Genomic DNA, 72,089 nt, shown 5'->3' on the forward strand with positions numbered 1-72,089 from the left:
CAGATGAAGAAATAACAAAAGTAAAAGTTTTAGATCTTGATGAGTTATTCAACTTTGTTGTTGATGACCTTTTCAATTGAAATCATTTAGTATTTGAAAATGTTGTTTGAATTTGTTATATTTTCAAATTCAAATTCAAACTGTTCAAAAAAAATGTTATATAGAAAAATGACCAAACTAAAAGTTGTAAATCTTGATAAGTTATACAACTTTATTGTTGACATTTTTTCTATTTGAAATCATTTACTACCTGTAAAATTATTTTGACTCATAAAATGAATTATTATACTGCACTTAATTATTTTGCTATAGTTCAACTTACAAATATAAACATTTCATATGAAAAATGAAAAAATAGTTATCGGTGACGGGCTTTAGTTAATGCCCGATAGAGATTAACTATATAGCCCGTCACTGATGATTCATCTGTGACGGGCCTAGTTGCTATCTCAAACGGGCCTCAAGTTGGTGCACGTCACGGATGATGGTCATCTGTGACAGGCCACAACTTGAGGCCCGTTTAAGATATGAAATATTATCTCAATCGGATATAAAGTTAGCGCCTGTCACAGATGATGGTCATCTGTGACGGGCCACATCTTTAGGCCCGTTTGAGATATGGAATGTTATCTCAATCGGGCCTAAACTGATAGGTGTCATCCGTGACGGGTTTAAGTTTTATATCCATCTAATATGTCTGTGCGACCATATCTCAATCGGGTATTTTTTGGCCCGATTGAGATGACTTCTTTGTGACGGCCCGCTATTTCTAGGCATATCAGAGCCCGTCACAGATAGATGTTTGGACACTTTACCTAGACAAGTCTATGTGCAGATTGGCATTTTATTTCATGGGCTTTACCATTACACGGGCACACACGGCCAGTTTTTTTTTATTTTCATTTCAGCCCACCATTATAATCCATGGGCTTTGAATAGTCTAATTCTTCCTGCAGGATTACACCTGTAATTTATTTGAACTAATGGTGACGTGTTCACTAGCTTTGGCAGGCAAGTGGATTTTATCCTGGCATACGTGTATACTAGGAAATCCGCGCGGCAGTTGGGGCGCTGAAAATTTATAGCTCATGTATGTTTTTTTTTTCCATACTGCACGTAAGACATACACAGACACACACATTACATGTAACATTACATTCACATCCTCGCAAATACATCCCTTAACATATACTCTAACAGACATAAACGAATAGTACATCTTTGATTTCACTTAAAGTTATGTACCTAATGTCCACCTGCACGTGCCTAATATTCGTGAATATTAGGATTTGAACCCTGGTGGGTGGTGTCAAACACCCACGACTCAACTACCACACCACTGATGCTTATCTATCAATCATCTTGAACATAGAAATTTGTATAATTTTTACATGATTTAGTTATATATATATATTAGTTTTTGTTAAAGGGCATGGAGCCTAGTGGTTGCAGTGACCTGAGTAGCACCCTAAGGTCGATTGGGTTATTTAGGGCTAAGTTCCCTATTTGATGGGCTAAGTTCCTAATTAAAAAAAATGTTATATATATCCGGTTGGATATAGAGGCCGGGTAAAAAAAAAACCTTCTCTGAATAAAAAAAATATGGGTTAGTTTAATCAATTCATGCACAAATCATATATTCAAAAGGATCTTTAGTGGATTTTAATTTTACGTATGTTTGTCGAAGTTTGAGATGGATCAAAGTAGATTAGTGATTTATGCGTCAGTAATTATCCGGGTAGAGATTGTGCTGTTTAACTTAATGAGTATACAGGTGCGGGAAAATTAGCAAGTATATATGTTTTCTTAAATTGCAGTGATTTCATAAAACTTGTAAGTTCGACATATTCATAGGAAACTAGCAGTAAATAAATATTTAGAAATGTAGTTTATAAGAATGCAAAAAACTTTGATCCAATATTTTACATTATTTACGTTATTTATGTTAGTTTCTTTATTACCTTTTTTCTTTTCTAAAAATATACGATATCAATGTAGAGTACTCGCATCAATTATAACTTAATCGTAGTTATATTTTATTTATCTTCTGACATACGCTGAGTTCGGTAGAGTATTTGGCTTTTGCAATTTTCTCATTTACCATAAGCACGCTTCCTATTCCTTTGCAAAACCCAAATGCTCTCTATTTCATCTCCAATTTTCTCCTTTGCATTATTTAGTCTCGGGGGTATGAAAGTGATTGAGTGAGTTTTTATAGGTGCACAGGGAATTTACTCTAAATTATTAAATAATATGTTCTTTTGCAAAAACTTTTTACATAGAAGATCTTTTAAATACCAAATAAGACCGATTAAATTTATAATAATCAATAATGGTTGCCTTGTATTGTGTGCCATGGAAACTCCAAATTTCGAACTGAACGTAGCCTAATCCGTATATTGTATTTATTTAAGTATTATTTTGAAAATTAGTTGTACTTTTCTTTGTTTAAAATAATTGCTCGACCAAGTTTTCTTAAGGTGTATTCCACATTAGTTCTACCCGTTTTACTATAGCACACTTTCTAAACTGCTAAACAATTTATTTTTACATAAAATTTCTATAGAATATTCTCAAAGTTCTACTCATTTATTTTTAGATTTATTTTAGCTAATACTTAATTATACGTTAATACTAATGATTCGTCCCCTCTCCATTGACTTGCCTACAAGCCTTTTTTTCACGAAGCAATCTTTAATTTTTCTCCACGTCCATTCACGATTTTGTATGGTCTATTTCGGTATTTATGCCTATGATCTACTCGGTCGTTTGACACAACTTTAACTCTCAACTCCAACTTACTTAGAGTTGGCCACAAAATTGTACTAGGGAGTGGAGCTGGCTTTTTGCCGCTCTACTGTCCCACTCCACCCAAAAGACCCATCACCTCTTTAATATTTTCATGTATTTACGTGATATGTTACTAAAATACCCCTTCACACCCATCTCCTCCGGTTCTGTCTCTCCTTCCCATGATTCTTCCTCCCTTGATCAGCTAGGGCTATTTTCATGTATTTACGTGATATGTTACTGAAATACCCCTTCACACCCATCTCCTCCCGTTCTGTCTCTCCTTCCCATGATTCTTCCTCCCTTGATCAGCTAGGGCTAGGACGGCTGGGCGGCGATCGGTAGAGGCGACTGATGGCGGCGGTTGGGTGGTGTGGCTGCTGGGCGATTGGGCAACGCGCGAGGGCAGCAAGGCAGTGGCGGTGGCGTGTGGGCTAAACGTCGATGGCGTCGGTAGGGTGACAATGCGCGGGCTGAGCGACGACAATGTTGATGTCGACAGGGTGGCGCGCGGGCTGAGCACGGTATAGTGCAAACCGTGGGACCCAAAACCATGTGTTCGATGAATTGGAGACGCAGGACATGGTGGCGTGGAGCTGACCAATCTAGCCAAACACTTTTATGAGCTACGGTGTGACTAGCTTGAGCTCGAGCCAAGCATAGGCTTACGTGACTTAGGGCCGAACGGCCCATCAGCTGGTTGGTTTTTTTTCTCCCGTAGCACAACGCACGTTAGCTCGATTGATTAAGAGGGTGATGAGGCACACAGCACACACGTTCTTCAATTCGCTTGCAAATTCACTGCGCCACGTAGACCAATCAAAATCTCAAAGAACGGCTAGCTTTAGATAATTAGATATGCCCCCACGTTGTTCAATAGCTATATAAAATATAAATAAATAAACAATATTTCTTAGTTGTATTTCTTTTATTTTTATCTGTGTTCTTAGTTATTGAAATTTGACACTATGTTACCTTTAAAAATGAATTTTAACATTGCATTATTGTGACTTTGAAGGACCATGTGAAACAATAATACATGTTTAGTTTTTTTTTTCTCATTGCTTCCATCTCCTTGAACTTGAAGATGTGTGAGGGACACATTCGTAGTTATATATGTGTGGATGTACGCCTTCGATTTATTCGTGAAAATTAAGGTTGATATGGCCCATCGATTTATTTGCGGATTGACACACTTACACCTAGTGTAGCAATAGAACAGATTGTCCGACTGTTTAATGTCGTGGGCAGGCAATACATAGTAAAATGTGTGGAACTAAAAGTAAGTGATGAACTAGAATAACCACATTTAAACGAAATCGAATTATATCGTCTTCATATCCCCCCGGCCCCGCCGCAGACACACACTGCAAACAGAGTACTCCATCCGTCACACAATATAAGTGATTTAGAAAGGATGTGACATATCCTAGCACTACGAATCTAGACAGGAAGCCTCTCTAGATTCGTAGTCCTAGGATATATCACATCTCTCTAGAATCCCTTATATTTTTGGACGGAGGGAGTAGAACATAAGGTAGATAAAAATACTACATATAATAATAATCAAGCGGTACCATTCATCCCTAGATACAATATTTCTAGAGCTTTGCTTAACACTAACACACAGCTATATAACCTAGCTAGCTTCATGATGACTTCAATATTTCTCGACCTTACTTAATACTAACACACAGCTATAACCTAGCTATAGCTTCATGACTTGATCTACCAAGCTAGGCATGCATATGCAAGAACAAGAAACAGATTAGTCACACCATAATGACTAACTAATTATAGATTCATATCAGCTAGTAATATAGTTCTTCTAGGCCCTGATCAGATCATGCAAAATTAAATTACTTACCTAGTTTGGTTCCATGCATGCATGATACACACAACATATATAACACTCTTCTAGTTCTAGGATTCTAGATTGATTTTTCTTCTTCTTTTCCCCATGAAGCCATGCACCATCCATGCATTGACCCATTCTGCATATGCCTCATGACTTGAGTCATCACAGTATATTTCCAGACGTTGACAAGTCAAACGCCGGCAGGTCGGACCACCCGCCGCCGCCGCCGCCGGGAGCAGCACTGCCGCCGGCACCATCACCACCGCCACGGTGGCCGCCGCCGCCTCCCCAGAACTGCAAGCTTCCACGGAGACCGAGGAACTCAATCGGCGAGCTCGCCGTCGTCGTTGCCGCAGACGGTGGTGGGTGGTTGTCGATGTCGTCCATCTTCACCGAGGCCATCTGCGTGATGAGCCCGGCGGAGCCGGCGACGCTGGCGGCGTTGGCCGGCATGTCGCCGCCAAGGCCGCCCGCCGCGACGTCGCCAAATGGATACGATACCCCGGCGGCGGTGGACATCAGCGGCGGTGGATGGACTGCGGCGTTGGATCGGGCTAAGAACGGGAAGTGCGGGAGGCGCTGCCGTTCGAGCCCGAGGCCGTCGCCGCCGCCGCCGCCGCCGAGCTGGTAGTCGACGGCGGCAGCCGCGTGCAGCGAGCTGAGCTCCGGAAACCCTAACCTCGACGCGCCACCACCACCACCACCACCGATGATACTACCATGGCCACCGCCGCCGCCGCCATCAAACCCGAAAGGGAGCTGCAGCTGCGCATGCGGCGGCGCCATGACGCCGCCGGCGACGGCGGCGGCGGGCTTCTTGGAGTTAGAGGGCTTGGTTCCGCGCTTGTTGCGGCGGAAGCCGCCGCCGACGGGGACGTTGCGGAGGGCGCCGCCGCGGGTCCAGTAGCGGCGGCAAGCCTTGCAGAAGTGGCGGGGCTGGGTGAGGGAGTAGTTGTTGAAGTAGCAGAACTTGGTGTTGGTGGAGTCGCAGCGCGGACACTTGAGCCCCGGCTCCGGCTGCGGGATCTTCGCCATCCTGGCGCGCTCCGCCATCGACACCGGCCGCGCCGAGGAGGCGCCGCCGCCACCACTCACCGGAAGGATCCCGGCGGCGGCCATGTCTGGCGACCGAGGAGCAAGCAGCAAGCTGGCCGAGGTCATCGGCAGCTGATTCGCCTCCACACTTTGGTGAAGCTGATGATGGCCATGGTGAGCTTGATGCTGCTAGTAACATGAATGAATAGATATAAGAAGTAATTAGATAGGAAAACAAAAGGATGATAGTAGCTAAGACTACAACCATATGAGCTAGGGTTTGTGCAAGAGTAGCATGAGAATATATTGGCTTGTAACTTTCTATCTATCATAAATTGATAAGAACATATATTTGTTTTGCATATTCTTCCCTTTTGCTTTACACATGAAAAGAAGTAGCTAAGCAACAAGCTAATTTTTCACAAAGAAACAAACTTTAATTAGGGAGTAATAAGGAGTTCAGCACTCTCTCAAGAAGGGTAAAGTTCTTATGTACCTGATTCCACATGATGGATCAAGAGAGGTAGTGGAGTTGATCCCCCTTTTGATCTTTTTCTAACCCCTGGATTCTCCTTTTATGATCTTCTTCTTTAATTTTCTTTTTTGGTCCTCCCTTGCTTCTTTGTGAGATATGTATGTCAGGGTGTATGATGAGAATGCTTTAAGGGTTCATGAATGCATGGGGGAGGTTCAATTGTTCAAAGGAGTGGAGAATGACATCCACTATAAGGTGATGAAGAAGGGGATGAGAACAGAGAGAGCTAGTGAAAGGGTAAGATTTGGACAAGGGAACTATTCTCTCTCTCTCTAGCTTTCTACCTCCTTTCCCCCCCCCCCTTAGTGCTGTGTGCTTGTGCATCTTTTACATGCATCAGGTGAGAGAGATAGAGAGGGCAAGAAGAGTTCCTTAGCTTGTAAGAATATGTACGGCTTCTGCCTTCGGCACCATAGGGTTCTGCTAGCTATCTTTGTGGATAAAGATGGAAACCCTAGAAGTATATTGCCTCCATTATAGATGAATGATACTAGATGCCATGGTGCGTGTTTCTAAGGAACACTAGTTAAGGTTGTGTTCTTTAGCAGGGGTTTCTAACTCCCCACCCTCGTTTTTCCGTGCACACGCTTTTCAAACTGCTAAACGGTGTATTTTTTTACAAAAAGTTTCTATACAAAAGTTGCTTAAAAAAATCATATTAATCCATTTTTGAAAAAAAAGCAAATACTTAATTAATCACGTGCTAATCGCTGCTCCGTTTTTCGTGCCGGGTCCCGAAGGCTCTCTTTAGTACCTTTACGGTGCTCTCCACTGGTATTAGAATACTACAAGATTATAAGTAGTATTACACTAATAGAATTTATCTCAACCATTGATTTATACATATGAGTAGTGTACCATCAATAATGCGATAATATAAATAGATATAATCCATTAGATAGAAAACAAAAATGGTCTAGATTGGTTATACCACCAGTAGAAAACGTTGTATAACACCCCCCCTTAGAGAATACCATAGTAACATCTCACCATCCTCAAGTAGGTTAATTAGATAGCCATAATATAACTAGATGATATCCCACACGTTTATGCGAGAACTTGTACAAAATGACTGGGATAAGATGTTTTTTTCAACAATCAGCAAGAATAATTGGCAATAACTAAGTTTATAGTGGGTCCTAAATAAGCTAAGATTGTAGGTTTATAAAAATTAATGGAGAATATAATAATTGCACGCAACACACGTTAACGGTTGTGATTGAGCATAAGAGAGATCTAATGGTTAGCTTGTTGTGGCTCACTCATGTTTAGCATTTGGTTGACTATGTAAAAGAAATTATTATGAATAATTACACGAAAATACCATTTTTTGCCCTCGCAGTACCAAAAAGACATAGTAAAAAAAATATCTATATATATTTACGATGGAAAAATTGCCCACACATAAAAATTTAATAAACTACTCCGTCCTAAAATATAAGGGATTTTGGAGGGATGTGACACTTCCTATTACTGCGAATCTGGACAAGAGTCTATTCAGATTTGTTACTAGGAAGTGTCACGTCACTTCAAAATCTCTTATATTATGGACAGATGGAGTAGAAAAAATGCCCGTGCATTGTAACGGGTAAATGTTATTTTAATTTTATAATTGTTATACGGTTTAGCTAGGGTAAAATTCACTGTGGGGATTCGCTTGAATATATTTTTTTAGAAAATCATAAGCTGCAATTAGGAGTCCACATTTCATCTCAAGTTAGCATGATTTTTTTAAAGAGATTTCTTATACGACTCCTTTGTATTTCTAAAAGCAAACGAGCTTAAAATCCAACTCAAACACGAATTTGTATTTCCAAAAGCAAACAAACTTAAAAATTGACTCAAACACGGATAACGTACCAAAATACTGGCAAAAATATCTTCAGTTTTTATAATAGTAGAGATTAGGGTAGGCAAAGTTCGTGGATACTTGATCAACAACAAGCAGCGGTAGATGTGGGGGCAAAATAAGAGACCAGTAGCCCCATAACCAATAGTCCAATTAATAGTATCTCCGGCCTAAAATATAAACAAATCATATTAGTATTTGTATTGGCAAAACTATTTTAGTTTTGATTGCCAATATGTACAGAATTACATTTGTATATGATTGATATTACTAGGTTCACAATGAAAAATAGTACTTTCGTAACATGTATATTCTTTCAAATAACATATTTTTCATAGAAATCAAAGCGTTATCTTGGAGAGCATGGTATGCCTGGAACGACTTATATTTTATATCAGAGCGAGTAAGATGTCAAAACTAGATAGGAAAAAAATGGTTATTGCAGTAGTTGGTCTATGGTGAAGGTTGTATCCACATATGTGATTGGCAACTAATGATAGTGGGGATGGTGCCAGCAGCATAATTGCAGCATATATATGTGAGAAATCGCGTATAAGTACGAAGAACTTTTTTTTTGGGGGGTGTCTACCATGCAGGTGCAAAGAGGAGCAACATATATATATATATATATATATATATATATATATATATATATATATATATATATATATATATATATATATATATATATATATATATATATGTATGTATGTATGTATGTATGTATGTATGTATGTATGTATGTATGTATGTATGTATGTATGTATGTATATATATATGTATGTGTGTGTGTGTGTGTGTGTATATATATATATTTTGAAGTTAGGCCGTGTTTAGTTTCCCCATATTTCCAACTTTCCATCACATCATATCACATTAAAAACTTTTCTACACACATAAACTTTCAACTTTTTTTTAGGAACTAAACACACCCTTATTTAAAGAATCAAACTGGTAAACTTTTTATTGTCGATCGTGCAAAAAAAAACATGTGGTTGACTATTAATTACCAGGAAGTCCCATATATGAAAACAACAACTTAATTTATATATGGCCATATCCACAATCACCTGTACTAATATATAATAAATCTGGCTTAGTTACTAGTATATTCTAAGACCCTGCAGCTTTCTCTGATCAAAGTGAACAAGATACACAGTCTTATGTATGCTGGTATATCTAACCACATGTAACTTTTTTCCTTTGATACGACTATTAGCTTTTGTAACAAAGCGATAAAGCTGGTATGAGTAACTTAGCTAGATGCTAGATCGATCTCTTGGGCTCTTGCACTACGCAGGTACAAGCACAATGTATAATTCGAATCGTTTTGTAGGTAAAATATATACATGCTGACTCACCTGACCTACATACATCCTGGGCTGCGAGCAGAGTCTATCTTTAGTTCTGTGGTAAAAACTTGTTCTAAAAAAAAGTTTTGTGGTAAATTAAAACTGGTCCTTGTTGGTTTGTCCAAAACCAAGAAAAACCATTAAAAGCGACCACTTACGATCAACTCTGTAAAATTTAAAATAGCTAAAATCGCTTGGTTTTTACAAACCAATCCTACTGTGGTTTCACGAAAAGCGCTCGGTTTTCGTGGAAACAGATCAGAAAGCTAAACCATGGGTGTAGTGCCAGGAAGCATCTTGGTAGCACATGTTCCCAACAAACGTATGGAACACGCAGAGAGGCACCATGAAATTCCTTAGTACTAACCATCAATTTAGGTGATTAAATTTAATTTGTAAATATTTTAAATATTGTTCAAAGTTTTTGAGATGATTTTGAAATTTTGGATGATTCCCTTCCATGCAGAAACTATAAAATCCTATTCCTGATGATAGAGACTTCACTTGCTCTTCCTTATTACATAACCTTTTGGGTGAGTTGGCTGGTGGCTAAAAATCATTACAACACATGTGATCTATTTTAATATAACATCTGGTACACGATTCACCTCGTCATTTTACTTATCCGAGCATACTACTTAATTAATTAAGGAGGAGCACGTGTGTATAACATGTAGCATCGAGAGAGACTTATATATATAGCGATCGCAACACACATGTGCTTTTCTTTCTTTTCTTTTTGCAAGAGAAGAGCATATTGCATAGATTTTTTTTAAGGGAAAAAGGAACATTTGATGTTACAGCACCACATTTCTATCAAGAAAATTTCATATACTTTCCAAAAATACAAAAACTTAGAATGCCACAGATTGGCACTGGCGATATATGGTACTAGTCGAGAGAAAAATACCCTGCACCATTATTTGTTCCTAACGGCCCGTGCAACACTTCTCCCTCTTTGGATACATAATCAACCATTCATATGGTAGCAGCGAGCGACATACATATCAGGAATTCGTTAGCAAGAAATCCATCTTGAGACCCCATTAATTTCGAAAATCCTTTATTAGATCGGTCGCCCCGGGGGAGGGGGAGGAAGGAATTTCCTCCCCCTCCCCCGGCGCGCGCACGCCGCCCCAGGCCACCACATGTCCCTGTAAAACACCTGCCATGTGTCCCCACCACATACTCCGTTGTAACAAATCACCCATATATTATGGAAACCTCTATTAAGGGAATCCGTTTCATTTTTTGTTCCACCAAAAATGTTTTAACTAGTGTACTCACAATGTTTCACTATGTATAGATCTAATGTTACAGTAAATTGAAACATTCTTTTGCAACAAATCACCCACATATTATAGAAACCCTCTATTAAGGGAATTCGTTTCATTTTTTGTTCTACCAAAAATGTTTCATCTAGTGTACTTATAATGTTTTACTATGTATGGATCAAATATTGCAGTGACTTGAAACATTCTTTCACTATCTGCTGAAACATTGTTTTTATATAAGGTGAAACAACGTCCGATTTAAACGATTGAAACATTTTCGATCTACTTAGTGAAACAATTCCGATATACTTGGTGGAACAGCGTGCAACATTTAAAAATAATTCAATAATAAGCTAAATTTTTTTCATCGGAATATATCCATGCGTGGTCTTGTTTTAAAGATTTAATTGCAACGGATTTAATGGTGCAATCTAATCATGATTTGGATAAATAATTTAAGAGAAAAAAATAGTGTAAAATAGTTTTGCATACATGCTTGCTTGATAACGTCATGCTGACGTGGGCACCTGATTTTTCCCACCCCCGATCGGGCGCCCGGCGCGTAGTCGTCTCGCATTAATTTCTTCTCCTTCGAATCATATAGCTCTTCTTGTACTTTCTCTTCTTTCTCAATTTGTCTTGAAAATTAGAGGCGTATGTTTCTGTTACTTGCCCGACTATTTCCTTCTAGTTTTGTGGTATTTCCAAATGCATTGGGACCATATCGCAGTATTTTTTGAAAGGTGGGATGTTTTTGTGGTATTTATTGGCACTAGCTGAAATTCTTCTATTGATGATAAATTTACCCTTTCTATATATGTACACTAGCTAAGAGAAGGAAACTTATACCGCTGCCATGTTTATAATGTGTGGTAGCTAGCTATTCCTTGACACTTATTGTTCTGATGTAACGGTGTAAGTGTTAACACTTTCAGGCCAAGCCATATATGCAACTTGTTGAACGCCTTCATTTTCCAAAACACAATCATACACATACACATTATAACCAAGTGTAAATTAAACCGTTTGAATGCGTCCGAGAGTTTTCATTTCCGACAAAATAACATCTGAAACAATTAAAAGCTGCTGCTTCGATCTTTTCAGCACTAGATCGATCAAGCTCCGTATCATGGAGTCACTGCTAGTCTCTTCTACTGCTTGCCAACAACCACATCAACCTGAGCAACAACACACTAGTCATGAAGCGTCCTATTCTTCTTTTCACATCTCAAAGACGAGCTAAGCTAGCTCTCTGATCCATTGCACTGTATATATATATATATATACATACATACAGATATATATATATATATATATATATATATATATATATATATATATATATATATATATATATATATATATATATATATATATATATATATATATATATATATATATATATATATATATATATATATATGATTGCCATGGTGATTGGGAGGCTACGACATTATTGAATAAAGCAGAAAAAGATGGATGGATAGATGGTAAGATAGGATGCATCCATGAAGGAAACACAAAAGCCTGTACACGTCCCCATGTCCAGATACTCCTATCAGACACAGCTAAGTATGAGACGATATGCATGCTTTCCTTTTCGCTCGGAGTGAGAGGAGAGATTCTAGCAGCTTAGCTTTGGTAGCAATGTAGTACGGTGATCACATGCAAAGCACCGACCAATGTTGTCTAAGGCAAGTACTATACCATTTTAGCATTGCAAGCTAGCTCTTGCAAGTAAAGCTAGAAGGTCAACCCACCAAAGGCGCACAGTGTACACTAATGCAGAACTGATCTTTTATCGTGGTACCCAAAACACAAATATCTTGGTTAGATTTAGAACCGGTACTAAAGATATTTTTAGTACCGGTTCTAAAAGTCCAAGTCCTAAAAACATCTTTAGTTCCAGTTGGTAACACCAACCGGTACTAAAAATACATCTTTAGTACCGGTTGGGTAACACCAACTGAGACTAAAGATGGAGGATCTTTAGGTACTAAAGATGCCTATAGGGGTTAGTTCAAAACAAAAGTATCTCTATCCAAGTGATATGTGTAGTAGGTGGGATGGTAACGCCTGTGGCCAAAGTAAGAGATCTTAAGTTCGAATCCCACATCCCACATATTTTTTTTTGACTTCGTATGCATCTTTAGTACCGATTATTTCAACCGGTACTAAAGATTGAGATCTTTAGTCTCGATTTGCTACAACCGGTACTTAAAAGGGTTCTCAACCGGTGTTAAAATCAGTTCTGCACTAGTGGTACCAGTTCAACCATTCGATCACCAAGGAGTTTCCCCTATTGCCATCACTAGTGAAAATGTACACATTTGTGATAAAATATTATCATCATGGCAGATGCTAATTCTATCGTAAAGAACTTCCCGTGATGAAATGGTGATGAATTTGGGTTCGTAAAAAATAAAGCGTCACATTGGTTTCATCATGACAAATCGTCAAATTTCGTCATAGAACTCAGCTCATTTTATGACAAAACTATGTTGGTCGTAGAACCTACCCCTTCTATGATGAAAGCTACTATCGCAGAAATTTTGGCATCACATCATAGAAAAAAGGAAGATATCATCATAGAACGGCTTGTTGGTGTGACGTGGCTAAGTTCCACTCCGCATCATCCATGCGTGTAACTGTTTATTAATAATATGTACAAATTTTGCTATAGCAGGCTACTCTAGTTTTATACCTTTATGGCATTTGTAGTACTAAAAATGCATCTAGAAGTCCTAAGTGGGTTTTGGCTAATTGATGCTAAAGCGATTAAGGGACTAATGTGGTTTTCAAGTACATGAGTAGGCATTAGCTTCATTGGAGAAATAATCAATAACACTTGGTAAAACCCTCAAAACAAATGAAAAGGCAACACATGAAGTTTAATTCATTTTATCTTTTGAAATAGAGTTCAGGGGCACACATACGAAAGACTTGCTAGCTAGCATTTCAGTGCTCAAAATAATCCTTTGATCTTTAGATGAGAGACTTGCACAACACAAACATGGGGTTAAAAGTTTTCTCTAGGTATGGAGACCAAAAATTTAAGGTAAATGTTCTCGGCTGCAAGTACTACTGGCAGGGTTTTCAATCTCCTGCTATAGCTGCCGCTATCTCCCGCTATAGTTGTTTTAGAAAGGTTCCAGCTATTTGCTCTCATGTACAATTTAGCCACTATAGCTCTATTTAGCCCGCTACAGATGCCGCTATAGCTGTTTGACAAGCTAACCGCTAAATGCCTTAGCCTGCTATTTAAAACGGTGACTACTGGAAGCCCTGATATGGAGAATGTTTTAATTATGTAAGGGTCTTCTGTTCAGCCTTGTGCCTTAGACAAGTTTCGAGTGTCAAGATCGGAAATTCTAGTCATATGCACTCTTTGTTTGGTTGAGAGGACCTGAAGTTTTGGGCTTGAATCGAAAGTTTCGGTCAAGGGTTCTCATTTTGGCCGAGGAGGCTTGACGGGGTGTTTTTGTTCTTCTAGCTGGAAGGTTTTCAAATATGTGAGTAATGATTTGTTTTTTAGGGCTGGGGTTGGCTGCTTTCCAAAGTTGAACCCTAGCTCATAGCATTCTAGCTCTCTCATTTCTTCTCTCTTTGCATCTAGTGCTTCTAGTGAGAGTTGGATTGGGAGATTTTGGGGGATTTGTGCTTGTGAGATCCAATTGAGTACTTGAGAATGTTTTTTTGTGTTTGTTACTCTTAGAGGATCTCATCCTAGATGGTTAGCTGTTACCCATCGATTGGTGAGAATTATGGTTGAGATACCTGGCACTTGAGAGTCCCTCAATAGAGATATAAGATCTATGGATCCAAACTTCAGTAAACAAATTAGTTGTCTCATCTCCCTCTTTACTTTGAGCCTTTGTCGCTTTTGTGCAATTTCACTCATTCTAATATGTGTGCTTGGTTGAACTAGTCAATGACTTTGATTCATGCTTGTATACATTTTTTCTGTGGGTTGTTTGCAGCAGCGACAAAAAATATACTAGGCTACAGGCTTGCTCCTAAGTCTGGTAGTGTCAATTTGTCACCTTAATGTTCTTTGAGATACTTTGTGAGGTTGAGTGAATTTTGGAGATTTAGGTACATTTCATCTAGAGCTTCATTCTTGAGCATTTGAGTTCAACGCCAAGCTCGTGTTCGTGTTTGTTACTCTTAGAGGTATTCCTCATAGGCGGCTAAGCGTTGCGAGCAAACTTCCAAGTCATGTGGAGAGCTCGGGAAAGTTTGTGAAGGTTCTATTTTGCTTCCACAAAGAAAAGGGGTAAATTGAGTTGAAACTGAGCTTGATTTTTGTGGTCCCTTGGTGAGGTTGATGGTTAAACGTGACCGAGCCCCTCAATAGAGAAGTAGGATCGATGATCCCAACTTGGGTGAAAAATCCTTGTGTGTTCTATCTTTTTACCATTCTTACTTTTCTTTTGTATCGATCTATGCATGTGGTAGCTTGAACTAACTTGTAGCTTTGCTTTTACAAGTTCCTAACATGCTAGTTACCTTTTGGTTCTAGTAGTTTTAGGGTTTGTGTTTGGTTTAGCTCGAGCTAGCTTGTACCTGCTTTCTATGCACCGGCAGAACATCTGGAGGAATGATGCCTGGAAGTATTGACCGATTGAACAAAAGTTCCAACAAGTTTAATCCACTGCGAAAAGAATTTTCTGGTCAAGCCTATTCACCCCTCCCATCCTCTAGGTTATCCAAGTAACTTTCACATATAATCCTCTAATATTGTTACTAAAACAAACTACATCATTATTTCAATAATAAATCATGGTCAATTGGAGAATCTAATACTTGAAACATTAGACTCCAGGCGGATCTCGTCATCAAATGTGCGGTCCCAAAATTGTGGAAGGTTAATTTGTGGATGCCTTAGGCACCGGAGGACACATTTCTACAAACATGTAGGGTGCAACTTGTAAATGCCTCAGTCTCCACTCCTACTCACTTGGGGATGAATTGATTTAGTTTATTTTACGGATATCATAGGTTCATCTAAATGCACCCCCTCAATTATTGAAATCATCAAAAATACCTCCTTAAGGGCAATACAACCCAATTTTAACAAGTATTTTCATGCTTTTGAAACAAAATAATAGTTTTCCTCCTTGTATGAAACCTAGTTAGCAAGAGATTAAAAGTAGTTAACTAAATATAAGTTGAAAACATATATTTGGATGTCAAAATCATGAAAACCCCTATTAAAACCAGGTTGTATTGCACTTAGGGGGTATCTTGATAGTTAATGGGTGTAAAGTGTTTGGGTTTAATAGTTGACAGATGTTTTATAGACAAGCACAATAGTTGAGAGGAGTAATGCTGACTTACCCCTATTTTAAAATGGGATCATCGATCTATATTTCAAGTGATTTATTTTTTTTCTCATCTATAAATGAATCATTGATATGCATTTTTCTTTCTGTGAACAAAGAATGTTGGAAAAAAAATACTTTTGTGTTTATCCTTTTCAATTTGAAAGGGAAAGGTGCGATTAAATGGATCTAGATTAATCCAAGAAGTAAAAAACTCGCAATATATTTATACTAAATGGCATCACCATTCATGGTCAACAAAAAATATTACAAAACAAGTTTTTATAGGTCAACTTTTGGGTTATTTCTTGCTCAAGTTTAAGTATCTGAGGTGAGTTAAAATCAGACAACCAATAAATAACAACGTACTATTTTGGGTCCTATTTTAGAATTAGAGTAAATTACACACACGGTGTATCAACTTGGCATGTGGGTGCAATTTGGTGTAAGAACTTGAGAAATGAGTGTTCTAATGCAACAACTTGGTAGGTATGTGCAATTTAGTATAAGAACTTTATAAGTGATCGTATAAATGCAACAACTTGTGAGATATGTACTATTTTGATACAGTAAACTAAGAAGTTATGCGACAACTTAATTATTTAGAGCATTTTTATATAGATTCAATTTTGAAGCAATTATTTTGACAATATACTAGCGTGGATTTGTATAAGCATATTTATATTTTTATCCTAATAACTAATAACTGAAAGTCAATTAAACTGGATATAAAAATTATTATATTTCGGTTGATATTTGAGAAGGTGAAGAAAATAAAAAAAAATCTGAAAGGGATGTAAACTGTATGTGCAGTATAAATATTAAAGATTAAATTCAATATTTAAGGTAATATCCGTAGGATTACTATGTAATGGCATATTGACATCGTGAAAAAGACTCACCTTTTAGCCAAGTTGATGCACCAAAATACTAAATTACCAAGTTCTTGTACTAGAACGCATCCACTTGTCAAGTTGTTACACTTGGACGTTCAATTCTCAAATTCTTGCACTATATCACACCCACCTGCCAAGTTGTTGTACCATTTGTACAATTTACTCTTAGAATTAAGTCCACTGTTAATGTTCCTTGGGCGACTCTCAACTATTATTGACCCACTGACAGAAAGGGTGCGGCTCATGCATGTATGCAATTGCAGCTTTCATTCAAGGTTATTGATGTAAACAAAGTTCAAACACAGTCATACCTTCGTTCACATTTCATACACATGTTCATGGCTTGATTGATCATGTAAACGAAGGTGCACAGTTGCACACATCAATCCACAGGAGAACTGTAGTACTGTAGGATGAATATGGTGCTTCTTTTTTTTTTTGAATTATTTGCATCCCTCTTATGAAAGTACGATTTCTGCAAATACTTCTTATATCAGCATTGCTTAATTACAGCACTTGTTCTGTTTGTTTGCTTAATTCAATAGCTTCTCTATGCATTTGTTTCTCCTCTAATTCAAATGGAGTCAACATATTACAAGATATTGGACGGCTCGAAGCTTCTCTACATTTGTTTTCTTTACTCTTTATCGATGAATAGGATGGCAATTGATCATGATACTAAGTAAATACTCTCTGTATTTAATATTACAAGTCACTTTAGATTTATTATAAATCAAATATCTTTTAAGTTTGACTAGGTTTGTAGAAAAGTATACTAACATCTAAACCACTAAATTAGTTTCATTAAATTTAACATTGAATATTTATTATAGCATTTATATTTTGTGTTAAAAATGTTGCTATATTTCTTTGTAAATAGATGTTTCACTTGGGATAAATCTAAATAGACTTATAATATTAAATGGATGGAGTAGCTTAATTAATTTCTATTATGAAAAAGATAGCGTCTGTGATGATCCCACTTGTAGAATCTTAGCTGTCCAAGCAAAGGAACATTGATTGGAACAGCTAAAGAGCGGACATTAGAAGTGGGAAGCCGCATCCAGTCTTAGCCCAGGGAAACTGGCTCAATTACCTTTGATAGTTAAGGGGTGTAGAGTTTTTGGGTTTCATAATTGATGGGTGTTTTATATACAAGCACAATAGTTGAGAGTAGTAAATATATGCTGACTTACCCCTATTTTAAAATGGGATCACCTAAGTTCCAAGTGATTTTCTTTCTTATTTACCAACCACTCTTGATATGCATTTTTTTCTTGTTGAAAAACAAATAATGTTACTAAATTATATTTTTGTGTTGATACTTCTTAATTTGAAAAAAAAAATTTAGCATTAAATGGATATAGATTAATCCAAGAAACAAAAAACAAGTCGCATGCAATACATGTATACTAAATGGCATCACAATTCACAGTAAAAAAAATATTACATCACAGTTTTTTATAGTTCAACCTTTTGGGTTATGTCTTGTTCAGGTTCAGGTCACTGAGGTGAGTAAAAAATCAGAGAACCTAGGGTGTGTTTAGTTCATGCTAAAATTGGAAGTTTGGTTGAAATTAGAACAATGTGATGGAAAGTTGGAAGTTTACTCCCTCCGTCCTTAAAAAAAAAGGCAAACCCTGAGTTTCCTTGTCCAACGTTTGACTGTCCATCTTATATGAATTTTTTTATAATTAGTATTTTCATTATTGTTATATGATAAAACATGATTAATACTTTATGTGTGACTTATCTTTTTAATTTTTTTCATAATTTTTTCAAATAAGATGGACGGTCAAACGTTAGACACGGAAACTCAGGGTTTGTCTTTTTTTTTGGGATGGAGAGAGAGTATGTGTGTAGGAAAGTTATGATGTGATGAAAAAGTTAAAAGTTTGAAGTAACTAAACAAGCCCCTAGAACTAACAAAACTAATTTGGACCTGCTTTAGAATAAAGTCAGCTGTTAATTTATGCTGACTGACCCCACTGACAGAAAGTGTGCGGCTCAGGTATGTATGCGATTGCAGCTTTTATGCAAGGTTACTGATGTAAACAAAATTCAAACGCAGTCATACCTTCGTTCACATTCCAAACGATGTAAACGAAGGTGCACATGTCGAGCCAGACATTTGGTTATTAGTTTTATCGCAAGGAAAATTGTAGTAATGCGAAAAATCTATTCATCCCTTAATCCCCTTGTTTTTCATGTCATGTAAAAAGTCATCAAAAAAATTTTAAAAAAATTTAGTATGATAGATCAATATGTGATGTGTCACTTTCACAGACATGCATATTCAAATTCAACTAATTATATAAGTAGAAACAAAAATAACAAATTTGACTATGAATAGAACGTGTAATTCACGGTCAAATTTGTTATTTTTGTTTCGAATTGTATAAGTCAAATTTTAACTTGTATATTTGCGAAAAGATATATCATATATTGATTTATATTGACAATTTGTTTTAAATTTTTTTGATAACTTTTTGAACACCATGCACGAAACAAGGGGATGTCCCCTCAAGGGACGAAAATCTACTTCCGCAGTAATGTAGGTTGTATGGCGTGATTTTTCAGGATTGCAAGCATATTGTTTTGAAAAGCTTTACTTTGTACGGCAAATATATAATTTGTGCACAAACAAAAAAAATATGTGAATTTATATCTCTAATTATACATGTCCGGTAAAAAACAATGAAACTTGTAAGGATATTTGAGACAACATTCTCCGTACTTGTAGCAGATGATCACGCTCTCACTGCACCTCATTGCCTTCGGTGGCGAAGCCTGGAATTTTACCTCGTAGGATCAAATACCATTACTTAATATTAATTAGTGAGATCATTCCTGTAAATGTAACATTTAAATATTGATACTCACAAGAGTACTGTGTGAAAAAGCTGTAGGTCAACTAACACCACAACTCATACCTGGCACTCCCTGAATAGCATTAGAACCTACAGCCCCGGTCCAAATTTATAGTATTAGGATACGTACCATCTGGTCATATGTTGCTATATTCTAGGATGGAGGGAGTAGAATATAGTTGTTTCTATAGACAATTATTAACCTCTCTAAACCATGTGGGATCATTGAGAATATTTTTTTTTCAAAAAAAGTCCCTGAACTTTAAGTTAGATTTAGGAGGAATCTCCATGAGCTTCATATGAGATTGAAAATGCAGGTCCTCCATTGATGCATTTGATTCAACCCACTAGTGGAATATCAGCCCTCCATCCAACAAAGGAGCGGGCACATGACCTTTTCCTAAAGCAATAAGTTCCTCCGAGGTCTATTAACTTGTCAACAAATCCGATTTTCATCCTTCAACCAAAAAACCACATACAACGGGTCCCTCAACTATCAAAACCGGTACAATATAGGTCCCAAGGCGATTTGGATGGCGGTTTTAGCTCACATCGTCCCTACGTGGCTAATTTGACTTGGTCTTCATCTAACGTGGCATTGACTTGGCGCTTACGTGGCCATTTGAATTAGAAAATAATAAAAATTGTTACCCCACATGTTAGTTACAACAAAAAATTAATAAATGATAGTGAGGCCCACGTGGACAACTGGACCCCACATATAATTCTCACCCTTCCTCTTCTTCCTCCTCTCTCCCCTCTCTTCACCTCCCTCCCCATCTCCCCTCTCTTCAAGTGGCAGCGCGAGGGTGGCAGGCTCAAGCAGTGACGTTGTGGCAGCGGACTCGCAGGAGGATGCCTGCTAGCCAGCAGTGGCGGCGGAGGCGAGCGACGCCTCTCCCTCCCTCGGGAATTCGACGGCGAGAGGGTCACGCCTTTGGCGGAGGAGCGAGGAGATCCGATGCTGGAGCGGGAGCCTGAGTCCGAGACCGATGCCGACGTGGCGTGGCGCACATGGAAGCGGAGGCAGGTGGGAACTCCGGAGATGGGGCCCGTACGAAGGGGGTGCGCATGGAGGAGGAGGGGGAGCGCACACGGGGGTGGGGAGCCAGCATTGCTGCGGGGTCGCCACGGGAGTCATGGGTAGAGGTGTGGAGGGAGACGAGTGGATTTGGGAGGCGATAAGCGAGAGGAAATGAGGAGGTGGCAGCGACGCGGAGGATGGGCCATGGGAGCCAGAGCCGGAGTCCGAGACCGACGCTGACACCGTCCTGCAGCAACCACCGCCGCCTCCCCCCGCTCACGCCCCCCTCAACAGCCTTGTTGTCAAGCCCTCGCCACGCGAGGGGAATGACGCCTCCGCATCCCTGGATGCTACCGCGGCAGCGGCATGCTCATCCCCGACCCCAACCACCGGTGCGTCGGGACGCCATCGGACCTCCTCGCTCCCCTGCCGACGGTGTGACCTCTCGCCGGCAAATTCCTTGGGGAAGGAAAGGCACTGTTCGCCTTTGCCGCCGCTGCTGGCTAGGAGGCGTCCTCCTGCGAATCCATGGCCATAGTGTCGCCGCTTGAGCCAACCACCCCCGCGAGGTGAAGAGAGGGGAGATGGTGAGAGAGGAGGGAGAAGAGAAGGGGTGAGAATAACATGTAGGGTCCACCTCGGCTCCACCATTTCTAATAAATATTTTTGGAATAACTACATGTCACAATTTTTATTATTTTCCAAGTCAAATTGTCACGTATGCGCCATGTCAAAGCCACGTCAGATAAAGACCGAGTCAACGTAGGCACCATGTCAGCTAAAACCACCATCCAAACTACAGTGGGACCTATACTACACCGGTTTTGATAGTTGAGGAACCTGACGTATCTGGTTTTTCCGATTGTAGAATGAAAATCGGATTCGTTGACAAGTTAAGGGACCTCATGTGAACTTATTCCTTTCCTGAATGAGCTTCGGTCGGCCCGGCCAGGCCCAGCCCAGCCCATCTGCACAAAACAATAATTATTCTGTTAATTAATCAATTATTATCTGGGAATCTTGCGCTGTCCTGGCACAGCAAACTACTCCTCCTCTCCTCCTAGCGAAGAGAAGGGAAAGGGTAGCGAAGCCGCCATCGGCGTCGGCGAGCGAGGAGAAGCCAAATTCCTCTACTCGATCCGAGCTCCTTCGATTCGATCCACCTCGTCTCGGTTCCTCTCCACCCCGCCTGCCAAGATGAGTTTCTTGTTCGGGAAGCGGAAGACGCCTGCTGGTAAGATATAGATCCTCTCCCAGCCCCTCGAATTCGCGTGGATTGGTTCGGTTAACTTCGGCCCGTGCGCGCGCGCGCAAGAATTTCTTGCGTGTTTTTGCCTTTTGATGATGTGTGGAGGTAGAGATTAGTAATAGCTGGCCGCTCTGACAGTTCTGCGGCTGAAGCCCCAGGGTAAATAGGCTTCTTGATGCCTCTTTGGTTTATAGGGATCGGGAATTTCAGGTCTTCATGAGTTGTTGTTTCTTAGTTGTTAGGATTGTATTCGCCTTAGATGCTAGGAGCAAATCGATATACCGTATTGTCATCGCGAGATTGCTTGTTAGATGATAAGAAAAAGGATATTAACATCATTGCTGTATAGTAATAACTAGTCTTAACCTGCAAGCAGGCTGCTCTAGCCTTGGGGGTTCGCGCAGCTTTTTACGCCTACGTTAATAGGCCGGTGCACTCGGGAACTGGATTGCCAGTGATAGATTTGAAATCGCTACAATTACTAGTTTATTCTATAAAATCGTTTTTTGATTTGATAGGATTTTATCTGTAGAAAATGAACTAATTTGGTCTGATGACCACTAGAAGTTGATGTTCTGGATTATGATCTTGAAAGTAACAGTAATGGACACTGGCTGGTGAGGCAGAGTGTTTGCATTTGTAATCTGGTATGTATGTATTTAGTATTTCAGAAACATAGTTTGTTTTTTTTTTTCGAGGGAGAAGCATAGTGCTTATTTGACTTTTTTCCTCTGATGTTTCTTTGTCAAGCTAATTTTGTTCATCCGTACAAACATAACGGATCTTTCTGAAGAGTGTGGATGACAAGATTCTACTAGGTCATGAACAAAGTTTAGAATAATAGCACCTGCATGCGTCTTAGAGTAGTACTATACCATCATTTTTCTAAGTGCTAACTGTTTTGTAGAATTATTTGTGTAATCAAGTACTCCACTACAACTATTATCTGTCTTGCTATGTGTAAAAAACTGGATATGCGTATATGTGGTGTCCATGTATTTGTTTTAGACTGAAACTTCAGTAGTATCTATCAGATTATGAATGTGCATAGTCTTCTGAATATGGAAGCCTATTTGTTGAGGAGTACCAGTAATTGAAACCATTGTGAATATGAGACCACTGTTTTGGCATATTACCATGCTTTCTAAGTTGTGTGATGCAATTGTTAAAAGCCAGTCATTTTTTTGTATTATTTTCTGTTTCAACTTCTATAGAGAGATTAATAATGTCCAGGTCAGCCTTTATATTACTTCCAAGCTATTGTATAGTATTAGATTGAAATACAAAAAGTGCAAGTATTAACATTTTTTTGTGTATCAAATGGCTTATGGTTTTTTCTCAATTGGTTCTTTCAGAGCTCTTGAGAGAGAACAAGAGAATGCTGGATCGATCAATAAGGGAAATTGAACGAGAAAGACAGGGATTGCAAGCCCAGGAGAAAAAACTCATTACTGAGATTAAGAAAACAGCAAAGGAAGGCCAGATGGTATGAACTCTGGAATTTAAGAATGTGAATTAAATTTTCTATTATTCTTGTTCTTGTGCAGATGCCTTCTTTCGTATTCGGTGACACAGTTCACTTTATTTATTTGTTTTATTATTTTTCTTAACAAGTTGATTTCTGCATGTTGAGATTTAATATGAATGTGTTTTATAATCATGCTACTAATTCGGTGCTGTATATCATAATCAAAGAACTGCTATCACTAGATCAAGATTTAACATTGGAAATTTATCAACGACAAGATCACAGAGGTGATGTTTCTGAGGAATAATTTTCGGTGCTGGCTTTGAGAATGAAATATTTGTCGAGTGGCCTACCATCTTATTGTGATTCTTAGGCCTCCATTGGAACGTGGGATTTTTTTTATTCATGTGGTGTCCTCCTGCATTCCAAATAAGGCCTTTACCGGTAATATGGAAATAGCCCTACTTTACCGTAATGGCTATACTGGTTTACTGGTTGGTGGTACTAATTGATATGGTTTGCTGGTTGGTGGTACTAATTGACTTATTTTGCCCCCTTGCATTAGTTTTAATATGGATCAGATTTCCAAATAGATTGGCATCTTTTGATACAGAAATTGGATAACCTGCCGATGAAGTGGTGGAAGGTCGTGGATGAACAATTCCACTTTGCTGCTAAAAATGGACAGGTTAATGTTGAAGGATTTGTCAGCATGTTTTGCTAGATATCATTCATGGACTAAGAGAAGCAGGAAGGCTGCATCGAATATCTCAAGCAGTAGTGTGAAATTACCTTGGTATACTATAACCAAGAACTCTTAAACACGATATCTAATTGAATATCTCAAGGGTAGCAAGAACAGTCGTTCTTCATGTATTGGAAATAAATGACTCTAAACTGATATGTGGAAATAATAGGCTGTTCAAATAAGAGGTATATTTTGGGTCATGTGTAGCTTCTCTCTGCTTGCAAAATACTATTTTCACATGATGGAAGGATGGTTAAGTCTTTGAGCTTGCAGTCCCCAAATTGCTCACTGAATCGGACATAAAAGAGCCCCAGACACAATGTGATATTTCTGCAGCATCCTTGGTATCATTGATGAACATGTTAGAATTTACTAAACAACCAACACTAATCTTTTCTTTGAAAAGGTTTTACTTCTCAGTTATCATGTCCTTCACCTTTTAATCCCCTACAGGCATGAACCAACAATGCACTGCATATTCTGACACAGATGCCTGTATACTTTACTGGCTAGTGGCTGTTCCTATTGATGACCTCCAGAAATTGATATTGTGATCTTTGTCGCATCAACCGATGAACTGCACATATTCTATCTAATACATAGCGTTGAGCTTCAAGATTTCTCTTCTTCTCATAAAGCCTACTGCCACAGCACTTTGATGTATTCCTTGACCCTGAAGTAGATGAAACAAACACAGAGTTCTAACATGTTAAATTTCAATTTTCAAATATTGTCAATAGTCAAATCAACATAACATGAAGTCCTTGGTGCGAAATACTTCGTACCTTCTTGTAGTGCAATAAGTAACACAAAAGCGACATGGAACTTATATCTTCATGTAGTTTTCTTCTTGTGTTGTCAAATAATAGTTATGTATTGACTGTTCTCCTATTACTAGATGCTGAATTTTCACATGCCACACTCAGGGTGCTGTCAAAGTAATGGCCAAAGATCTTATTCGAACACGGCATCAGATCACAAAGTTTTACCAACTTAAATCTCAGCTTCAAGGAGTTTCTCTAAGAGTTCAGGTAACTATGCATTTTCTCGGTCATTCTCTTGCTAATTCCTGCTCTTTTTCAGAGTATGTGTATGCCATGCCAACTGGCAGTGACTTCCAGATGGTTGATTAACTTTTATTGATGTTTTATGTGGTGCATTATAAGCAATAAAAGTGAACATCTGAATTCATTTTTGTTCATAAGTATATGAGTTGTTATTATCGACTTATATCACAAGATAGAACTAAAAATATTTTGTGAGAAATGCCATTTTTAGTAGATTTAGTTTCATGTCATTAATAATCTAGAGTTGCTACATCTCCACTTTATTAAGTTGTATTCCTACTAAGCAGTAGAAGCAACATGCCATTAGGCGTGGTCAAGTTGTGCTAAACTTTTTTTCTTATAGATGCATGAAGTTCTAGATATTTGACACAATGGGCTTCAGACCCAGACTTATTTTAAATTTCATATAAAATATGTTTCTGTTGTTCTGAAATTTTGTGCTGCATCCATTTTGTCTTTCACCATTATCCATAAACATCTCCAAATTGCAACTATTACAGACGCTGAAATCTACACAAGCTATGGGTGATGCCATGAAAGGTGTTACAAAGGCTATGGGTCAGATGAACAGGCAGTTAAATCTGCCAGGATTACAGAGGATTATGATGGAGTTTGAGCGACAAAATGAGAGAATGGAGATGACGAGTGAAGTCATGGGGGATGCTATAGATGATGCTTTGGAGGGAGATGAGGATCAAGAGGAAGAAACTGAGGAGCTTGTGAATCAAGTCCTTGATGAAATTGGCATTGATATTAACCAAGAGGTATGTGTTTCTTTTGCTTTTGTGTTATGTTTTAGTGAGATCAGTGTGGAGGTTAGAATTATCATGAAAGCAGTAGTTATGCTTTTGGTTCTAAATTAAAAAAGAAAAGAAACTTATGCCAAGGAGATGCCAATAAATATTGGATTGCTTATATTATATTGAGAAAATAATAACAAATATTGGATTGGTCCAACAGATGTCCACAACCAAGTATATTTGATCAAGCCAAAGTCCACCTGCAAAAAATCTCTCTCTATTCAACAGACAACTTTGTTCATTTGTACCTTTATTAGTAGTTTTTACTGAATAGAACTCAGCCCTATTCAGCTCCTCACAATTATTATAGAAACAGTTAGAACATCCAGTTTAAACTATAAATTATGTAAAAAGATCAGGGTGATTGTATCTGTAGGACTAGGGTGACAAAACTTCACGATGCTTTTGCGCACTGAGACCTGGCGTGCTGCCCTGCCTGAAATTGCCTCTAGTAAAATTGTCTTTGCATGGCCGAGTTGTGTAGATGGTAACAAAAATCATATCATGTTTCCTGTTATTTTTGCAGCTTGTAAAGGCCCCTTCGGCTGCCGTCGCTCAGCCCGCAGCAGCAGGAAAGGTTGCGCAGGCTGAATCTGCTGGTGGGAATGGTGACGGTGGAATCGACGCGGATTTGCAGGCGAGGCTGGACAATCTGAGGAGAATGTAGATTTCCGACCGGTGCTGTGCTGCACTAACTAAAAAAAGAGTGCTAGTGCCTTGTAGCACCATATCTTGTGAATATGTATTTTCTACTAAAAGATTTGCAAGTGTACTTAGAGATTTGGAAATACATACTCGATATGTGGTATACTTTATACTAATAATGATCGATGAGCAACCTCTTTGCTCCGATGTGTCATTCTTCTTACAGAAGTACCGAGTGATGGAAATTTGAGATTGATTTTCAAGATGGGATTGGATGCATGATTCTTTCCAGAGCCAATAATTAATTTCGGGCGTTCTAAAAACTACTACTATTTTTTTTTGCCGTTTGTACCCAGCTTGCGGCCGTGCAGGGCTGACACTATAGTGTGTTCTTGCTTGCAAAATGGAGTATATATACACAGAAGGGAAATCCTATTGTGTATCATTGTATTGTCATTTTACTACATATTTTAAGTTATTACTTTCATGTGATGCTAATTTTATATTCGTTGAGAATATAACATGGAATAAATTAATGGTCAAAATATATAATTGAAGACCGTATAAAAATATATACGTCTTATATGGCTTATCTTCATGCTTTTCGCTGTTTAGAATGCAGCATTTGTCTTAGTCCTTCAATTCTTTTTAGCTAATTTGCAAATTGGAAAATGTCCAAATACCCTCTCTAAACTTTAAATGGAAATCCATGTAGCACCTTGGACTTTAAAACCAAACATCCAACCCCCTAAACTTTGCCATACCATCCATATTACCCCCTAAGATGGTTTTGAATGATGGTTTTGCATATTTTGAAAGCTTAAACGGAAATCTTGAATAACTAATATAACAGAACAGAATATGTGCAGCAGTATTGGTGGGGAAAACAAAACATAAGAACATGATGTTGAATGGTCCGTAGCTATTCTCAATGGTATCTGCAATTATCATCTCCAGGCTAGGAAACGCACGCATGTTTTTTTTCCCAAGCATTTGATCAAACAGAAAATAACTTTAACTGCACATTACAAAGTCCAAACACATGATTAAGCATGTTATCCTGAATGGTTGTCACTAACAACAAAAATTCTAGCACAAAACATGAAAACACTAGCAAGATAATTTCACATCTTTAAATCAATGCCAGGTAGTTTCAGTGTCATCCCACATTCCCACTAGTAAAAATAGAAGAGAACCTCATTTCTCCTTCACTGCTTCTGCGTGATACTGGTCCAATTCAGCATCAAGATCTGCAGCTGATTTTTGTATGCGACTCCGTTCATTTCCACGGGTTTTCCCCTGGCTGCAGCCACCACCGCCCTGACTACCGCTTCCAGGACGACCGCTACCTTGAAATCCTCTTGGCCCACCTCCAATGCCCTGACTGTTTCCAGGGCGACCATTACCTTGATGAAATTGTCCTCTTTGGCCACCTCTCCGTGGTACACTACAGGCAAAGTAACCAAAATGCTACGAGTATTTAGTAATAGAAGATAGTTCCTTAGAAGGACATGATGAACCTAAGATTTGGATATATTCGCTATTTGAAATGCTTCCTGACAGAGGAATTACCAGTTTGAAGGAGAGGTTACAGAATGTGGTCATCATCTCCCACAAACAAAAGAGTGTCCCATAACAATATTGGCTGTGCATGTGAATATAAATTCTGTAGATGTATGTGTCTGCAAACGATGTCCTACTCTTAATGAAAAGCCACCTCATTAGACTCTCAGAAACTAGCTATTAAAATAGTGGGAGTACATGATGCAGTTTGTATATCCTGAAATGTTGTCTAATAAGGACTGGACAATCTAGAACAGTGCAAAAAAGAGCAAAAATGCTGCAGCAGTGTGATCTGCTCCCTTCAAAATCAAACCATGGACAACAGGTACACTTGGACTACTATCTCTATTACACACAAAGGTGCACTTGGATGTAGTCATTCCATAATGTAAGTCCATTGATGCATCAAGTGCAATTACAATATTTTCCTTTCTTGGCCGTCCTTCCATTGTAGATGAGACAACAGGTGTTTGGATTATATCTTATAAAGCAGTATGGACGCCAAATTTTCATTAAATATTTCTTAGAATTAGACATTTAGTGGTTGCCCACAGGATTCCTGAGTCGGATCTGTTAGATCTTGCCCACAGGATTCCACATTGTGAAAACAGAAACAGACAAAAGTGGTATACGTTGTTTTGTTTTTCAATGTTGTGCACAAGGAATGAATGAAAGCTGTCGCAGCAATCTTACCCTGTAACTTATAGGAAGTAATAAAAACTATGGTACATCATGGATGGCGAGATGCATGTTTTGGTTTGTAATACCCCAGCTGACAAGGAACTTATAGGAATTAGGAAGTCATAAAAACTATCAAGGAAGAGTGGACAAACGCTGACAAATTTATGGTTGAACCTACAGACCACATAGCAGGACAAGGACACACAACCTCACTAAATGGCGAAGTTGACTGCATCTGATGGCACGTCTACAGCCAAATATATATAACACCACAAGCACATCATCAAATCCATCTTGTCATCAGCCGAACCAACTCCTCCACTAAATCCATCATGTTGCTGGCCCAAGTCACCTTCCTCCTGGCGGGTCTGTCTCATATCCGACCAAATCCATCTTCCATGCCAGTGCAATGCAACCTCCCTGGCACATTCTCCATCCTCTATGCCATCACGAAGCTATCCAACCCTGCAGGTATTACCATTTGATCTAACCTCTTCTCCATCGCTGTGCTACTCCCAAAACAGTGTGGGCTAGCTAGTCCCAGGGCACCACATGGGTGCCCCTAGTTCCTAGGCAGAACCATGCTGCCCAACAAGCACCTTATTGAACATTGCTTACTGTCCCTGGCACCTTCTCATACATGGAACTAGGGTGAAAATAGTCATGGAAATTCGGGACCGCCCGATGCTCATTTCTGATTTCTATTGACCAAATCAACTGGAAACAGTAATTGCCCGAAGCATAAATGGAAATGGTAGAACAAGCCAGAAACAGCAGCGGAAACGATTCCACTTTTATGCTGACCGTTTCCTTGGTTTACTATATTCATCCGTCTGTAATTTCAGAATTCTGCTACCCCAACAGCCTAGGCCTAATGTATCCCAGTGGCCATGCATTCATGTGCCATAGCCACGCCGTCACAGCCTCACAGCCCATGTTTTCCATGTGGTTACCACTCTGAGGCCTGGCCCAATACTTCCTGCATGAGCAATTCAAAAAATTGTGCTAGTGTGGGGAGCCTGAGAATCGAATCAAGTACCTCCAATCCCCGACTAACATGCAAACCAACACTCATTTTCCATTGTGAAGCATAAATTGTAAGAACATTAATAGCGCTGTATGGACACCACATTTACATGCGGTCCGATTTGGTAACCTGAGTCCTTGTTCGGGTCAATGCCTAAGCTCAATAGTTTTCTTAAATATCATAGTCTATGTCAGTTGTTTCACAAGCAAATAAAATCGATATAACTACGTAACATCTAACAGTACACGTAGCTTTGCAGCTCAGCAAAATGGTAACTTCAGTTCACTATGAATATGCCATTGGTGTTGAATAAATCATTAGTATAGTGCCTATGAAAGTTTATTTTACCTAGTTGTGGTCAAGCGCATGAACATACGGTGTTATGGTCGGTGTTTCCAACATGAATTATTGATTTCCAATTGATACCGCATGCTTCTGCTCTAATAATTCCGATATCGTAGACGTCCGGACCTACAGTGTTGATCCTTTTTTAGAGAAAAGAATATGGTTTAGGAAATCGTACTGCATCTCTCAGTGTAGGTGACTCCAGTGACATAATTGAAACATGCCCATCTTTGGTGTTCAACAAGGTTTTCTAAGGGCAATAGCAAATGCGTCCAAACAATTTGCTAGGCCTCAGCTGCCATGTAGGCTTAAGAACTTCAAAGGACACTACACCCACAGTGCAAGGTGTGGTTTAGAAAAATCTATGGTGGGACCTACAGACATTTTGCACTCTTTTAGTTTTCAATTTACATAGTACTCCGAAATTTGCACTCTAACACCCAAAATCAAGAAAGTAATATAAAATCTCTCCCCTCCCCACCTAATTCCCTCCACCCCCGATCCCCTATCCGCTTCCCGGTGGCGCCGTTTCTCCCCTCTCTCCTAGGTGCTGCCGCCTACACCCTCTCCCTGGCACCGCCTCTATCCGTGCGGCCGTAGAGTAGATCGAAACAGCGACAAGGCTGAGGGCAGCTCCGGCGGTGCGGCAAGGAAGCCGCAGACACGTTGAAGCGGCTGCTGTCGAGCTGCTGCTGCAGACGGGTCAAAGCGGCCACCAACGCCACTCCGTCGAGCTCCACCTTCCATCCTCTTCTTTCTATGGCGGGCGGCGATGGGGCTGACGGCGCAGATCTGGCTAACCGTGGCAGCATGGAGTGGAACAGTGCGGATCTAGCGGTGGGCCTCAGCGGCGGAGGACTCCGAGGCGGACTGATGGCCGGCGGTGCGGCGGAGGACCCTGAGGAGCGGCTGATCTGGCTAATCTCGGCGGCAGCGTGGATCTGGCCGCAGCGATGAGGTTCTGCACCGGCTCGCCGCCGGCCAGCATGCTCCGTGCCAACTTTCCATCCTTTCTTCTCTGGCAGTGGGTGACAAGGCTTTCTCCTCACTTCTCCAGCCCTCATCTCCCCCTGTCCGCCGGCGATTTAGGGTGAGCGCGCGCGAAGCCGCGCGAGGCCAGGCTACGAGCTATGCATTCGCGCCCGATCTATCCTCACGCCACAGCCCCTCGATCCGTGCGAAGAATCCGTGGCTCATTTTGGCTGCACGGTCTTGGTTTGGTCACGATAGGAGCAAGAATGGAGACGAATCTCCCACGTGGAAGGGTGAGGGCGAACGACATGTCGACACACCGTGAACGCCCTAACAAGGCAAGTGCTGGTGCCAGACATGGTGACTATTAGTCTACAACAACAAAGCCTATTGCAACCAGAGAACTCATCATGTCCTATACTGCTTCGACAATACTATGTTACACAAGCATAGCACACTGTAGCTATTGAACATCTAAATTTATCTTTCAGTTGCACATAACTCCTGAACAGGCAACAAAACCCACTAATTCAAGCATTAGGTATGATATGATGGTAACATGGACAATAGTTTCAACTGTCGAGCACAAACCTTAAAGCAACATGTTTAACAACATAGACTACATAGTAGTTTAATTACTAGTTAGCTCTAAAAGCTCTCCAGTTTATCATCCAAAGTTTTTATTCATTGACCTTCAAACATAACAGAACTCTCTCCTGTGTTGATTTACTCTCTCTCCATCTGCCCAACAAATCTAAGATATTTCACAACATTCTCAATTTTTCACATTTTACTGTAAATAGAAGCATCCAACTGAACCGTGCAGAACAGTATCATGTGCACAAACATGAAAGAAATTAAGCAGTAAATAAATTGTGTGGATAACATCACTCTGTGCAAGGCTAGATTGCAGCAGTATCAGCACAGCCCAAACAGCTTCTGAACTTGAAGGGGCACAAATTCATTGAGTATAATAGTACAGAGAAAACTAGTCTGAAATGTGATTTGTGAGCTACTTAAGTGGCATTTCGAAAAATCAATTCGTGAGACTTGAAAACTATTTCCCTGAAGGATTATGCGCCTCATTTTTGCCAATTGGGTTCAGTACGCAATTACAGTTTGATGTATCAAAACCTAAGGAGATATCAAATTGACGAAATCCTCCATGAAATTAGAGAACACCTCAAGTCTGTTTGTTATAATATTCTTAGTGGCAGTTAATTGCTAGCAAAATAATGTCTCTAAATGAGTGAAAAACGAGAAAAGGATGCTCCACACTAATAGTATTTTTATTGATTTTAAAACCAATATATGAATTCAAGGAACAGTTGAAACAGACCTGTTAGGGTAGTTCGGAAAAGGTGGATTGTACAACAAAGGTGCTGTTGGGGGCATTGGGGATGTCTCAGAATTATTTCCGATGAGATCTATCTTCATGGGGTTACCATCAAGTATTACACCATCATATCTCTTAATAGCCTCCAAAGCATCCACTTTTCTTGCAAACACAACTTCTGCCGTTCCCTAAGAAAAAATGTCAGAAAAATGAGAACAGAGAGTAGATCTGAGCAATATACAGAAAAAGGCAAGACAATACTCCATGGTCTACCTGTGATTTTCCATCCTTATCATAGTTAACAGAATAGCGTTTGAGCTCACCAATCTCCGAGAAGAGCTCCTGAGGAAAGAAAATAATATAGCCCATCAGCTACAATCACAGAATAATTGAGATTCTGTGCTTATATTCTTAAACAAAAACTAAAAGTTTCATATTATTCCCTTCAATCACAAAGTGTTGGTGCTTTTAACACAATCTCCATGACATGCTTAACCAAGTAGTTTTTATAACAATATGATGAATTCATGATAGCTTAGTAAAACTTAAGAATAAACACTGGAAATATATTTATGACGAATCTCTCTGTGCAACGAATCTATGCCTTTAAAATGTCATTGGTCAGAGTACAGAAAAAAGTATCATCATCATATGCTTGCCTTGGGATGAGAATTTAAATCTTTCACAAAAGGGTACAATATCAATGTATCAGTTAATCACATAGCAAGGAAAGACAACACTGTGCTTCTTCAAAGTGTATGTGAAGATGAGTTTATTAACCTGATTTCCATGTTATCAAGAACGGTCTCTGCACTTTTACTTACTTGAACACTTAGAATTTGGAGATTGCAAACTACTCCACCCATTTCTTAATAACTGACAATTTTGACTTCCCATTTAAACTTTGACCATTAATTGCCCTTGAATTGTTAGATCAAATGAACAAAAGTTTTATACTTATATTTAGGGCATACATCACTTTATAGCATGGCATCATTTCTAGTATTTGTAGATATTCAACGAAAAAGACGAGTGGTCAAAGTTTTAAAGTGAATAGTGCCCATTGTCAGTTATTATGCAATAGAGGGAGTATATTATGCAAAGAAATAACTGGAATCATGTTTTACCAACAACTAGTATAATACAAATCATGGAAAATTGGGTTCTAATGGCACTGAGACATCGATTTCAGTTACATGTCATTCATCCTACAACACATGTAAACCACCAAAAGATTACTTTCCATTCCCAATATGTCATACCTGCCCTATTACACATATAAACACGCACACCCGGCGCTATTTAATACCTCAGCATATCTATTACCAATCTTAAATGAGAACCAGTTAATCACAGATACCGCCATTGCTCATAGACCTAGCACCGCCTCCCCTCAGAGGTCACATCTCACCACTCCCTACCACCGAGAGTGACAACCTGCCATGCGAATTTCCAGTCCCCGTAATGTTATCCTTCCTTCCCCATAAACTGACCATCCAATCAAGAAATGAGCCAATCTTGATTACCTACATCTTCATATCCTCAAGTGGTGACCTTAAAGCAGCTAGGTGCCAATAAGGATGCATGTGTGTGGCGTCTTACGGTTTGTTTGAGATATGTATTATACCCTTGTCAATGTTCGCGGCCCAACAAGCAAAACAACAGGAGGTGCTAGTAGAGAAACATGAGCAACACTAAACTCATCCCCCCATTCATGAGGTTGAGAATTCAGGTGGGTAAGGTAATTGCAACATTTCACATGGTAATTTTTCATCACAAGAAAGGAAAACATAGATGCGCGCTAGTGGGAGTGGACAAATTTCCTTGGCAATTCTGGGATTCAGCTCCAGGGATTTGAAAATGGACAAGCGAAGTACGGCAAAAAAATGGCGAAACCAGCAGCGAGGACAAGAACAAACAGCACCTGGACGTCGTCGACGGTGACGCCGGGGTCGAGGTTGGAGATGTGCAGCTTCGTCCCGGTCTCCAGAGACCGCGCGGCGGCGGCGGCGGCGGCTGGCGGCGGCCGCGGCCGCGGCACGACCCCCGCCATGGCGGCCACGTGCTCGGAGTAGACCCCGTACGGCGAAGCGCCGCCGGCGGCCTGGACAAGCAGCCGGCGGAGTTAGGGTTTTCTTGCGGAGGAGGGGAGGAGAGCCCGAGGAGGCCACAGGTGAGTGGGAGGGCGCGCGCGGCGTACCTTAGGGCCGGCCGGTGGGTACGGCGCCGCGCGCGCCGCCGGCGGCGCCGCGCGGCGGGTGGGCCCCGACGAGGAGGGGGCCCCGCCCTTGGGCTTGGTCTTGGACTGCTTGATGAGGTCGTCCAGGGACATGTCCAGGCCACTCGACATGGTCGCCGGCTGCGGGGAAGGGGAACCAGCGCTACGTCGGTGACGGCGGCGGCGGCGGCGGCGGTGGGCTGAGAGAGTGAGGTGAGAGCTGAGGATGCGTTTCCTCTGGATTTTTTTTCCGGTTTTGGTATTCCACGGGCGACCGTCAGATCAAGATCTGGTGGGCAGCCGTCTTTATCTTTCTATCACTTTTAACACCAAACCACGCTCACAGTCGCTCTATGATTACCACCTGGTATCCTCCTATAATCTCCCTTGCGTTATATCTCCAAAATGGGTAATGTCCATTATAATATAAGTTATGTTGCCACGTTAGTACTATATTTATCCTCATGATGGTTTAAATCCACCTATAAGTAGCTGTCTGGTTTAATGATGTCTCTGTTATAGTTTCTCGATAAAATTCACTAAGAAATGGTCAATAATTAATAGAAATTACTTCTTTATGTGGGCTCCATAGTGTCCTACTATGTCACATAATCTCTTGGTGCATAACCTCCATTAGTTCAACTTAACTATAAATTGGGTGTCAATTTGTAAAAATCATTCGGGCATACAAAACCACGGGGATAGTGGATCGAACGCTAACCGTATCCCTCTCCATCTCCCAAACGTCGGCACAGTCGCTGTTTATGACCCAGAGCGTCACCCACTTCCTCGTCTCCCCTTCTGCCTCCAGATCTACGAGCGTCGACCATCTCTTTTTCTCCCGCTGCATTTCCCAAGCGTTGGCATCGCCGCCTCCTCACCGCGAACATCGGCATTGCTTCCTCCATCCTTTGCCTCCAAGGTAGGTACGGCTAGATCCACGGGCAGTAGGCACAGTTAGGGTCAGCGTGGAGACTGCATGCACCTCAACTATTATGTGGTTGTCCCGTTCGTTGGATCTCCTCTACGCGCCTCCGCCTCTATCGTCGGCGTCATCTTCGCCCGCAGCCACCTTAGGGGCACTAGATCAGGCTACCTCGAGGTCAGGCCACCATATCTGGGCACCCCGGATCTGGTCACACCACCTCGAGGACCTCAGTGGTTCGACAGCTTTGGCAAAAAGGCAATGATGGGGACAACCACGGCGGCGATGAGCTTTGAAGGGGACCATATATATTTTTGGTGTTTTTTTCACGGATATTTTGCATCAGTGACGGGGCGTGTTGTATAAACCGTATTTTTTTTTGCCATTTATCCTCATTGGTGACGATGGGTCACTATTATAACCTTCAAAGATAAAAGGTCATCAGTGATGGAAAGGGAGCCAATACAAATGAGGTTTTCATATCATTGACTACTCATTCGTAACCAGGCACCCATCTGTTATAGATGAGTGTTACAGCCCGTTATGGATGACCAGTTTTATAGTAGTGTAAGTGCCTGAAATAGCTTCTTGAGCTCGCCAGCATGCAGTAGTACACTACCAGACTCAGAGACCTAACATGTAGGAGCGAAACTGTCAGAATTTTTTTTACCGTTAAAAAATGCTCTTACTGTAGCTTAAGAGGTGGAAATGTTGCATAGTCGGTATAAGTTTCTGTCGTATATTGATTATGCTCAGATTAAAAAAGAATTCTTGGATCTTCTTTACTCCTGCAGTCCTACTTGCTCCTGTTCTGCGAACTGCTGCTCCAGCTTACAGCCTAGTGCTCTACTAATTGTCTGCTACTATTCTTTGTCCAGTTGGAGCTGGGGTTCTAGGCCCAACAAGCCCCAATGATAAATTCGCTCATCAAATCGATGTACTGAATGGAGAAAACATGTAATAGCTACGAGCATTTTGAGCATGTTGCGCATGCTAGTGCCGGCAACTTCAGGGCGGCAAGAGCAGTAAGATCGAGCCACTATATGATCATGCCTAGATGCAAAAGATGTGTTATCTTCCCCGTCTTCCCTAAACCTAACATCCTCTTTCTCCTAATAGCGAGCCTCACCCCAAAAGAGAAGTAACTGATAATTAATCTTATAACAAAATTATTAAGCTCAGCTTTGTGGTTGGAATATAATAGTTAATTAATTAAGATATCGATACATTTTGTATACCAGCCAACTCAACCCAAAACAGAAGATTGTTTCATTTGGTTTTAAGGCTTATATAGTTGGGTGATAGAGATCGGGGGTAAAAAATACCATTCTCTAAAAAAAATTGGTTGCATCAGCCAGAAAATATTTAAACTCAACACATATGCACCAATCATTTTTTTTTAAAAAAAAGTTAAGCTGACAAACAAGTACTACAGACACTTTAACATAAAGGAATGATTACATATCCAAATAAGAATTTGCTGTTATAACTAAAGCGTTATTGAAATCCTATTGTAGCACCAAATTACCTAGCTATCTGAACAATGTGTTGTTCTAAGTGTTATTAAAAAACTATATATTATAGCACCAAAACAAAGCATAAACTACGTAGCCGATCAATAGCCATGATCAACGGCCATGATGAACTGCAACTCTGCAAGCAGCTTCGATCAGAACCCTCGCCTTTTACCCCTGCAATGCAACTGCTTCTCACAACCACGCGTGTGCTGGTTGGCGGAGCCGCCCAGATGGTTGAACTCTGGAGTTCCAGGGATGCGGTCTTTGTTCATGGCACCGTAGTCGATGTAGCCGCCGGGTCGCCCACCAGCGACCTCCGGGATGGTGGTGAGGACAAGGAGAGCGACAAGGGATAGGCCTAGGATTACCAAGTTCACCCAAGCTATCGCCATATCGATCGAGAGTAGAACTTACTTAATTGATTTCTAGTTTGCGAAAATCGGTGTGTGGTGAACTGGCTCCAAGCTAGGCTTACTGATTTATAGTGTGGCAAAGGATAAGGATGAGAGGAGGAGAGGGTGTTTAGATGTGTGTTCCATACTTCTATGGCATGGGATTGCATGGAAGGTATTTTTGGCAACCATGCAATGCATTGTGAGTATTGCTTTTCTAAAGTTAGGTTTCTAGTATATTCCAGTATACGAGTGATCATAATTACCGTTAGTTCTAGTTTGATCTAGTCTTTAACTTTGTTTTTGATAGTAGCTTTTAATTATTCATGATTCAGACCTTTTCTCTACGATAGTGGTTATGAATGTTGTTTGCAGTTTGAACGATTGCGCATTACATGGATTTGTTTATTAGTGTTCTAGACTGGGCTTGTTGAGGGAGTTTCTGGCAGCTACAGCTTTTCCCAGAATCAATAGCTTCCCTAAACAGTTCAGCTTTTCGTTTAGACTCTAAGAAGCAGTACTAGTAGAATCCAGAAAACGAACTAGAAGCCAGAAGCTGGAAAACTACCTATCAACCAGTTGCTTTATTAAAATCTTAAGCTTTCCAAACAAACTCTAACTCTGAATCGCATATAATATTAAAAGTCAGGAAAGTCCAAGATATATTCCCTGCATGTAGCATCACTTCTAATCCCCTGCATATTTATTTCTTCTCGCTAAAAGGTCTGCTAGGATTTCTTAAAATCTCAGTCTATTGCTCTGCACCTTAATTTGCATCCAGTGGATGCTAGTCGCCTTCTACGGCTAGCTCCTATGTACATTCTCTCCTCCTAATAAACTGCACCTAACTTCGAGCTTCTCCCTCACTACCATGCCTTTCGATTCTTGTCTCAAGCGGCTTGCTGGTCAGCTGACTCCTAACCACTCTTTTTTTTTTGCCCCACAGCCATGGCAGTGGGCCACTACCCTAAATTCCCAACCTCCCTCTAAACCTATATATGCTCAAATCTGAAATCCTAACCTGAATATGCCGCCATTGTAAAACCGAAGTGAATTGGACAAGGTCAGCCCGTTATAGGCGCTGGCTGATGGTTGCCGACGATCGAGTTCTTCAGCTAGAAATGATGAGGTTGAAGAGGAAGTTCTTGACGTCGAAGTAGCAGAAATAATATATCAAGCTTGATCTAATGACTCACACAAGTCACTGCAGTAATGGAAAAAAAATCAGATAATTGATATAAATAACTAAATTGTTAATTCTAAGGTTTACATATTTATAGTGTAGCATAGGTTGCAAGATATGAGGACAAGAGGGTGTTTATGGGTACGGATGATTGCATGCAAGCCCGCATAGTCCGTAATTTTTGGATGGCTTTCTTTTGCACCCATCCAATGCAACTCATGGCGATTGTATTATATTTTCTAAAGTTAGGTTGCTAACTTGTGGATGGGAGAAAGTATTCGTTTCTAATTTTTTTAGCGTGTGCCCTAGCTGAAGATAGTAAATAACAAGTGACATGAATATTAAGGAACAAAATAGATATAATTAATTTTTATTGCATTTTTTTCACTTCTATCGTCGGATCCTGGGCCATAGAAACGAATTATTAAAGAGTCTTTATATGATGACGTATTCCGTACAAGGTTCAAAAATCAGTAGAATTATGTCACTGTAAGAGATTGCAACTAAAATTTTTGACAATTACAACATTTAGCCAAAAGCATGTCGACGCATTGTTCTGAGCTCCGGTATCTTAAAAAGCCTGATTCCGGACTTTATTTGTTGGAGCCAACAGTGAAAACAACCTAAGTTGCGTTCCCTTCTTGTGATTTAGTCTCCTATTAATTTTGATGGAATATGTTTACTTCCTTTCTTATACCATGTTTAGCATCGCCACCTTTTCACACTTGTTTTCTTAGCATTTAGCTAATAATAATTGCGTAATAGAGTATGTGCATCCTTAATTGAGGTAGAGACTAGGATATTATACTTGTGTTTTTCTATAAAATACATGTTGTTTGCAGAGTTGACATGTACGTTTGCATATACCACTACTACTCTAAAAGGAAAGTTTCATCCATCCACCCACCCACCCTTTTCAAAGAGGAAAAAGTACGAATTACCCCCCCTCTTCCCTCAACTATCGCGGTCGACCGAATTAGCCCCCAAACCACAAAACCGGACATTTGATACACAAAGTATTGAAACCGGACAAATTACCCTCCTTGGCTCAATTCGGAGCGGTTCTGGTCCTATGTGGCATACATGTGGCGCCAACGTGGCAATCCAATCAGAAAAAAAAACTATAGGCCTACTTTTCATGTACTCCTACCTCACCCCTCTCTCTGTTTTCTCTCTACTGCTGGCAGGCAGGGCGGGGATCGGAGGACGGGCGGCGACAGCGGACACGACACATGAGTGACGGTTGTCGGTGGCCGCGTCCACGGTGGCGACGCATGAGATGGAGCTACGCAGGAGGCAGACGACAGCGAGGAGGGCCGCCATTGCCGCTCCTCCCTTTCCCCTCTCCTTCTCTTTCGACTCCCTCCCCTTTCCTGCAGTGCAGCGGCGGTGGTGGTCCAGTGGAGAAGGCTGCGGCGACGGTGGTCCGGGCGGAGAAGGCAACATCGGCGGCGGTGTTCTAGATGGAGAAGGTCACGGTGGGGAAGGGCGGGCGGCGGGCGTGGCGGGGGAGCGCGAGCTCTCAGTCGCGCGTGGCACTAGCTCCGCCTTCGCCGTCGGCCACTCGATCTGCCTCCGCCTCCGCCACCGGCCGTCCAGGCGATCTCTGCCTCCACTGCCACCTCCCGGGCGAGCTTCGCCTCAGTCGCCCACCACCCGGGCGTGCTCCGCCTCCGCCACCGGCCACCCGATCCGTCTCGTCTTCTGTACTGACCACCCGGGCGAGCTCCGCCTCAAGCCGCCCGCCGCGCGGAAGATCTCCGCTTCCGCAGCTGGCTGCCTAGTCCGCCTCTGTAGGATCAAGGAGGCCGACTAGAGGGGGGGGGGTGAATAGGCGGTTTTAAAACTTAATGGCACTTAAACAAAACTAACCTAAGTTGCTAGGCAAGGTGAGTTGCAAGGTTAACTAAGCAACTAAGTTAAGTTTTGCAAACCTAGGTGATATGGGCTCAAATATGTCTCTATGAAAGTAAATTTCACAAATGTAAATACAACAAATAAATGAGACAAGAGACAAGGAATTTTTCACTGAGGTTCGGAAACTCGCCAGTTTCCTAATCCCCGTTGAGGCGAGCCCAACTCCACCGCTCAACCACGAAGCCACCGCACACCCCCTACGTCAAGGGGTGGGCAAGGTGAGAGCCGGCCCACGGAGAGGACTACCCAAGCCTCGATCACTAGGGTAGTTCTTTCTTCACTTCGAAGGTGGTGAACTCCAAACAACTCACAAACGGTGCCGGGCCTCCTCCACAATCTCCTCGGAGAGGTCACCGGGCAACACCTCCAGAAGCCATCTAGGAGGCGGCAACCTCCAAGAGTAACAAGTCTAGGATGCTTGCCGAGGATGATCAAGTGCCACACTAGCAATGAAGCAATGCACTTGGATTGGCTTAACTCACTCTCTAACACCTCACTAGATAAGGGTGTGAGAGCTCTTGCAAGGGTTCAAGATAATGCAATGGAGATCCAAAACCTTACCCTTGCTGCTGGAGAGTGGGTATATATACCCCCAACCACCAAAACTAGCCGTTGGAACCGAAATCCCCAACTTTGTGCTCTGCCGGTCAGACCGCCGTTGTGAGGCTGGTCAGACCGGACTACTTTGTAACGTTACAGGGCAATCATTGAGCCCAATCAACATGGCCGGTCTGACCGCAGTGTAGTGGCCGGTCAGACCGTCCACGGCTCGGTCAGACCGCCGTCGGCTCGGTCTGACCGGTTGCGGCTTTGGCGGCTCTGTATCGCCACCAAAAACCAGACCAGTGCAACAGACCAGTGGGGCCGGTCAGACCGGCCTTACCACGCCGGTCAGACCGGCTAACAGACCCAGTCAGACCGGCCTAAGGCCCACGGTCGGACCGCAGGTCACTTTTCAGCCCAATCGACCGTTAGTAAAACGACGATATCTCTTGATTCGGGTCTCGGAATTTGGCGTTCGTGGACTCTATGGAAAGCTTATTCAAAGGGCCATCCAACCCATGAAAAATCCATCCAAGAAACACAAATTAAATCAAGGATAAAGGGCTCACACTCCAAAGGATATCCACCGGACATACCCGCAAGATGTCACTCACTCCTATTGGACATGCCCACTTCTCTCTTGGTTTAGGACTTGAGAAAACTCATCACACTTGGTTAGACAAGCCCACAAAATGCACCTACATGCATATGAACTAATATGGCACAAGATCATCCACAAGCTCGCTTCATAGACCCCTCTTGATAGTACGGCGCCTATCTAGCAAATCCGGTCTACACCAAACACCAAGACCGGGAAAAGATTAAGAAAAAATTCTTAGCTACATTATACCTTTGCCTTGCGCCATCCATCTTGGGGTCAAGCTTGAGTCGAGATCAACACTTATGACCATCCGGTTGAACCATGTTTATGCCGAGGTCTTGTCCATCCTTTGTCAAGACTTTATTCTCATCACAAGCTTGACTTCATTCTTGCCAACATGACGATGTCCTTGGCTTGGTGACCACTAACCCATGGTGTCATTCATTAGCCTCATCGTAGTGGGACCTATTCCTTTTCACACCTCAAAGGAGAACATTAGTCTCAACAAATCGGTTGTCATCCTTCACTTGATAACCAACCGGTTGCATATGAAAGATATGGATATGTTTGTTGAGTATTCATTAACATCACAAGTGTCATATACTCGTATGTAAGCTCAAGTGCAAAGATCCGATATAAATAATAGGTGAACAACATGGATCTAGAACATGCACAATAAATGTATAGGATTTGCTCCCCCTAAATATATGCACACAAATAAATATACAAGAGATGTAAGTGTATGCATAAGTTATGAAGAACCAATGGGGTTTATCCTATACACATGGAGAAGGCATGTAGCAATGATAAAGATAAACCAAAAAACACATATCTTCATGATCTCCATGTTCTCAATGTAAAGGAGACTAAATAAGATAAGACTCAAGTAAACATTAGTCTCACACTTATATAACAATAACATGGAAATCATATATATGAACCTATCAAAAAGTAGGAGATAAGAAGTGATACATATCGCTTTATCTCCATGAATTTCATCCTTGTCATGATTAAGGTCCATCACCAAAGAATTCATATCTACCACATCTCATTATCGGGAAATAACCTTGTTGAAAACTTATGTAAAAGAGAGGTTAATCCCATAAACATCGGTTTATCATCTATCACCAAAGCAACAATTACACAAATTGTTTAATCCAAGATCTTTCAATCTTTTCTCTCTTTTGTGATAGATAATAATCCGATATAAACAATATAGAGAGATGAGATGAAAGATGATTTCAAATCAAGATTGAAATCTTATAATAAACAAAATATAGAATAACCTCCCCCTCAAGATGTGCATACATATGGATATAAAGGAACACATATGCACATAATCAATCAAGATCAATGAGGGAGCTCACACTATATTTTGGATCCACAAGAGAGACCAAGTTATAATATGTGAAGTTTAATACATACCTCTAATCATTTTTACTTTCATATCCAAATGAGACTAGTCAAACAAAAGCTCATAAAAATGTTAGTCTCATATAACTAGATTTATCATTAATCACCAAAACCAAATTAAGGCACTTGAACTTACAGCCTCCTCTGCCACGTGGACAATTTCTGCCTCCTGCACTAGCTGCCCGAGGGATCTCTGCTTCAAGCAAACCGCCGCGAGGGCCACCCGGTAGCCTCCTCCTCTATGGGCTCCACAGCCAGCTGCCCAAGCATGTGCGCGAGAGAGAGAACCACTGGGGAAGGATTGTGTTGAGGGAGGGGTATGACAGGTGGGCTCAGGGATTTTTTTACTTTTTTTCTGACTGGATTGCCACGTTGGCACCATGTGTGCAAGCTCAAGTAAAAACCACTCAAAACAGTGTTGAGGGGGGTTATTTGTCCTGTATGAATAGTTGAGGATGTATAATGTATGGTATTTCAGTTTGGGGGTGTAATTCGGTCGATCGCGATAGTTAAGGGGGTAATTCATATTTTTTCCTTTCAAAGACACTCTTGAAATGTGGAATTTAAATGTGGAATTTGCTGCTTGACACCGCCGTCATTAAAATATTAATTTCTAGTTCAACTGGAGAGAGAAAACAAGTGGAAAGTCAAAAATGCTCATGTGCCCACTTATCTTCTTCCTCTTCCAATCTAATCTTCGCTGGTGTTCCATACTGTAGCAGCTCTGATGCGCGCATCAAAGGAAGTCATGTTGTTTGTGTGCTACGATATGGTCTGCATCGTTTGGATGGACATGAGGGCTTGTGTGCAACCGGCACCGCTGGTGCGCGCCCTCCGTGTCATCTGTCTCTCTTGTGAGAGCAGATAATCAAGGTCCTCACCCTCGACAGGACGATAGCGCTGGTAGCACCCACACCGGCGAGAGGTGGAGGGACATGGAGACCTCTCCCATGCTATCTTACTATAAAATTGATGCCCACTAATTTCTAAAGCTCAATATATAAGTGTGCCACATCATCATCCACTAGCAATTACTACCTCCGTTTTTTAATACATGACCATTCGTCTTATTCAAAAATTTTATACAAATGTATAAGATATAAATCACACTTAAAGTACTATGAGTGATAAAACAACTCATAACAAAATAAATTATAATTACATAATTTTTTTAAATAAGACGAATAGTCAAACATGTGAGAAAAAGTCAATGGCGTCATCTATTAAAAAACGAAGGGAGTATTATCTAGAGTATTTTAAATATCATGCAAATATGGCATATCATTTACAGTTTTGCCGTATTTTAGAACTCAATATGCAAGCAATGTCAAATCATTAGTTTCACATCATTTTTGCATTATTTAAACGTATATATCTACCATTTATATAATGTATAACATGCATTCATTCACATATCCCACAACAAAGCATGGGGTATCAACTAGTTTACAACAAATCTAAATTCGACACAAATCATTATGGAAAGAGGATCAAAGGTTGCATAGCAAATCGATACAGATCTTGCTGTACAAATGAGCATCAGGTTCATCTTGATGTACTGCTGTTCACATCGCTGCAACCATATGGCATTCCCGTCGCAGTCGCCATCATCGACGTTCCATCATCAGGTGTCCCATAAGACCGTTGCTCGCCTCCCGTCCACGGAGCCCCTCGTCATCGACTTCTTGTGTGCGTATGGGCTCGATGACGCTGCCGCAAAGCTTGGAGTCTTGCTCACCGTGGGGTTGGAGAGAAGCAAGCGCTCTTTCCTCTAGGCTGTGCATGCGCTGGTGGCATCGGACACAGACTTGACGAAACGGCTCGAGGTGCATGGCATGAGGTTGCGAGTTGGAGATGGCAGCGGTGGCGGCGACAGGCTGAGAGAGTGAGGTGAGAGCTGAGGATGCGCTTCCTCTCTGGCTTTTTTTTTTTTCTGGTTTTGCTATTCCATGAGCGACCATCGGATCAAGATTTGGTGGGCTTGTCTCTGTCTTTCTATCACTGTTCACACCAAACCACGCTCGGTCACTCTATGATTACCACCTCGAATCCTCATATAATCTCTGTTGTGTTTGCATCTCCAAAATGGTAATGTCCATTACTATATAAGTCATGTTGCCATGTTGGTACTATATTTATCACCGTGATGGTTTAAACCCACATATAAGTAGTTGTTTGGTTTAATGATAGCTCTGTTATGGTTTCTCGATGAAAATCGCTAAGAAATGGTAGACAATCAATAGAAATTACTTTTTTATATCGGTTATACAATGTCCTACTTCTGTCACATAATCTCTTGATGCATAACCTCCATTAATTGGACCTAACTACAAATTGGATGCCAATTTGTGAAAAACAACTGAGCACACTAACCACGGGGACGGTCGATCCAGAGCTAGCTGTCTCCCCTTCCATTTCCCAAACGTCGGCACAGCCACTGTGTTTGACCCTAAACGCCGGCCACTTCCTTGTCTCCCCTTCCGCCTCTAGATCTATGAGCGGCGGCCATCTCCTCTTCTCCTGCTCTGTTTCCCAAACGCTGGCGTTGCCGCCTCCTGGCCGTGAGCATCAGCCTTACTTCCTCCATCCTTTGCCTCCAAGGTAGGTACAACTATATCTACGGCCAGTGGGCGTGGTCAGGGTCTGCGTAGAGACCGTTTGCACCTCCACCATTATGTGGCTATCCCGTTCATCGGATCTCCTCTGCGCGCCTCCACCTCCATCATCGGCGTTGTCTTCGCCCACTTGGCGTCGGGGTCGATCACCGCCACCTTAGGGGCACCAGATCGGGCTACCCTGAAGTCAGATGCAACCAGATCTGGCCACCCTAGAGCTAATGGTGGCCTGATCTGGTCACCCCACCTAAAGGACCTTGGCAGTTCCACGGTTTTAGCAAAAAGGTGATGATGGGGACAACCATGGCGGCAATGAGCTTCGAAGGGGACCACATACATTTTTGGTGTTTTCACGGATATTTTGCATCAGTTACGGGCCGTGTTGTATAAACTGCATTTTTTTCCATTTATCCTTGTTTGATGAGTTTTTGTGAAAAAAAATAATAATTCATATAAGATATAATAAATTATTGGGCATTTAATTTTGTACGAAAATATTATCTGCCACCCAATTTTATTAAATATATACGAGACGTGTCTATATGACATGTGGGCCCAGAAATTTTAAATATCACGGTGTCCGAATATATTTGATATTGGACTTGTTTTGATGTATAATTCGAATAGAAAGTAATGGTTCAAATGGATTTTAAATCCGATGTACAATTTAAAAGATTGGAGCAATTAAAAGAAAAGAAATAAGCAAGTGCTATCGTTACTTGCTTTGCTACGTGAGGATCATTATCTCCAATTTGGAAATTGACAGGCGATTAAACACATGGGCCCACCGTCATTAGACATGTTAATCACATAATTAATTATCTGCAGTACACGGCGACGGATTGGCTCGTCCCTGCATCGGTTTATCACGAGGATTAGCGTACGGGGCGCTGGAAATTCGGAGGCTGTTTCCGTCGCCGCTGCCTATATAAGGAGCAGAACCCATCTAGAGCAGGGGACGCCGAGGACGCCACAGGAGACACCCATCTGCCCATTTTCATTCATCCCATTCTTCTTAGTAGATTAGGAAAATTAGGAGAGGAGATTGAAGTCGCCCGGTGATAGCAAACCGACGCCGCTGCGGAGAAAATTAAACACCGCAGCTGGCGTCCTTCGTCAAGTCGAGTCATTTATCGACAACATGCCGCCATTCAGGATATTTGCGCTGGATGGTGAGCACATTGAATAAATATTAATTTTCTAGATTAAACACAATAGATGTTCGGTCCTTATTGGCGATCGGAACATCTACATGTTCTTAATCTATCTTGATCTTGATGATTAAAGCCAGATCAATGAGAGCCGAAACACGGTTATCATTAAACTCCATTTATACAATCAATGGTATAAGGCTGGTCCAGTCCTCATTGGCGATCGGATTATCCAAATACTATTTGATATTTTCTATGCTCAAAATTAGATGTCCGACCCTTATTGGAGATTAGATCATGTATTTGTTACTATGATACCGATAACAACAGCGCTAGATATGTCCAACTTTCATTGGTGATTGGACAATCTAAGCGGTGTTTTACAAAATATATTTTGCTACCATGCACATGCATGGGAGCTATTCGTGATCTTTGGAAGATAAAAATAATGGCCGAGCATTTACGAGGCCGGAGTCATGATATTACTAACATGTCCAAACATATATGAACGGATACACGTTACTAGGTTCCGACGAGGTAAAAGTAATGATATATCCATATCTAATAAAGGCCGGCATATATGACTGGGCACCGACGAGGCAAAAGTCATCTCCTTTATTATAATACCTGATTCATGTATGGACGTGGTGATAATATATTGTGACCAGGTTTCGGCAAAACAAAGCCACCTATATCACAGTTATCATTAAATTTCTGCACCAACCTCAACCTTCGGCGAGCAATTAATTTTGAAGACGACGATCACAAAGCGCAGCTTAATCGGAGGTGTTCCATAGGCTCGTCCTATGGATATAATTAACCGGTAGCCTCATTGCTAGGCGCCGGGAATCAGCGGACTGCACGCAATCTCTAGTCAGCATACCTTTCCATTAAGTATTCCTCGCGAAGGCAAAAGGCGAACTCCTGTGAGAGCCCTGATGTATTTGTAAACATTCATGTTAATGAATCGTGATTAATAAAATACAGGGTTTCCCTATTTTCTATGTGTTCGTTATTTTGTTTTTATCAAATAAAATGGCACGCCCAGTGGGACCTGATTCTCCTCCCATCTCTGCTGCGCTCTGATGGTCGTTGTTAATCCTTCAAAAAAAAAAAAGAGAGGCTCGCTAAATGGAAGGCCGGTTAATTAACCGGTGTATTCATGGCTGGTTGGAAAATATTTATGCGCACCATGAATCTGTGCGCTAGCGTTGTCTAAATATTCAGCTATCAAAGACATTACTCTGTAGTCCTGTTGAGTACAGATGCTGTGGTAAATTAGCGAGCAAAATAAAGGCTCCATAATAATGAATAAACAGGACCATTGAAGCTTATTAATGGATGGTTCTGTGATAATATTGTCACGTGACATTGTTCAAAAAATATATATGTACAAACACACACCGCATAAAATATTTTTATGAGGGTTGTGCCAAGACGTATTACATATATGCTTATACAATGGCTATTTAAATTGATGCGCTAATTGAAGGATTCCCTTTTGTAGGTGAGTCCTTCCCTGCCATCACCATGGAGGAAGCTGAAAAGTTTTCGCCGACACCGTGCTTGCTCCAGTTTGGAACTCAACCTCCTTTGGTGGTCATCGAGCATGGGGGCAAGGTCTACGTCCACGCGACGCAAGACTCTGCTGATTCATGTGCTGCCCTATCCAAGAAAGCTAAGAAGCGTGCAGGTTCCAAAGCTAGGAAGGAAAGGTTGGCCTTAGTAACTGAGGCTCGAGAGTTGCTCAAAAATTCGAAGACAAGCTCAACCACAGCTGCTGCTAAGGAGCTTCGCTCCACCCCAGCTGTGCACCAAGAGGAAACCAAGATCATGGAGAAGCTTGACAAGGAGGCTTACCGTCTTTCCTGGTCAGTTCGAAGCGCTCGGTCCCAAAATAATATAAATGCTGCGCGCAACTACCGGAGGAAGCGGAGCCAAGTGAATAAACTGCATGCTCAGTTGAAGGATCAACTCAATCAAAATGATGAACAAAACCAAGTTGACGATATCGGGTCAGAGCACCCTGATCCTATCAATGAGCCTTACACATTCTTCCCGGGACAGTGTGCTAATCAGCCACACCGGTTGAAGCAGCTCATTAGACAGGCTATCATGAATGAGTTCTGGACGCGTCTCCTAAAACGCGTAGCCAATTTCCCAGGAGGTATGCTTAATAATGGAGTAAATAATTTCCGTCCTCTGACCCTAGTTTCGGCATGTCACATTACTGCCGGAACTAGTAAAGATGAAAATAAATTTGCGGCGCTAGCAAATGAAGTGCCAGCACCCCATTCAGACCCATTACAACAACAGCTCCAGCAGCTGCAATCTCAAATGATGGAGATCCAACAACAACTTCAACGCCGAAATAATGGTGGATCAGGGCGTTCTTCTCCTAGGCGCTATCCACAACAACCTGAATCATATGCACGATCTGGGGGCATGCTAAGCCGTTCTTCCCCTAGACGTCATTTTGAAATACCGGAGTCGTCTCGACTGGCCGGTGCTAGGCATTACGTGCCAAGCTACCGCCCTCAACACGAGCGAAGGACTTGGGCACCGCGGCGGAGGTCTCCTCCACCTGCTTCTTTCCAACCAAGGCAGTCACACATGCCTCAGCTTTGGAATTCATGGTCACGCCCACAATGGCGGCCTGTAGAATCTCAACAGCAACAACGTCATGATGAACCCAAGAGAGAATCAACACCACCTCATCCAGGTGTGGCTAATATGCAACAAGGTCAACGGTCGCCTCCGCGGCAACTTGATCAAAGGCGAGAGGCGGAACATGCAAAGCGTGAGCCTATGATGGGCCCTCGTGTTGCGCCGCCACTTCTCCCTACACCTCCAAGCCAATCAAGGGCTGCTTATGTTCCTACAGTGAACCAACGAAAACGTGACAAACGTAGACAAAATCGGCGTGCCATGTACCAGGAATTGCAAGAACTTGTACTAGGAAATGTGCATGTTCGAGTAAGACCTGAGGGAAATATCCATCCTTTTTATGATAAAATCACATTGCGTCTTTCTCCGACGCTCTTGTAAAATGAAAGATATAACTTCCTTGTCGATCGCCTTGTGCCAAAGCCACGACAACCACAGGGAGAGATGGCCCAAAACCTTGATGGCAGCCATCAGCCATCATTTCAAAAAGCTCCTGATCAAGGAGAGAAGAAACATGAACCGATGATCTCCAAAAAGGAAGATGTTTTACTAGAAGCACCAATAGTGGCTTCACAAGTGGCGGATAAACAGGCGAGTCATCAAAACTCACCTAATATTCATGAGAGGAAGAAGTCTACTCTGTCATCTCATGTCAATGAGATCGACTCTCAGTCAAGTAGTGTGAAGGTCAGACCTAAAGAGGTGGATCCAAATACGATGGATATCGTGATGTGCGGAGCTTTAACTGCACACTCTGATTCAGAAAATGATACAAATTGGGTACCTCCTCGTGTTGAGAAGGAACTCTCATATCCCTCTGATGAGGAAATCGTGCCCATCCCAAAGACGGTGTTCACTAAAAAAATATTGCCAAAATTTGAAAAAGTACGTGGTTAGTTTAGAAGTATAGAAAAAGAAGCAAATGATGATGGATCAACGTCTTTAATAGCAGCTCCTTGTTTGGCGAATTCTTCTGATGGGGGTTTCCCTTCTAAAGAAAGAAGGATACTCCAAACATCGGCATTATACCACCCTTATACTGAGCTCACAGCTCGTCTTCCTCAAAACATTCGTTTTTTGGAACAAATAGCAAGTCGTCCAGGTATTGGGACTCGCTTGAAAGTTATAGCTTCTCAGCGTGTATCTAACGCAAGGGAAGATGGCTATCTGACTGAATGCACTGATGATGACTCTAGCTCTTCATTGCAATTTCTCCCTAATCACCCCGACTACCCTGTGTTGGCGTCATCGATATTTTCGGATGATGAGGGGATGCTAGGAGATCAAAACACCGCACCGGCACATGTGACTGGTGAAGCAACTGATGTCCTGCCAGGTACTGGGTCCCAGGCATTACTGGCCGTACAGATTCCGCCAGGCACCGGGTCCCTGACATTACCGGCCGTACAGATCCCGCCGGGCACTGGGTCCCTGACATTGCCAGCCGTACAGATTTCCACTGACCTGGCTGCATCATCACGTGATCCAGAGTTAGAAGAACGACTGCGGTCGCAACAACGACAATTAGATAACCTCCATGCGAGGTTTGATCAACTCTTTGATATATTGACAGGTACAGGTCAAGGGGGCCAGCCACCTCCTGCATCACCTGTCGTTGATCCTCAGATAGCTTAATTAAATGCTGCAAATCACCACCCAAGGATAGAAGAGACTAATAGACCTCCTGTCGGTGCTACTAGTAATACTGCACCACCTCCAAACACATTAAAAGAATATTATGATGTGATTGAGGACTTGATTGACAGAAAAATGAAGCAAGTAATTGCAGAACAAGCTCCGATGAACTCTGAAAGTGAACTCGACAAGCCATATGATTCATGGCATGATCTAGTGCCATTTCCAGTTGGATGGCACCCACCAAAGTTCCGTCAGTTTGATGGAACCGGAGATGCACGGGAGCACTTGGCATATTTTGAGGCGACGTGTGGTGATACTGCACGTAACCCATCTCTTCTCTTAAGACAGTTCTCTGGTTCTCTAACAGGGGCTGCTTTTCATTGGTATAGCCGACTTCCGGTTGGCTCCATTTCTGATTGGAAGAGTATGAAAGATCTTTTCAAAGCTCATTTTGTGACGATGAAAAAAGATTTCTCCGTCGTTGAGCTAGCTCAAGTTCAACAGAAACGTGATGAGAAAATTGATGATTACATAATCCGCTTCCGCAACAGTTATGTTCGTCTTGCTCGAGAGATGCACCCCGAGGATGCCATTGAAATGTGCGTCCACGGTATGCTACATCATTGGTCAATAGAAGTATCCCGACGTGAACCGAAGTGTTTTAGCGCTCTTAGTTTAGCGGTGGCAGCAACAAAATTGGAGTATGAAAAATCTCCTCAAATCATGGAGCTCTATAAAAATGCTAGCGGTTTTGATCCTTCAAAGAGGTTTAATACGAATGTCAAAGCAAATAATGGTGGCGCTAAGCCTAAGGCGTCAAATGAAGCTAATACTACAAGAATGGTGAATCAAAATAATGTTCCCATGTTAGGCTCAAGGAGCGAGCCTACCGGGGGCAAATCTCGTCCTTCTATTCAGGAGCTTTTGAAGAAACTATATGTTTTCCGCCGAGAAATGGTTAAAGGTTTCTTTAATCAAGTGATGGCTCATAATCACTTGACCCTGCCTGAACCAAGGAGGCCTGATCAAGTTGGAATGACTGATAACCGTTTGTATTGTCCATATCATCGATATGTTGGACATGTCATCGAGGATTGTGTGGCCTTCAAGGAATGGCTACAGAGGGCGGTTGATGAGAAAAGATTAGCAATTCAACCTGACGCTATTAACCCTGATTACCATGCTGTAAACATGGTGACAGTGGGACCAACATCTAAGATGAGAAACACAAATATTGAAAAAGGTGATTGGGTGCCATTAGCCCAAGTGGAACGCCAGTTGGTTAACCTTGCCAACACTCAGAAGCAAATCCCTAGAAGGGCTGCACAAGAACAATATAGGCGTCCATTCAATAATACTTATCGACATGATGGCCATGCCACATTCACAAGAAGATGGCACGACCCGAGTAAACGCCGTATGCCACCTAGATTCGTGCCAAGGTCCGAGGGAGATGAATCATTTCCTCGACCTCGCCGAATTCCTCCTACTCTAGCGCAATTCATGCCTCGCAATTGGGGGCAATTGCCAAAAGAAGTTAACTCGAGTTCTGAAAAAGAAAGTCCATCAACACCATCTCATAAAGCCGCGTGCAATGTGATCCTCGATTACAAGGATAATACTAGCACCGACTCGGATGAGGGGGTCACACCGCACGAGCGTGAAGCAATGCGTGCCGAAGCTGAATTAGAAAAGGTCCTTGTGAAGGAGGTGAACATGAATCTCCGAGGTGGGAAGGTTCTTCCTGAAAGAGTTTACCTTCAAAGGCCCGGCAAGGAGCAAGCCCAACCAGTGAAAGATGATGGCGTGCCAGATAGCACACCTAAAGGGGGTGTGCACGAGAAAGGAAGAGTGACCGACATTGACTATAATGTGGTTGCACATTTGAAACGTATACCGGCACTGTTAAGTGTTTATGATGCATTAATGTTAGTGCCTGAATTGCGTGAATCACTTGTGAAGGCATTACAAACGCCTGAACTATATGAGGTGTCAATGGCTAAGCACCGCTTACAATGTAATTATTTTAATACAAATGAGATAACTTTCTCGGAAGAAGACAAGGTGGTGGCGGATGATAATCATAATCATCCATTATATATAGAAGGAAATATTGGAGTTGCACACCTGCGTCGTATCTTGATTGATCCGGGATCCGCGGTGAATATCTTGCCGGTGCGAAGTTTAACTCGGGCTGGTTATACATTGGATGATTTGGAACCCACGGAGGTGGTGATATGTGGTTTTGATAACCAAGGGAGACCAGCATTAGGCTCCATCACAGTGAAAATTCAGATGTCTTCCTTCAGTTTTAAAGTGAGATTCTTTGTTATTGAAGCGAATACATCTTATTCCGTGCTCCTGGGTAGACCATGGATACACAAGTATCAGGTAGTCCCGTCGACGCTGCATCAATGCTTAAAGTTTGCTGATGAAAGTGGCGAACAACATCGGATTGCGGGTAACACCACCCCTTACGCCATTCAAGAATCACACCATTCAACACAATAAGGGCGTGTGGCACCACCTGCTGATGTCATTGTTTTACCCGGCGTGCCACCCCCACGGGAGGTGCAGTCTCATTTCAATCAAAGTTCTTCGAAGAAACAAGAAAGACGGAGAGCCACGTCAAGCAAGAAAGCGGCGGCGTCTTCCTCTACACCTCCATTTTCGCTGAGCACCGGAGTATCTACTTCAGTGCCGCTCATACTGAGGTCTGTACCTGATACTAAAATAATATATGGCTCAACATATCATGAGCCTTTGCTTCTTTCTACCCCTATCTTGACTGCTTCACTCACTAATAAAAATGATACAGGAGCTCATGGAGTTCCTAAATCCTCTGCTACTGAAAATGATTTGCTTCCTCCGGTGATTTTGCAAACGCCGCAAGATAAAAAGGATAAAGATGTAGCGCCGGAAGGAGGAGTAGTTCGACAGAGGGTAGCAGAAATTGAAGAATCAATTGGAGGTCTACTTAGACAACCGCCGGCGATGTATGTAACAGTAACAACACCATTGGAAGTCTGGGCAATTCCTGGCCCATACATCCATACTTTCCCTACTTTATTCTATAAGGTCCCAGAGGTGCATCCCTGTGATTTTATTTTTAAATTACCTGCTTCTGTTCCCGACACTGAAGTAGCATTAGTTTCTTTAAAGGCTGAACCAAAATTGGTTCGCCTATTGGAAAATTCAGGAATTAAACTTCAGAGAAACCGCAGGTTACCGCCACCACCCGCAATTTGCGAGGAGTGGTGGGAGCAAGCTGAGGAGTTTATTAAAAGGAAGTGCAAGGATCAACCAAAATATGGCTTGGGATATATCCCTTCAGAATTCTCGGAAAGCGAGGATGAAGAAGATGGAGATCAGTGTGTTACATGCCATGTGATACACACTGATAATGATCAATATCTCTCTGATGAGGAGGTTGGTAATATTATATATCAAACTTCCCATAAACCTCGTTCTTTTGCTGCAGCTGCAAACGCACGTCATGGGGTGAAAAACGAGAATTATCTTTTGTCTTAGGTGCATAGAGCGATGAATGTAAAAGAAGGGGAAGTGCTAGAGGCTGCTCCTGCCCCCCAACAACTTGAAGATGGTGGCCAGCTCACGGTCGATGAGCTCACTGAAATTAACATTGGGACAGAAGAGGATCCGCGTCCTACTTTTGTCAGTAGCTCCCTCTCGCCTGAGGAAAAAGAAAATTATAGAGAATTCCTTATGGAATTCCGCGATTGTTTTGCTTGGTCATACAAAGAGATGCCTGGGCTCGACACTCGCGTTGCGACGCACAAACTCGCAATTGATCCTCAATACCAGCCAGTAAAGCAGGCTCCACGTCGCTGTCGCCCGGAATTACAAGATGATATCATCGCCGAGGTGAGCCGATTAATCACTGCAGGATTTATTAAAGAAATTCAATATCCGCGGTGGCTGGCCAATATTGTCCCTGTTATAAAAAAGAATGGTCAGGTACGAGTCTACGTGGATTTCCGCGACTTAAATCGTGCCTGTCCTAAAGATGATTTTCCTATTCCTATTACTGAAATGGTGGTTGATGCAACTACAGGTTATGGTGCCTTGTCTTTTATGGACGGGTCCTCTGGTTATAATCAAATCAAAATGGATGAGCAGGATGCAACAGACACTGCTTTCCGAACTCCGAAAGGGAATTTTTATTACACGGTGATGCCATTTCGCTTGAAAAATGCTGGGGCCACGTACCAACGGGCGATGACCATTGTTCTCGATGACCTCATTCACAATTCGGTGGAGTGCTACATTGATGACATCGTGGTGAAAACAAAGAATCGATTGCAACACCAAGATGATCTTCGGGTAGTTTTTAATCGACTTCGACAACATCAATTGAAAATGAATCCGCTTAAATGCGCCTTCGCGGTACAGTCCGGTGTGTTCTTAGGGTTCATTGTACACAACCGTGGCATTGAAATCTCGCCTAAGAATATTAGGGCTGTTACAAAATTGCCGCCACCGACTGACCTGAACAAGTTAAAAAAATTGCAAGGTCATTTGGCGTATATACGAAGGTTTATTTCTAACCTTTCTGGGCGTACTCAACCCTTTACAAGGCTGATGAAAAAGGGGGTGCCATTCCAATGGGATGATAAATGTCAAAATGCTTTTGACAGTATCAAACGGTACCTTCTTAATTCTCCTGTATTGGCTGCACCTGTTAAAGGTCGACCTCTCATTCTTTACATTGCTACGCAACCTGCCTCTGTGGGCGCTCTTCTCGCACAACATAATGATGAAGGCAAAGAAGTAGCATGTTATTATTTGAGCCGTACTATGGTGGGCGCTGAGCATAACTATTCTGCCATTGAAAAGTTGTGCTTGGCCCTCATTTTTGCATTAAAGAAGCTGCGACATTACATGTTAGCCCACCAGATTCAGCTCATTGCTAGAGCGGATCCTGTGAGGTATGTATTAAATCAACCAGCGCTTATGGGACGCCTTGGAAAATGGGCTGTCCTAATGATGGAATTTGATATTACTTATGTGCCACAAAAAGCTGTTAAAGGTCAAGCTTTAGCTGATTTTCTTGCAGCGCACCCGGTGCCGGACGACTCTCCACTTGTAGTAGAACTTCCTGATGAGGATGTGTTCGCTACTGACATTGAGTCCCCATGGGAGTTATATTTTGATGGAGCCTCTCGCACAGAGTCGGATCCTGACGGTACTCCTAGAAGAAGGGCAGGTGCAGGGTTAGTCTTCAAAACCCCACAAGGCGGGATGATTTATCATTCGTTTTCCCTTCTGAAGGAAGAATGCTCAAACAACGAAGCAGAGTATGAGGCCCTTATTTTTGGGCTCTTGCTCGCTCTCTCCATGAATGTACAATCTCTGTTGGTTTACGGAGATTCCCAGCTCATTATTCGCCAAGTCAATGATATATATGAGGTACGCAAACCAGAATTGGTGCCGTATTATGATGCAGTTCAAAAGCTTATGAAAAAATTTGAGTATATTAATATTTCACATGTTCCACGAAGCAAGAATGCTTCTCCTGATGCTTTGGCTAAACTCGCAGCAGCGCTTGTGCTCCCGGAAGGGAAGCCCGCTCAAATCATAGTTGAAGAGAAATGGTTACTTCCTGCCGTCTTGGAGCTGATCCCGGAGGAATATGAGGTTAATCATGTCATGACCGTTGATGACAAGGAGGATGATTGGAGGAAACCTTTCCTCAATTATTTTAAACATGGCATCATGCCAGACGATCCTGTAGAGAGGCGAAGGCTGCAGCGCCGCCTACCGTCTTATGTCTACAAGGCGAACACCCTATATCGGCAATCATTTGGGCAAGAAATTCTCTTGAGGTGTGTCTCGAGGGATGAAGCTGAGAAGATTTTGAAAGAAGTACAGCATGGTGTATGCGGGGGGCATCAAGGTGGACCCAAAATGTATCATAGCATTAGAATTGGCGGGTATTATTGGCCCGGCATCATGATTGACTGCCTTAGAGTGGCAAGATCATGTCATAATTGTCAAATTCATGGCGATCTTAAGCATCAGCCTCCTGTCCCTCTACACCCCACTATACCCGGCCATTTGATGCATGGGGAATGGATGTTGTTGGCCCTTTTGATCCACCCTCTTCGGGAGGGCATAAGTTTATTTTAGCGGCGACTGATTATTTCTCAAGGTGGGCGGAAGCTGTGCCACTAAGAGAAGTAAAAAGTTCCAATGTAATAAATTTCTTGGAGCATAATATTATATATCGTTTCGGTGTTCCTCACCGTATTACCTCTGATAATGCTAAAGCTTTTAAATCCCAAAAAATTCTGAATTTTGCTGCAAAGTACAAGATTCAGTGGAATTACTCCACCGGATACTATCCCCAGGCCAATGGCTTGATTGAAGCATTTAATAAAACACTTGGTGCCATTTTAAAAAAGACGGTACATCGGCATCGTCGCAATTGGCATGACCGCCTTTTCGAGGCTTTATGGGCCTATCGTGTCATGGTTCGCACACCCACGCAGGCTACGCCTTACTCCCTAGTCTTTGGGAGCGAGGCTATACTTCCATTAGAGGTTGAGCTCCCGTCTCTTCGGGTAGCCATCCAAGATGAAATTACTCGAGATGAACAAATCCGGTTGCGATTTCAAGAGCTGGATACATTGGAAGAAGGTCGTCTTAACGCACTCCAAGATCTCGAGCTCTACCGAAAGAATATGGTGAGAGCCTATGATAAACTTTTCAAACCACGAGTCTTCCGAAAAGGAGACCTGGTTCTTACACTTCGGCGCCCCATTATAATTTCAGGAAAAGGCAGGGGAAAACTCGAACCAAAATGGGAGGGGCCTTTCGTTATTGAGCAAACATATGATGGTGGTGCTTATCAATTAATTAATCAACACGGAATCAGACCTATGCCTCCCGTCAATGGTCGATTCCTTAAGAAATACTTTGCGTGATCCTCTGGTTCACTATCCATTCCTCCATTCAAAAAAAATGTGTTTAAAATATTTTTTTTCTCTCTTTTTTTTCTTTTCTTATTTTCTTTCTTATGGACGGACACGTCCTACAGTAAAAAAAATGGCTTTTCCTCCACATCGCCAAGCTCATTGCCTTTGGTAATCTGTATGGAGAATGTCCCCGGACAGGGTAACGTCCCGACTGGTCTCGCTTATGACTAAGTGACCTTCACACAAAGCACTCAGCTCACGTCGACAGTGGATAAAATGGGGGCAAAGGAAGTCCGATCTGAGTTATTCCGGATGTGGTGGGTTTCACCATGCTTTTCACCTTTTCCCAGTTTAGAGGAGCAAACTCATGGGGGCAACTATAGGAAAAAGAGCCTGAGAGGACTACCTAAAGCTGACAAAAGTCAGGCTCTAGTGTGAAGTCACATGCCACCCCATGGAGTTTTAACAAGGGCGAAAGAAAATTATTCCAATGCCAGTGAGGGATTCTTAGAATATACTAAAGGCGAGGTGACTATTTTCCAAGTTCTAAAGAAGGAAGGTGATCAACTCGGCAAATTTTGAAGACATAAAAAAAAGAAAAAAAAGAAAAAAAGTAAAAAAAAGTAAAAGTAAAGAAGAAAATGAGCGAAAGTATGGCAATGTCTTGGCAGCAGCCTGTAGCCGGGTTGGTTGCTCTTCTTCAATCTGAAAGCGGAAAGTAGTTATCTCCTACCCTTAGCAAAAGTAATGGCAATTTCATAGCCTATTGACCCAAACCACCTTTGAAGTATAGCCTTATCCTATCCTCCTTCCTGGATAAAGGTAAAAAATATGAGGCACATAATTGAAGGAAAACTCAAAAAAGACCCCTTTGTTTTCAAGAGATCCTGATGAAACGTGAGCTCATTATCACAAGTTACACGAGGGAGTTGAAGCATTAAGCAAGATCCTGTCGTTATTCAGAAATTGAGGGCATATTACATCCTCTAGCATTTTGCCATTCGTTACCTCATAGCTTGGCGACCAGGAGAAAAGCCAACACACAAAAAAAAATCCCCCATATATATTTTTTTTCTTCTCTCTCCTCCTTGGAAACAAGACAACTCATTTATTGTTTCCCCGAGTCGAGTCCCTGTTGCTTTGCACATGAACTCTACTCGGCGGGGGGCATCCGTCTCATATGCTAATAATATTTGAAGCCTGAATTTACAAGATGTGTGTGAAGAAGGCCTTTATGACGCGTGACAAAAAAAACACGTGGCAAAAGAAAAGAAGGATGACAATGTCTACAATTTCCGGATGGGAATTATTCCTATTAAGTTTACTGTAGTGTTCTTATTACAGTGATCTTATTACTTAATATATGGTTGGATCATGCCAATGTTCATGATTTTCGGACGACAATTAATGTTATAAGTTGTACAGTGTAATGTGCTTTCTACAGTGATTTTATTATTTAATTGGGTTACACCCGTGTCCAAGATTTTCGGACGACGATTAATTCCAACAATTCTGCACTGTAACGAATTTTCTACAGTGATCTTATTATTTCATGAACAATTGGATTATGCCAACGTCTATGATTTTCGGACGGCAATTAATCCTATCAAGTTTCAATTACGTACAGTTGCACTGAACCAGCATCTATGATTTTCGGATGATGGTCAGTCAATATTTGGGAGCAGTAAAGCATACCAGTGCGGTCAATGCAGGACTGTGAAACCATTCGAGTTTAGACGCCCAGTACCGTAACCATTTTAACCGTCGCGTCTAGCTTGATTAATTTTCTATTGGTTGGCACCGATTTATTTTGGTCGCAATAGAATTTTATAAGATGGCATGATTACTTTGCCATATAATCATCAGTGTGTGGCACGAATTTTTCGCTACGCTTTCTTCGTTAAAAAATTTTTTTTTTTTTGTTCTCACGCCGCGGCATGATTCTTCGCCACAAGGAATTTTATGTCATAGCATGAATCTTCGCTATGGTATATTTATCGACATTTGCATTGTTGTATGAATTTCGCTATAATTTCTATAGCGGGGAGGCTGGTCTTTTAAAAGCCAGTAAAAAAATTTGAATAAAAAAATCTATGGCTGAACCAGAATCGTGAAGAATTAGTGGCGTTACTGTTACTGCTACAGTAGTAAAACCACTAAAAAATCTGAACGTGAGCATCTTTTATGTGAGGAAATGTACATATATAAAGAAAAAAAAAAGGAAGAAGCCAGTGCACAAAGCCGGTTGGTAACAATGCAACGCTCCTATTAAATTTAAATTTGAAGGAGTTCACTCCGTTGTTCTGGTGCAAATCAAAATATATAATAGCAATAAAGGAGTTCACTCTGTTATATCGGAAACAAATAAAATATCTGAAGAGCTGTTACAAGCCTGAAACAAGATTTTGAAACTAGCGTCTACTCATCTAATGAGCAGCCTATGAAAAAATCAAATATATTATAGACATATTGGGACAGACCAAACTCGTCTGGCTTAGTAAAGACTACAATATTTTAGAGAGACTTTTGGTGTACGCTCGCCTGCTCTAACTGCGCCGCAATCTCAGATCCTCGATTCTTAGCTTGATGATGTCGCTCAAGATGGGAGTTCAAGTTCTCTATTACAACATCTTGGTGGCATTGAACACGGGAATAATCATCTTCCACCTGTTGAAGTTCTGCTTGCAACATTGCTATCTCTGCTTTGATTTTCTGGGCTTGTCAAGAGCACTCCCTCTTATTGCCTTCTTCTATAGCCCGTTCTACGTTATATTGACTCGTTAGTGCTGCCAAAGCGACGCATGATGACTCCACCTTGTCTTGAGCAGTGCGGAGCATATCAATATGATGGTCAATCTTAGTGGTTGGCAGTGGCGCTTCCTCTGATAGCGCTCCCTTTAGATAGCGCTCCCTTTAGCACACGTAACCCTTCCATTAGCCTAATTATTTCAGGAGGTGGCTTTGAGAAGAAGTTACTCCACAAATCTAGATTGATGCTTATCTCTTTAAGCACAATATCCTTCTGTATCGGGCGTTGTTTGAGTAATTCTTGAAACACTTTGATCTCAGACTAGATATGTTTAAGACCATGAGCTGAAACATCAGCTGGAAGTTTCGGCAGGGTCACCGGGTTGTTCCCATGAAATTCCTTGAACTGGGAGTTTTCCCATGCACCAGAGTCTACGTTCGGTGCCTTTGGAATTTGTGCGACGATTTGCTCAACATCCATAGATAACTTCTTGGATTCATTGGACAACTCTTCAACTCCAGTCAATGAAGCTGAAACACATAAGAAGGAAGGGAGTGCATGAAATTGATTATTTGTATAAAAAAAGGAACAAACAGAAATGACTATAAAATAAAATAAATGAGTTGTACCGTGATGAGAGGTGCCCCCTTTTCCTGTATCAGCACAAGCCTCGGTACGCGTCTCATCGTCCTCTGAGATATGCGAATTAACGTTGTCCTTTTGAGTAGCACCTGGAAAAATGGGCGAATCTAAACAGAGACTGGTTTCAGGGTTTGCCCCTCCTTCCAAAAGAGTGGCTAGATCAGAAAAATCGCCTGTAAGAAGATCTGTGGGCAGAGTGCCTATATCATCATGTGGAATAGCCAACCCTTCACTGTAGGGGTCGATATGCGTCATGACTGACGAGTTGAGTGCAGTCTCATTTCGAGGAGGTAACAATAGTAACTCCTGTTGTGAGGCTTGGGCAGACACATGAGTTGTGACATTGTCTGGGTTGGCAATGCATGCTCTGATTTTCTCGATGTCTTTTCCAGACCGGTCGGGTTCTACCCTCACAATCTCTGTGGGGTTCGCACTCGAGGTGGGTAATGGCGACGTTGTCTTGATCTTGGTTTGAGCGCTCTCCTCCTGGTGCTCAGGAGATATCGAGACAGACTTGGCTGTTCTTTGCTTAGTTGTGCCCACCCTACCTCCTGAACCTCCTTAAAAAAAAGAAGAAGGGGGATGAAAATAAATCAGAGGAAACAGTAACCAATGACCATTCAGATTGATAATAGAGTATATATTTTTCTTTAAAAAAAATTTGGTAAACTGCATGCCTGATGTTTCTGCCCCGGGTGCATTTTGCGTAGATGCAGCTTTGGTGGAGCGTTTTGACTGTGAACAGAATAGGCTCGGATGCTTTAGAAAATTGAAAGCTTGAGAGCACCAGTTGATGTAATCAAGTGAACGTATGGTGTCCCGGGCGAAAGGTTGAATAAATATTGAGTGACCCCTCGGCCTATGAAAAGCTAGGTGGCGCCGTTGCAAAAGTTGCAGCGATTCGTCCCTAGAATTGCCATTCAAGTAACTTGGAAAATCAAGGCTACGTGGTCCTGTTAATGGTGATCATAAGGAAATTGGGGACATGCTGGTCGTAGTTGAACATGCGAGCGAATCGATGAGGACAGTAAACCAAATTGTCAAAAACTTCTCCTCTCCTATAGGTGACGCTGCCAACAGTGCAGCTGACCAAGAAATCCACGGCTGCCATGGAAATTGCCCTGTGTGCCTTGGGAGAACAGTCATCAAATAACTCGACCTCCTGGTCGGATGTGGGAAAACGGATGCTAGACTGTCCCAAGAAGTCCAGTGAATGTAAAGTCGTTCCAGCATCATTAAAATCCCAAAATAAGCTATGTGCGCTCTTAATATCCATAGACTCATAGTCTCTGAAGTCTATAATAAAGGGCGGGTTCATCACCGGGCAAGAAAAAGTTGCTGACGTAGGAACCCCTCTCCAAAAAGATGCAAACCAGCCCATAATAAAATGGCCTGGCACAAATGAAGAACAGTCACTCGCAGAAGCCTGACGTGCAGCTACTTGGTGGTAGACATTGTCCAGGGCACGATATAAAAATGCCATGCTTGTAACACCAATGGCCTGGCGGCTGCCTTGAGCGATTTCCACTGCCATAGTAAAAACCTCGGGGCGAATAAAGTTGCCTTCCTCCACTGGAACGCAATATGTGCATAACCATGCGGCGATAAAAGCTGCCCGGTACACCACCAATGGGTAGGTGTGTACGTAAGTCATTTCAAGACCGCACATGATACCAGTGGGTCGGCCATTCCGAATCTCAACACGAAAATTTGGGCCCTCATATAAAGGTTCTTTTGGATCAGCAAAACCATCGGGTAAAAATGACTGAAAAGGCACAGGGTGGTCGCCGAAGAAGTGATTGACCCATGTCGCGATGGTTACTATTCCAGGACCCTCATTCAGTTGTAGGGGACACTCCTCAACATATATATTGTGCAGAGTCTGCACATGTCCACGAACTGTGGATGATAAAGGGATAAATTCTTCATAAAGGCGCCCTGAAATTGGTATGCCCATGACATCGTACATTGTATGGAGAGGATAACCCATCTCTCCTTGGCTGGTGAGTAAAGTGTGTCCATCCATATTCCAATAAGTTAAAAAGGCGGCCACTAATGAAGGATCTATCTTGCATTTGTAAATAGACGCCATTATGCCTCGGAGTACGCCGGCCTTCTTGAGATATGTACGGTCGTACGGATTCACCATTAGCATACGAGCCCATAGCATTAGCTTGTCATTGGGAGAAATTTCTAGCCTTAACTGCATTGGCTGATCTTCCAACCATCGCTTGGTTCTTGAGGTAATGAACTGTTGTGCCAATGTAGCAGTATGACGTGGCACATCAAAAGTCCCGGAGTCATTAAATAAAACCGGCTTCAAGAGACACATGCTGCCAGGCCTCCCTCTTGGCTGTGTCCCTGGTTGATCTTGATGACCTACAAGGACATCCTTGCAATTGGCTAGTAATTTTTGAAATGGTGTCGGGACACGGAATGCTGCCCAGTCACGACTCTGCGTGAGCGACATCCACTCTGCTTCACATATAAGTTGTTGACCCCGCATAATATTTAAACATGAAGCAACTTGACTCATGAAATCATCTGTTTTCTTTGCTTCACCATTGTTGGTTGATTGTGCATCCTCGGGTAAATTACCGGTTGGCTCTGCATCCTTAAAAAAAATCAAAATCCTCTCGCCACAATAACGCTTCTCCGTTTTCTTCTTGCGGCAGTGCTTCTCTTTCATACCTGCTAAATAATATGTACATTGAGATTGGTATTTTCTGTAAGAATAAAAGAGAAATAATAAAGGAAGTTCAGGAAGCTCATCAAGCCAAGTAGTATGGTCACGCTTATGTTTTAAAACAATAAAGTGGTTCAAGGTTGATCATACATTGTGAGCAGTTGTTTTAAGGTATCCTCTGCGCATGTGACGAGAACCTTCTGAACTGCCAGATTCCATGGAGTTTCGCTGGCGATCAGTAGGGGCGCAATTGCTCCTCCGTATTAATCGATTCAGGATCACGATCGTGTTGATCTCCGGTGATTTGTTTCTTTTTGGCTCGCTCGCCCTGAAACGGATTTGATCGTTTTCTTTGCTCTCTCCCCATCTTAAAGTACTATCAAAAGTGGGAGGCAAAAATAGCTGACAAGATTATTGAAAAGTACATGCCTGATCGTGAGGGTTTCAAGGTATTAGCAAGATATGTAAAGCAAGAAATAGTCAAGTAGAGCAAACCTGGTCTTTATCACGTAGATTAGTTCGTTTGTCCCGACGAGACGAACAAAGATTAGAGAAAATTACTTCAGAATAGAAGGACGACAAATTCGAAACCCTAGGCAGGCGTGGCTGCTGAGAATATATATGCCCGGCGATATGGAGTCCATGCCGGATTAATTACTAATCAGTTTTGATACGTCTCGGACTTGTTGGAGATATACTGATGATAGTTACCAGCAAAATTAATCGTTTATGAGAGGTTTATCTGAATAGATGATTTGTTCACCGAGTATTAGCTTGTCCTACTTCGCGTACAGACTATACTCGGTGGGGGGCATTTGTTTGATGAGTTTTTGTGCAAAAAAAATAATAATTCATATAAGATATAATAAATTATTGGGCATTTAATTTTGTACGAAAATATTATCTGCCACCCAATTTTATTAAATATATACGAGACGTGTCTATATGACATGTGGGCCCAGAAATTTTAAATATCACGGTGTCCGAATATATTCGATATTGGACTCGTTTTGATGTATAATTCGAATAGAAAGTAATGGTTCAAATGGATTTTAAATCCAATGTACAATTTAAAAGATTGGAGCAATTATAAGAAAAGAAATAAGCAAGTGCTATCGTTACTTGCTTTGCTACGTGAGGATCATTATCTCCAATTTGGAAATTGACAGGCGATTAAACACACGGGCCCACCGTTATTAGGCATGTTAATCACATAATTATCTCCAGTACAAGTCGAGTCATTTATCGACAACATGCCGCCATTCAGAATGTTTGCGCTGGATGGTGAGCACATTGAATAAATATTAATTTTCTAGATTAAACACAATAGATGTTCGGTCCTTATTGGTGATCGGAACATCTGCGTGTTCTTAATCTATCTTGATCTTGATGATTAAAGCCAGATCAATGAGAGCCAAAACACGGTTATCATTAAACTCCATTTATACAATCAATGGTATAAGGCTGGTCCGGTCCTCATTGGCGATCGGATTATCCAAATACTATTTGATATTTTCTATGCTCAAAATTAGATGTCCGACCCTTATTGGAGATTAGATAATGTATTTGTTACTATGATACCGATAACAACGGCGCTAGATATGTCAAACTTTCATTAGTGATTGGACAATCTAAGCGGTGTTATAAAATATATTTTGCTACCATGCACACGCATGAGAGCTATTCGTGATCTTTGGAAGATAAAAATTATGGCCGAGCATTTACGAGGCCGGAGTCATGATATTATTAACATATCCAAACATATAGGAACGGATACACGTTACTAGGTTCTGACGAGGCAAAAGTAACGATATATCCATATCTAATAAAGGCCGGCATATATGACTGGGCACTGACGAGGCAAAAGTCATCCCCTTTATTATAATACCTGATTCATGTATGGACGTGGTGATAATATATTGTGACCAGGTTTCGGCAAAACAAAGCCACCTATATCACAGTTATCATTAAATTTCTGCACCAACCTCAACCTTCGTCGAGCAATTAATTTTGAAGACGACGATCACAAAGCGCAGCTTAATCGGAGGTGTTCCATAGGCTCGTCCTATGGATGTAATTAACCGGTAGCCTCATTGCTAGGCACCGGGAATCAACGGACTGCACGCAATCTCTAGTCAGCATACATTTCCATTAAGTATTCCTCGCGAAGGCAAAAGGCGAACTCCTGTGGGAGCCCTGATGTATTTGTAAACATTCATGATAATGAATCGTGATTAATAAAATACAGGGTTTCCCTATTTTCTATGTGTTGTTTTCATCAAACAAAATGTTTCATCAAACAATCCTCATTGGTGATGACGTGTCACGATTAGAACCTTCAAAGATAAAAGGTCATCATTGATGGAAGAGAGAATCCCTTATATGCCATTGAAATTTGGTCCGATCCCTGATATGCCACACAAAATTGGCTCTTTCCTTATATGCCATTGAATCAAATTTGCACACCCTCTCATGCCACTACCGTGAGTTCACTGATGTTAGCATCCATTGATCTGTCAGGTTTTTGCATAAATGACCAAAATAACCTCTGGCATATCGCGGTGAGGGCGGTGATCCGGCGAGGCGAGTTCGGTGGCTCGACATGTCGAGGGCATCACCTGGTCCTAGGAGGGGCGGCGCCCAGTCGCGGGCGGGGCGGCGCCGACGAGGGCGTTGGTGGAGGTCGGCGAGCGAGCGGGTGAAGCAGTGGGCGATGCGGAGCGCGTCGCGGAGGACGGAGTCGAAGACGCCGGCGGAGAGCATGGCGCCATGGGCGTCGTCGCCGCCGGCCCCGGGGGGAGGCGCCAGGGCGCAGTTGAGCCTCGAGGGCCGCCGTGAGTGTGCCCCTGCCGCCGCCAATGCCGGGCAGATGTGGAACGCCGCCTGGAACGATGACGCGGTCGCAAGCGCACCTAAGCGTGGTCGGCGAGCTAGCTTGTTCGCGTAGGACCGGCGGCCACCGTACATCTCCCTTCAATCCTCCCCAAGACCGGCACCCATCGCGCGTCTCGTCCCCAACTTCCGCCGCTTTCCCCCATCCTCCCCGATACCGGCGGCCATCGCGCGCATGGATGACGACGACGAGTAGGTGTGGTCCGCGCGGCGGTTGTAGTGGGAGGAGACGAAGGAGGCGTCGCCGCTACCCGCGGCGTCGTCGAAGAGCGCCTTCTACCTCCGCCTCCGCCACCGGCTGCCCGAGCGAGCTCCTCCGCTGCCGGCTGCCCGCCCGCTCCGGCTCCGCCTCAGCCGCCCGGGGAGCTCTGCCTCCGTCGCCTGCCGCCCACTCTGCCTCCGTCCCAGCCGCCCGCCGTCGCCGCCAGTGCCCGAGCAGCTTTGCCTGCCCCCGTCCTCGCCCGCCCGCTGCCTGTGAGGGGAGGGAGAAGGGAGAGAGGGGGGAGAGATTGGGATAGAGATAGAGTAGAGAGAGATAGAGAGGGATGGGGACTGGTAGGTGGGGCCCACCATTTTTTATTAACCAATTGGTACTCATGCCTAACAACTCAGGGGTAAATATGTCTTTTCACGTTCAAGTTAGCAGTCAACGTACGGTCAGCTCACGGGAGTGGCATGAGAGGGTACGCAAATTTAAGCTAATGGCATATAAGGGAAGAACCAATTTTGTTTGGCAATCAGGGATCGGACCAAATTTCAGTGGCATATAAGGGATTCTCTCTTGATGGAAAGGGAGCCGATACAGATGAGGGTTGCATATCATTGACCACTCATTTGTAATCAGGCACCCCATCACTACTACGAAAAGAGTTTTCCGTATGGAGGTCTTGCCCGTCTACACCGAGGTGTCTGCAAAAATAAATATTTTCGCGTGCGGGTGGCCCAACTGCATGGAAAAATCCATCTTCCCGTGCAGTCGGATTAAGTAGACTGCACGGGATAATCTTATTTTCGCGTGCGGTCGGGTTATGTCGCCCTCACGGAAAAATAAAATTTTGAAAAAAATAAAAATTCAGAAAAAGGAAAACTAGAATCCGGCCGGCGTGCGTGCGTGCGGAGCTGGCGGCGTCGCTCCCGGCCACCGTCGCCTCCTCGTTGTCAGCGGCGGGGGCGGCGTGGATCCGGCCAGCGCACGTGCGCGCAGGGCCGGCGGCGCTGCTCCCAACCACCGCCTCCTTGTCGTTCTCGTCGGCCGGGGCAGCGCCGATCCAGCCGGCGTGCGCGCGGGACCGGCAGTGCCACTCCTAGCCGTCTCCTCATTGTCGCTCGAACCTGCCATCAGATCTTCTCGGGGGAGGGCGAGGGAGCCGCCGACTCACTCAGCAGCCCGGTCACCTCCACCTCCGTCGAGTTCCTGCCGAGCCCAAGGCGAGACGGCCTGGCGCCGTCCCTCGCTGCAGCGGCAAGGTAGGCGAGCTTCTTGCCAGCCTTGCGCTGTAAATGCACCGCGGAGGCGAGGCGCGCGTCGTTGCGGCGGCAGATGGTGACCAGCGCCTCGGCGACGTCCTGCTTGAGCGTGGCGACGGTCTCTTGGAAGCTTCCGTGGGCGTCGGCAAGGCAGAGGAAGGTGTCGAGGAGGCGGTCGCCGCCCATCGCCGGTCGCGCTCGCCGCACACACTCGCACACACATGAGAGAGAAGGCAGAGTGAGAGAGTAAGGGAGAGGTGAGAGTGAGAGAGGAGAGAGAGGATAATGATGAGGATGGGTGGATAGGGATGAAATTTTGAAGTATTGAGGAGGGAAAAGAGGAGGAAGTATAGACTTGTAGGCGGGCCTTTAAGGCCCCAACGCAGAAATCGATTTTTGCGTGCGGGTTTCGATTTTCGCGTGTGGACCTCTTGACAGCCCGCACGCAAAAATAGGAGGCCAATTTTTGCAGACGCACGCGAAAACGGCCGTCTGCAATCTAAAGAGCTTCTTATACAGAAAAATTGTTTTTTTAGTGCATCCATCATAGATGACTGTTACAGCCCGTTATGGATGTAAGTGCCTGACATAGCTCCTTGTACAGATGACTGTTTCGTAGTAGTGCAAGTGCCTGACATAGCTGCTCAGCTCGCCAGCATGCAGTACACTACCGGACTCAAAGCCTAACATGTAGGAGCGAAACTGTCAGAATTTTTTTTTACCGTTAGAAAATTGCTCTTACTGTAACTTAAGAGGTGGAATTAATGCTGCATAGTTGGTATGAGATGATCGCTTTATTCTGTCGACGTAGATTTCATGCAGGATCTAAAAATGAAATCTCGGATCAAATCTATGACTGGACGGAGAAAACATGTAGTAGCTGCGAGCATTTTGAGCATGTCGTAGTGCATGCTAGTGGCGGCAACTTCAGGACGGCAAGAGCAGTAAGATCGAGCCACTATATTGTCACGCCTAGATGCAAAAAGAGGTGTCATCTTTCCCATCTTCCCTAAACCCAACATCCTCTTTCTCCTAATTTAGCGAGCCTCAACCCAAAAGAGAATTAAATGATGATCGATTAATCTTATAACAAAATTATTAACGTCGGCTTTGTGGTTGGAATACACTAGTAAATTAATTAACATATTGATAACTTTTGTATACCAGCCAATTGAACACAAAATAGAAGATTGTTTCATTTGGTTGCATCCGCCAGGATATATTCAAACTCAACACATCCGCACTAATTATTTTTTTAAAAAAATTTTAAGCTGACAAACAACTCTTACAGAGACTTCAACACAAAGAAATGGTCCCTATCCAAATAAGAATTTGCTATTCCAATTAAAGCGTTATTGAAAATCTATTGTAGCACCAAATTACCTACCCATACAATCTAATGTTCTAAGTGTTATTAAAAATCTATATATTATAGCACCAAACAAAGCATAAACTATAAACTATGTAGTCGATCGATAGCCATGATTGACGACCATGATGGACTGCAACTCTGCAAGCAGCATCGATCAGAACCCTCTCCTTTTACCCCTGCAATGCAACTGCTTCTCACAGCCACGCGTGTAATGGTTGGCGGAGCTGCCCTGATGGTTGTACTGTGGAGATCCGTGGCTGCGGTTTTTGCTCATGGCGCCGTAGTTGATGTAGCCGCCGGGTTGCCCACCGGCGGCCTCCGGGACGGTGGTGAGGACAAGGAGAGCAATGAGGGATAGGCATAGGATTGCCAAGTTCACCCTAGCTATCGCCATATCGATCGAGAGCTAGAACTTGCTTAATTGATTTCTAGTTTGCGAAAATCGGTGCGGTGAACTAGCTCCAAGCTAGGCTTACTGATTTATAGTGTGGCAGAGGATAAGGATGAGAGGAGGTGAGGGTGTTTAGATGTGTGTTCCATGTACTTCCATGGCATGTGATTGCATAGAAGGTATTTTTGGCAACAATGCAATGCATTGTGAGTATTGTTTTTCTAAAGTTAGGTTTCTAGTATTGCGGTATATGAGTGATCATAATAACCATTAGTTCTAGTTTGATCTAGTATTCAACTTTGTTTCTGGTAGTAGCTTTTAATTATTCATGGTTCAAACCTTTTCTCCGTGATGGTGGTTATGAATGTGGTTTGCAGTTTTAGCGATTGCGCATTACATGAATTTGTTCGTTACTATTCTAGACTGGGCTTGTTTGGGGGAGTTTCTGGCAGCTACAGCTTCTTCCAGAATCAAAAGCTCCCTAAAATAATCCAGCTTTTTGTCTAGATTCTGAGAAGCAGTACTTGTAGAATCCAGAAAATAAGCCAGAAGCTAGAAAACTACCTATAAACCAGTTGCTTCTTAAAATCTTAAGCTTTCCAAACAGACTCTAACTCTGAATCGCATATAATATTAAAAGTCAGGAAAGTCCGAGATGTATTCCCTGCATGCAGCATCACTTCTAATCCCCTACATATTTATTTCTTCTCGTTGGAAGGTCTGCTAGGATTTCTGAAAATCTCAGTCTATTGCTCTGCACCTTGATTTGCATCCAGTGGATGCTAGTCGCCTTCTACAGGTAGCTCATATGTACATTCTCTTCTCCTAATAAACTACACCTAACTTCGAGCTTCTCTCTCACCACCATGCCTTCCGATTCTTGACTCCAGCGGCTCGCTGGTCAGCTGCTTCCTAACCACTCTTTTCTTTTTCCCCCCCAGCCATGGCAGCGGACCACTACCTTCAATTCCCAACCTCCCTCTAAAAACCTATATCTGCCCAAACCTGAAGTCCTAACCTGACTATGCCGCCATTGTAAAACCGAAGTGAAGGACACTGTCAGCCCGTTATAGGTGCTGGCTGATGGTTGCCGACGACCGAGTTCTTCAGCTAGAGATGGCAAGGTCAAAGAGGAAGTTCTTGAGGTCGAAGAAACAGAAAGGATAATATTGATCTTGATCCAATGAATCACACATGTCACTGTTGTACAGAAAAAAATCAAACAATTAATATAAATAATTAAATTGTTAATTCTAAGGTTTACAGATTTATAATGGAGTATAGGTTGCAAGATATGAGAGGCAAGAGGATGTTTAGGTGGATATGGACGATTGTATGCAAGCCCGCATAGTCCGTAATTTTTGGATGGCTTTCTTTTGCACCCATCCAATGCAACTCATTGGTGATTGTATTATATTTTATTAAAGTTAGGTTGCTAACTTGTGGATGGGAGAAAGTATTTGT

The 72,089-nt window shown here is 42.2% G+C and overlaps 3 protein-coding genes and 1 long non-coding RNA gene across 9 annotated transcripts; 2 read left to right on the forward strand and 2 right to left on the reverse strand.

Moving 5' to 3' along the window:
* Window positions 1-4,328: 4,328 nt before the first annotated feature.
* LOC4342790 (dof zinc finger protein DOF5.1) lies at window positions 4,329-6,558 on the reverse strand. Of its 3 annotated transcripts, none has more exons than XM_015790054.3 (2): window positions 6,180-6,558; window positions 4,329-5,869 (listed from the first exon to the last, which is right to left on the reverse strand). In XM_015790054.3, the coding sequence occupies exons 1-2, from the start codon at window positions 6,189-6,191 to the stop codon at window positions 4,811-4,813; spliced, it is 1,071 nt and encodes a 356-aa protein (XP_015645540.1). In that variant the 5' UTR covers window positions 6,192-6,558; the 3' UTR covers window positions 4,329-4,810. The 3 variants fall into 3 exon arrangements, with proteins under 3 accessions (XP_015645540.1, XP_015645539.1, XP_015645541.1); XM_015790053.3 differs by having other exon boundaries at window positions 4,329-5,872; window positions 6,180-6,508; XM_015790055.3 differs by lacking the exon at window positions 6,180-6,558 and adding an exon at window positions 5,949-6,036.
* Window positions 6,559-21,834: 15,276 nt separating this feature from the next.
* Window positions 21,835-27,049, forward strand: LOC4342791 (vacuolar protein sorting-associated protein 2 homolog 1). Of its 2 annotated transcripts, XM_026026775.2 has the most exons (6): window positions 21,835-22,041; window positions 23,412-23,542; window positions 24,138-24,212; window positions 25,199-25,303; window positions 25,840-26,103; window positions 26,666-27,049. In XM_026026775.2, the coding sequence occupies exons 1-6, from the start codon at window positions 22,005-22,007 to the stop codon at window positions 26,804-26,806; spliced, it is 753 nt and encodes a 250-aa protein (XP_025882560.1). In that variant the 5' UTR covers window positions 21,835-22,004; the 3' UTR covers window positions 26,807-27,049. The 2 variants fall into 2 exon arrangements, with proteins under 2 accessions (XP_025882560.1, XP_015647002.1); XM_015791516.3 differs by lacking the exon at window positions 24,138-24,212.
* A 727-nt stretch (window positions 27,050-27,776) lies between these two features.
* LOC4342793 (THO complex subunit 4A) lies at window positions 27,777-35,205 on the reverse strand. 3 transcript variants are annotated; one of them, XM_026026773.2, is made up of 6 exons: window positions 34,909-35,205; window positions 34,633-34,812; window positions 32,982-33,050; window positions 32,712-32,896; window positions 28,357-28,480; window positions 27,777-28,254 (listed from the first exon to the last, which is right to left on the reverse strand). In XM_026026773.2, the coding sequence occupies exons 1-6, from the start codon at window positions 35,056-35,058 to the stop codon at window positions 27,982-27,984; spliced, it is 981 nt and encodes a 326-aa protein (XP_025882558.1). In that variant the 5' UTR covers window positions 35,059-35,205; the 3' UTR covers window positions 27,777-27,981. The 3 variants fall into 3 exon arrangements, with proteins under 3 accessions (XP_025882558.1, XP_015646999.1, XP_025882559.1); XM_015791513.3 differs by lacking the exon at window positions 28,357-28,480 and having other exon boundaries at window positions 27,777-28,231; XM_026026774.2 differs by lacking the exon at window positions 28,357-28,480.
* Window positions 35,206-46,999: 11,794 nt separating this feature from the next.
* LOC136357344 (uncharacterized) lies at window positions 47,000-48,180 on the forward strand. The gene is made up of 2 exons (XR_010742640.1): window positions 47,000-47,204; window positions 47,852-48,180. It is a non-coding gene; the product is annotated as an uncharacterized lncRNA (long non-coding RNA).
* Window positions 48,181-72,089: the final 23,909 nt, after the last annotated feature.

The sequence above is a fragment of the Oryza sativa genome, chromosome 7, assembly GCF_034140825.1.
Source record: "Oryza sativa Japonica Group chromosome 7, ASM3414082v1".
NCBI classification, from domain to species: domain Eukaryota; kingdom Viridiplantae; phylum Streptophyta; class Magnoliopsida; order Poales; family Poaceae; genus Oryza; species Oryza sativa.

Bases quoted from the DNA above. Each gene is read 5' to 3' on its own strand.
- LOC4342791 (XM_026026775.2), top strand. From the start codon at position 22,005: ATGAGTTTCTTGTTCGGGAAGCGGAAGACGCCTGCTG. The intron at 23,543-24,137 runs GTATGAACTCTG...CTTTTGATACAG, and splicing joins CAGCAAAGGAAGGCCAGATG to AAATTGGATAACCTGCCGAT. The intron at 24,213-25,198 runs GTTAATGTTGAA...TGCCACACTCAG, and splicing joins TTGCTGCTAAAAATGGACAG to GGTGCTGTCAAAGTAATGGC.
- LOC4342793 (XM_026026773.2), bottom strand. From the start codon at position 35,058: ATGTCGAGTGGCCTGGACATGTCCCTGGACGACCTCATCAAGCAGTCC. The intron at 34,813-34,908 runs GTACGCCGCGCG...CTGCTTGTCCAG, and splicing joins ACCCACCGGCCGGCCCTAAG to GCCGCCGGCGGCGCTTCGCC. The intron at 33,051-34,632 runs GTGCTGTTTGTT...TTCTTTCCTCAG, and splicing joins TCACCGTCGACGACGTCCAG to GAGCTCTTCTCGGAGATTGG.